This window comes from Marmota flaviventris, chromosome 4 (genome assembly GCF_047511675.1).
Source record: "Marmota flaviventris isolate mMarFla1 chromosome 4, mMarFla1.hap1, whole genome shotgun sequence".
Lineage (NCBI taxonomy): Eukaryota > Metazoa > Chordata > Mammalia > Rodentia > Sciuridae > Marmota > Marmota flaviventris.
Window position 1 is genome coordinate 158,892,069 of NC_092501.1, and position 72,089 is coordinate 158,964,157.

At 41.0% G+C, this 72,089-nt stretch overlaps 2 protein-coding genes across 8 annotated transcripts in view; both read left to right on the forward strand.

The window, feature by feature from the left end:
* Ercc5 (ERCC excision repair 5, endonuclease) overlaps positions 1–484 on the forward strand; it is a 24,994-nt gene extending 24,510 nt beyond the window's left edge. The window contains exon 15 of one of the 2 annotated variants that reach the window (XM_027938836.3): positions 1–484. This exon is cut by the window's left edge and continues 145 nt beyond it. In XM_027938836.3, coding sequence (XP_027794637.2) covers positions 1–410 — 410 coding nt within the window. In that variant the 3' untranslated portion in view covers positions 411–484. The other variant, XM_071611629.1, reaches the window with a different exon arrangement.
* Positions 485–3,034: 2,550 nt separating this feature from the next.
* LOC114095592 (putative methyltransferase-like protein 21E) lies at positions 3,035–19,374 on the forward strand. Of its 6 annotated transcripts, none has more exons than XM_027938907.2 (5): positions 3,035–3,180; positions 5,573–5,652; positions 15,575–15,741; positions 16,478–16,595; positions 18,734–19,374. In XM_027938907.2, the coding sequence occupies exons 2-5, from the start codon at positions 5,583–5,585 to the stop codon at positions 19,135–19,137; spliced, it is 759 nt and encodes a 252-aa protein (XP_027794708.2). In that variant the 5' UTR covers positions 3,035–3,180; positions 5,573–5,582; the 3' UTR covers positions 19,138–19,374. The 6 variants fall into 6 exon arrangements, with proteins under 6 accessions (XP_027794708.2, XP_071467740.1, XP_071467738.1 ...); XM_071611639.1 differs by lacking the exon at positions 3,035–3,180 and adding an exon at positions 3,190–3,424; XM_071611637.1 differs by lacking the exon at positions 3,035–3,180 and adding an exon at positions 3,190–3,414.
* Positions 19,375–72,089: the final 52,715 nt, after the last annotated feature.

A 72,089-nucleotide genomic window follows, 5' to 3' on the forward strand; every position in this document is an offset into this window, starting at 1 on the left:
AGAGCGAGACGCTGGGCCAGGCCCCGGGCAGCGCCCCGAAGAGGAGCCTCGCCGAGGAACCGCAGGAGGCCTCGAGCCTGAAGAGGAGGAGGCTGTCCGAGTCTGGAGGCCCCCCCGATGGATGCGGTGGGTTTTTGGGGCTGAGCTGCCTCTCGGAGTCCGGTGCCTCTTCGGGTGAGGAGGCCGGAGGTTCGCCGCCGAGGAACGTGCGCAGGAGAGGAGCTGGGGCCAGGCGGGGGGTCGGGCCCCGCGCTCCCGTGCAGGCGGCCGGGGTGAGCACCAGCAGCTCCAGCGAGGACGAGGAGGACCGCGGCGGGAGCGCCAGGGCCGCCCTGGTGACGGCCAGGCCCGTGTTTGGGAGGAGAAAAGGGAAGGCCAGCCGTGCCAGGGGAAGAGCGAGGCAAACCTGATTCAGAATCTGCCTTCTCCTCCGCGGCCGTGAGGACACAGTGAAATTAAATGCGTTGGCACAGTCTTCTTCGTATCCAGTGTGTGGTCTTTAAAAAGATTGGCGCGGACCCGACAGTGTCAGCGGGTCACGGTTGTCCCGTGTCCCCTGCCACTGTCGGGTGTTTTCTTGTTCTCAGAGACTTTCTCTCTTCCCGATTCCATATCTTACACTGCCTGGCGCTTTCTGACCCATAAGGAAAAAAACAAAGAACAAAGAATCTACATGACCAGCGCCGGCTCTCAGAATGCCTTCCCTCTGACTCATACCTAGGTGAGAAGAAAGATACCTGTGTAGTTTAGGAATAAATAGTGGCAGCTCCAGTAACAAATAAATTCCTGCACCCCACTGCTTGCTGTTTTCCCTCAAGCTCTTCTTAGAATGATAGCAGGAGGGACCCTCACTGCCGGAGCATATTTGAAGAACATGATTGCTGCGATTTTAGCAATTAATTAGGAAACCTGACTGAGGCGCTTCGTTCTTCCTGTGAGCATTAATGATGGGAACCTCTGCACCGTAATGTTTGCTTTCACACTACTTCAGGTGTCAGAAGCTGACTTCTCTGTAAATAAATTTGGTGGCTCAGGGGTTCATCAAGCCAGTGTAGGTGGGTTCACGTTAGGTGTTGACTACTGTTGGCACAGCTCTTTGTCCAGTGGTCAGCCTAGGTTACTTTAGGATGACTAGGCGGAGATCTCCAGTAGCCTGCTACTTTGAGTCTAGGGTACCTTCAGATGTGCCTTCCCAAGTTCATAATCCTTCTGGTATCTTTGGTATTTCCATCTTTCCTTGTTTCCACCATTTGGCCTTCAAATTGAAAATCTTCACCAAAGAAAATAAGATACAAACAGATACTTTTCAACAACTTTTCAATGAGTCCTCAGGATTTTAGGCTGTCATTTGTTTACTGTTCAACCAAACTTCTGGGATACTTGGACTTCAGCTGTTGCTTTTCTATGCTCATTGTTTCTTCTTAATTTCAAATATGGCTTCTGCTTCTCTCAGTCTTCTCTAGCAGCTTCCTTCTCACATTGACAATGACATCTGCACAATAAACTCAAGTCATTTCTTGATGCCTCTTTGCTCTAGAGGTATTTGAAGCAGAACACCTCAGTGAGGACAGGAACATGTTTTCATATCATTGGTATTTTTCAAAGGTACTGGTAATTGGGAGTTTTTGCATATACATGTGGGTAGAACAGTGCTAAATATTTTGATTTTGTTGGCTTTAATAGATAATTCAAATTTATTTTCCATTGTGTTAGCTGATATAAAGTCTGTCACTGTAACGGAGACCTTCCTATACATGGTCTAGGTGAGCTAGAGCCTTCCTTCTCTCTTACTCTACTGTCGACGCGTCAACAGGGGAAGTTGTTGTCTTTTGAGTTATTCAGAGCCCAGGCCAGCCATCCTCTGGGGTGTCTTGCTTGAACAGACTGTGACCACTGCATCAGTTTTTCACCCTCCTGGAAGGGGAAAGAACCAAATCCAGGACAAGCAGAATGTCTTACATTAAGGGTGAATGGAAAAATCACTTTTCTTCCATTTCATTGACCTGAACTGAGCATTTGGCCATACTTAGACATGCTCAGAAATGTGATTTCTACCTGGTCTGTGCCTAGGAAGAAGGAGAAAATGGTTATTCAGGACCATGAGAAACATGCTGAAAAGTATATTTATAGAACCCTTTGATAGTATATCCTCTTTTTCAGTTTAACTGTGTGACCAAAGGATATTCTTTTACAAAGGAATAGACAAGTTTAGAGACATTAACTGACTATAAAAGCTACCCATCTAGTCAGTAAGAATTTTTTACCTGGGGCTGGGGATGTGGCTCAAGCGGTAGCGCGCTCGCTTGGCATGAATGTGGCCCGGGTTCGATCCTCAACACCACATACAACCAAAGATGTTGTGTCTGCCGAAAACTGAAAAAGAAATATTAAAAAAATTCTCTCTCTCGCTTTAAAAAAAAAAGATTTTTTACCTGAACTCAAATCTAACTCAAAATTCCAGGGTTTTGTTTTACTTACAAAAATAAGTTGCCTGTTGAAAATAATCAGCAGCAAAGCCAATTTATCATTATTCAGAGCAAGTTGATTACCTATTACATCTAGGTGATAGCATCTTTTCTATAAAATGAAATTATCTTCCAGGTTATTAATATTTTCTTCAGCTTTATCTACATTTGCTGTCAAACCCATACATTGAATTTTTTTCATTTATTGTTATTTTTCCTTTCTTTCTAGTAGACTCTTTTTTTAAAAAAATATACTCTAATTCTTTGGTATAGTTTCCCTTATATGTTTTTTGATCATCATAAACAGTTGCTTTGAAGCCTATATCAAATAATTCCATTATCTGGGTCACCTGTGAGTTTATTTCTATTGTCTGTTGATGTGCTTGGTGAATTTTGACTGAAAAAAATTTCTGAATGAGAAACTGTGGCTGTGCTGACTCCCCTCCCCCGCAACCAGGGATCCCAGAGGTATTCTGCCAGGCAGCAGGGCTGATCACGTCATGTCATATCAGGACAAAGTGGACTCAAGTCTGGTTTTCAGTCTTTACAAAACTCCAGCTGCTGCTCAGTCCTTATTCCTAAAAGGTTCTCCAGGAGTACCAGCTGAAAGCCTGGTGTTTCTCTTCTGAACCTTGTTCTGCTTTTTGCCTTGTCATGCTTGGGAAATTGGCCTCGTGCCCTAAACAGCACAATTACTCATTGCTGTGAGTGCAAGGTCAGTGAGGAATGTCAGGCTACTTCCCTGTCCCTTCTTTGGGATCCAGGCCCTCAGTGCCTGGATGCCTTGCCAGCTGTTCTTTTGTCTGCCCACTTCTGTGAGGTTGCCTGAAGCTGAGCTGGGTCCATTGTTTCCTCTTGGGCTACTCAGCCTCTTTCTCTTCACCGGGGATCAGTGCCTGGAGTTCTTGTTACCTGGACAGCTTGATGCGATGCTGTTTAACAGGAGCACGTGAGCATATGTGTGTTTGTATTTGAAAACCTGCTTTTCTGGTTCCTAAGGAAGCAGAGGTCTGCTCTAGGTACATACAGCCAGAGGCAGAAATCTCTGTGTCTCTGCTTTTTAAACAGTTCTGTATAATTGAAATGATTATGTCTAACAGTTGGCTAAGATGATTGATTTAGGGATTCTGCTTCTGAAGAACTCCAGCACCAAGGATTGCATCATCTTTCAAACAGCTCTTTGAAAAAGTCATAATTTTATACATTAAATAATTCTTTATTCTTGCTTTAAAAATAGTCAAAAAAGAGTGTCATTTGCCCAAAATTAACTGCCTATGAATAATAGTTTGTATTGTTTAGGATTTTAGACTTTCTAGAATGTTTTTACCTATAATCGTAACCAACAAATATGTATATTATATGCTTTTTATATCCCTATTTAGTAGATGAGAAAGCCAGGGAACATGCTAACTGTATGGTCAAAATCACCAGCTAATTATTGATAGGAGTAACTAAATGGAGCCTCCTGAAGTGCAGGCCTGCCTAGTACAGCAGAGTGACCTTGGTTAGCTCTGTGTAAGTCATGGAATGTCAAGTGTTTCTTGCATTCCTAAGTTTAAATTTGCAATATTGCTTGGCTTTGTTGCTTCAAGTAACTTATATCAAGGGGATCTTTTCAGAGACAGGGGAATGTTTATGCATGCCTACAGGTACATAGTGCACCTGTGTAAGTACAGAGATGAACACACCCTTAGCTTGCCATTCCACCTGAATAGGAAGGAGTTGGGGTGCTTTGATTCCTGGGCACAGAGCAGTGCTGCGTAAATTCTGATGCAATTGGATTCTGAAAACAGACAGACTGGTGATATGAAAATTAGGTGGCCTCCATTTCACAGGACATGATAGCCGTGGAGTATTAGAATAAGCCTTGACATTGACGTGGGAGAACTGGATTGCTGCCTCTGTGCAGTCTTTGCTTACTCATGGGAGTGGTTTACATCTAGCTATTGGTTTTAGCTATTTCATGGACCGCAGTCATTCTGTTATTCAGCCCCTTTAGAAGGGTGTCCCAGCCTCACTGCTGTGTAACCAGAGGCGAGGAAGCTGCAGCTGTCAGGATCCTAATCCTTATGCACGGCCCCACTGCCAGTGTGTACAGTAGTAAACTCTGCTTTGGTGCAAGCCTTTCAGGCTCTACCAGAGGACTCGGCAGCAAAACAGAAGTTGTGGATGATACTTTTTAACCTTCTGTAAACTTGGCTAAGTCATTTAGGTGTGTCTAGGTTTAACATTTAATAAATACTGGCTTTCATGTGGACAGGTGTAATGAAGACTGCTTTCTTTAATGGAAAAGATTAAATTGGGAACAAAACATATGTCTTGCTATTATTTGAGCTGTGACCTTGTTTGTAAACTCTAGGGAAAATAATTTGGCTTCTAATTTACTGAGGCATGCTGTGAAGAAATGTGACTTATAAGTAGTTTGGGATCCTTGGAAGAAAGTGTTTTACTAATTTATGGTAGTACAGTGATAGCTTCTATGATACCAATCAAACTTTAGTGAGGTTTAAGTAATGGCTCATTTGAGCTAATTCTGATTATCTGCTCCACTTGAGAGGCATGAAATACTTTGATTTATTCAGTCTTATATGTCTGCTGGGATGGTGTGCATAGATGGTAGAAGCTACTAGGACGATCATCTGGCCCTGGTGCTGTTTGACACTGAGGAAGTGCTAATGACGCACAGATGGGAACAAATGAACTCTGCACTGGTTGCTAGGATGCTTTATTTTAGATTAATATTATGGTTTTCAATGCACCAAGCAGAACCCATTTCTTCCCAATGTTTTAGTCATCTCTTAAATTTTGGCATTGCTGTCTTACCAGGCAGTATGATGTGCCTCTCTGTGGCAGCTGTTTGTCTCTGGTGAGGAACACGTTCTTTCTCTAGTAGCTTATAGAAGTCCTGACTCTGAAGCCTTTGTTCCAGTTGTGATTTGTACTAGGTAGTGTTGAGTTGGTCTTGATTAAATCATGCTTTTTTATTATGTGGTGCTTTAATATTCCCCCAGCTATATTTGAAGTTAAACTTTAGTAGGTAAGCATGAGTATGCTCGGTACATATTTTTACTTCATTAATACCATTTGACATTTTATTACTTGCCTAGTTTTCAAGAAATGATCAAGAAAACATCAATATATAGCCATCCATTGATTGATCACTTGATGGAGACAGAAGTTCAAGAAGGTAAATAATTTTGTTTCTTTCACCATTTGACCAATTCTAAGGAGGCAAATAATTAGTAGAATATAAAATATTCCTTTTACAGTGTTCATCCATGTCTTGAAGGGAGCTAGGACATTGATTTACTGCATGTTATGTCTCAGCTTGTGTTTGCTAACCTGAGATATCTCCAGTAAATTTTTATGCCTACTGTTATCATACCTAGGATCCTGGGGATATGTTTGAGATAATTTTGGCAGACAATAAATAAAATATATAGAGTTACTAAGTAATTAGAACTTACTTACTATATATTTAGAGTTTTTCTTTATCTGTAAAGATGGAAAATTTTATTTTTACCCAATACCATACATGAAATGCATGTTTGTGATTTGTAAGTTATTTTAGGTAAGAAGCTTGCAAGAGAGATCTAAATAGTTTTATGGAAAAAACTGTGAAGATTTTACTAATGCTTGGATGAATGATGAATTTAGGCTATACAAACATCTGTAACACGTGTTTATGGATCATCCCTCTGACTATTAATTAGAGGCAAATACATCATGTAATTTGACCTCTAGATGTAAAAAGGATTTGAGTTCTACAACCAGTATAGTTATTTGAAATTAGCCCATCATTACTACATGGTCTTAAATATGAAGTATGTGTTAATGTAATTTGACCTCTGGATATAGAATTTAAGTTTGAGTTCTACCAGCAGTGTGATTATTTAAATTGTCTTACAAGTTTCACGTAGTCTTACATATGAAGTGTGAACCTGCATGGTTTTCACAATATAAGTACCCCATTATCTCTAGATTAAAAGTGTAGACTTGTAGATATTCTTGACAGAGACTAGAACAATTACCATGTTTTTGTTGAGCAATTCAAAACAAATAAAATCATCTTGCTTCTTTCTTTCTCTCCCTCCTGGTCTATCATGGTGTGGCGCTTTCTAAGAATTGTCATCCTGCTTTTCCCTTTTTTGGCCACACCAGGCGGCTTCTACCTAGATGAGCGTGTCTTCAGGCTGAGAGAGTTGGGGGCGTGCCCAGGGTTGGCAGCCTACCTGGCTTAAACACCAATGGTTTTCCTGTAGCGATTCTTGCAAACCTAAACATTTAATTTGTAATCACTTAGAGAATCCAGCCATTTAGATAATTTGAGTGAAGATACAATTTCTGTGTGGTTTATGAATAAAATTACATCATTATCATTACCATTAGTAACAATTCTTGGTTTCAACTGTGCTTATGATAATTTGGCAAATTACAAAGGGAGTGGAAGAAGTTCAAGGTAAGGTTGAGACAGAAGTAGTATTAAAATATTTTACAACATGAACAAACACACCCCATAATCATCTGTATAGCCAATTAAAGCTTTAAAAATATGTTCAAAAGCACAGAGCTGGGGGATTAAGAGTGTGCTGTTAGAGCAGAGCCAGGCGTTGTGTTGCTGACAAAGGCTCTTCCCAGAAGGGGAACACGGCGTTCTCAAGCACCGGAGGGTATTGATATGTCCTACCCCAGCTCTTTTATACTTAGTATCTCTTACTTGGAAAGGATGGAGCAGACTCCTAGCTTGTATTTCAACACCAGCATGAAGATTCAAGAACTATAAAATGTCACTCATTTATACACAGATGAAAACTATGACTAGGGCACGTGCTGGCAATTCCTTTCTACATGTTTCTGATGCTACATTATAATCTGTCTAAAACCTCATCCACATTAACAATGCCACGTGTCCCACGCTTGCCTGCAGCCTTCTCTAGCTTTAGCACATGTAGCATAGTTTTCTAAAACGGTCTCCTGAGAGTCTGCAGCCATGGAGGAGACTGTCCTTCCCCAGAGTCAGGGGTTCTGGTGCACAGCAACTCAGATCACTCCAGTTGCTTATTAGACTGCCTTGAGTCAGTTTGGGTCTTTTCAGAAGTAATGCCCAAGTGGGATTAAATGTGCAAGGACTTTATTTGGGGAAATGTTTGTGGGAGATAAAGAAGGAAGGAGCAGAAGTAGGCAGAATTCTCAGATCTCGGCTTAGGTCCTACACCTAAGAAGGAGAGAGATGGATAGACTGGGTAGGAAGAGCTTCCAACAGTTCTGAGACATCTCATGTAGGCAAGAGATGTCCCTGAGCTGAAGCTGACTACTGAAGGGGCATCCAACATGGGATGGGCTGGCTGTGGTAGGCAGCCGCAGGGGGAGGAAGCTCTCAAGGAGCCAAAGACACAGAGAGCGGCACTGTTGGCAACTGAGCTCCTTATAGCAGGTTCCCTTCATCTGAGTGGCTCCCCTCGATGGCCAGCACATCTTATCACAGATGACTATGCCTTAACTGTGGGTTTCCTATTCAGATTTTCCCCTCAGTATATTTCCTGTCTCAGTATATGGCAGAATCACTTTCCTGGCTACCCCAGAGCCTTCTCCCTCTCCTTCATGCCCCTCCCCATTACAGCCTGTTGGTTTCGCCTGCCCTCCTCCATGAGTGCTCCTACTCTTCCTCCTCCATTCCCAGCATCAATTGCTTTGATTCTGACCTGTATCATTTCTTCTCTCCAGTGTTGTTAACTGCCTTTAATTGGCTATCTCACTCTGGACTAACTTTCTTTACCCTCTCTAGTTCCTTTTTCACACTGTGGCTTGCAAGATCTTTTTAAAATTCAAACCTTGCCACATTAGGCTTCTGTTTAAAATTATTCAGTGTCTCATTGTTTCCTGTAGGATAGAATCAAAACTTCTAAGCATGGTGTAAGTGTCTTATCTTGTGCTACTGACCCCTCCACTTACCTCATATATTCTCAGAGTTCCTCGAATTGTAAAATTGGTCAAGAGATCTTTCGCCAGTGGGCTGACACATATTGTTCCCTATGTGAGACACATCTCCTCTTAAGACATATCTTACTTGCCTGGCAAACCCCTAATCATGAAGGTTCAGGTAATTCTTTGCTGAGCTCCTGAGAAGTGGAACTTTGAATTTTTGAATTATCTGGTTGAGCCTCTGTTAGAGCACTTACATGTTGGTCTGTCTTCATCGTCATAGTGCCCAGGTGCTCAATAAATGAGTGAATAAATGAATTAACTATAACCAAGGCTATTGGTTGGACTTAGGCTTGCTCGTTAGAGATGGTCTTATATTTCTGGTCACCAGCCAGTTGACTTCCTTCAGGCCTAGTATAACATCCTACTCAGGGTATCACATGAAACTCTCTCCCGAGGACTTTCATAAATCTTTACGGAGTTGGATTAATGAGTAATATGCTTTTATGAATAATATTAGCCTTACTGCACAAAGAAAAAAGTTTACCTGAGTAATTCTATCTCTGTTTATGAAACCTACCACACACTAGTGTGAGGTAAAATATGTGATATTATAGTTGGGGTACCATAGCATTACTAAGGTGGGCATCACTCATTAACACATTTTAAATATTTAAAAAGTAACCCGAATAAGTATCAGCTAAAAAACAACCAATTTTTCACATGTTTAACAAAAATAACTCAAGTTTACTGCCTCAATCTGCCTCAGATGTCTTCAAAACTCTGGTTTGAATGTCAGGTTTGGGTGCCAGTTGCTGTCCCCAAGAGGAGGCATGTGCTGCTCAAAGGACACCGGTGGGACTCGGCCCTCAACTCTGTCTGCTGCCTTCATCAGACTCCCGTCAACTGGGCCTTTGCAACGGGCTTGTCATTAGCTTCTGACCTCACCAGTCCCACAGCCACTGCTGCCAGAGATTGTTTCAGTCAGCCTTTTCACTGATGTGATGAAAATACCTGACAAGAATAACTTTAGAGGAGGAAAATTTTATTTGGGGCTCATCATTTCAGAGGTCTCAGTCCATAGATGGCCAACTCCATTTCTCTTGGCCTGAGGTGAGGCATGTCAGAGGAGCATGAAGGTGAAAAGCACCAGGAAGCAGAGAGAGATTAAACTCAGCTCACAAAATATCAACCCCAAAGGCAGCCCCCACCCCATGGCCCATGGCCACCTCCTCCAGCCACACCATGCCTGTCTACAGTTACCACCCAGTTAATCCCTATTAGGAGATTAATGCACTGAATAGGTTATAATTTCACCTCTAAATTTTCTTGCATTTTCTCACACATGAACTTTAGGGGTACACCTCACATCTAAGCCGTATCAGAGGTAGTTCTTGAGCAGCACATCTGATCACATCAGTTCCTGGCTCCTCCTTCCCTTATAGAACAAGGATCAACACTGCAACAAGTCTGGTCTCAGGCAGCTTCTTCAGGCTCATTTCTCACAATGATCCCAGGTGCACCTTGATCTTTTCATAGCTCCCTGAGCACAAATGTCTCCTCCTCAAGGTTGCTTCTCCTGATCCCACCAACTTGGGTACTTCTATAGCCTTTAGAGAAGGGCTTTCCAAGACTTCCCAAACTCCACTGACAGTGAAATTGAATCTTTCCCTTTCATGATTCAAGGAGTGAACTTTGAGTACAATGAACTGAGGTTCTTCTTTGTTTTCTACTTGCATCCGAGCAGTCTCAATAAAAGGGGAATTTTCTTCTTCTGTGAAGACATAAGATGTCTCCTCAACTAGAGTTCCAGACTCTTCATTCTTGAAACTCAGTGTACCAGCAGATAGAACATATCTGTGGACTTTTCTCAGGAACCCATTTCAATATAAGGGCTCAAGATATTGGCATTGCTGAGGCATTCACGATTGTATGTTTCAGATTAGCCTGTGCCCATTTATTTATCTGAAAATATCTTTAACATCTTAAAAAAATCCGTAGGCATTTCTAAAAAGCACATGACATTCCTCTTTGAGTAGAAGATTCGGTTGAATGACAGTTGCTTTCATTTAGGAGAGTGGCTTGACTTGATATTTTGCTGACACTTTCTCATGACAGCCTGCAAATGGAAGCTTGAATTCACTTGTCATTGCTATTAAAAAGTTGCTGTTTTTTTCCTTTTTTATTTAGTGTATTTCTGTGCTCTGACCCTTCATTTATTATTGTTCTTACTGACCTTAAAGATATAAAAGAGAGGACTGTAGACAGAGTTGCTATTTTGGAAGGCTTGCTGTAATCCAGCACCAAAATCAATTCACCACTGAATTTTTCTCAGGAGAATAGTCTTCATAGTGTGGCAGAATATTGCTAATTTTCACTTCATACTTGAAAACCCTTTAGTTCTCAGGAGAACAAGAGCCACCTGGTAAATTTTAAATCAGCAAAGATTTAATAGCAGGAAAATGGTATTAGAATTTTTTTTGTATGAAAAAGCATTAAAATAGATAAGCCCAAGATAGCAACATAATTATAATACTGTGTCTTGATTATGTTTTATTTAAGATCTTTTGATGGTTATGTTTCAATATTAAATTCATCAAGAAAATAATACTCTAAGATAGGTAGATAGCTTTCATCTAAAGGTGAAGACATCAGGAGTTTGGGGGCTTTCACCCAGGAAAGTCAAGATCTACTATTTTGTGTAAGGTTACCCAGTTTTAGTTTTTTGTCCCAGTGCTAGAAAATAAGGAGAGAATATATGTGGGAAAATTGTCCAAAAATGCTTCTAGAATTCCAATATATGACAATGTTATTAACTTTTTGAGGAAATTGCTCTTCTGATATTAATTAAGAACCAAACACTATCTGCTAATTCATAAATCTTTTAAACACCAAATCCCGTATTCAGTAAACAATGCAGCTTGAGGAATGGTGTGCTTTGTAAATTACCTTTGGGGTATAGATCCCTCCCTTCTATTGCAAGGAGGCTGCTCCAGGATGCCTGTGTAGTATACTGCTCTTCTCATTAGATTCTAGGTGAGAGATTCTTGTTATCAACCTGGAAGTAGGTGGTGTCATTACTAGAACTTAATATTACATAAAAAATTACTACTGTATTACAACTATTACCTCAAGATCTTTAGGTAGAAGTTCATGCTGGGTAAGAACAGCCAGTGTTTTAAGATGGAAATAATCATAGAGAGATATATATGTTTCCTTTTAAAATCTCACATATTACATCTAGACATTATTGTGATTTTTTTATTGTCATAAAGAAATTTTGTTTTAAGCTTCATCAGTCATTTCAAAAGAAACTTGATTATTTTATCAGTGTGATTCTTACAAAGATCTTGTTCCTCTTTGACAAATTGTTTTAAGCAGCCATATTCAGCATATTTTGGCTTTGTGATGTAAATTAAGCTAATTTTATGAGGGCTACTTCTTATGGAATGCCTATAGTAGTCATATAACATTTAAATGCAAAACAGGATATTAATATAAAACATTATCAATTAAATTTTATTCAAACTGATAATGATTTCTATATGATACAATATCATCATAGTTTTATTACTAGTTTTGAATTGCCATATGTGTTACATAAAGTTGTTCTTTTTTAGTGTATATGCAATTAATAGTGGCTGTAGTTGTTTCACGAAATATTTTTCAAGGTCCTTTGTCTTGGGAGTGTAATTGTCAATTATAACAATATACTCCTATATATTTTTAAAATTTCATTTCCACATGAGGACAAAGATGTAGTCATTATCAAAAAGAAAGGACTAGCTCAGCATATTCAGAAAGACAGTCAAAAGCCAGGAATTCATTTGTTATCACTGACTTGTTAGACAGCAGCACTAATCTGGCCAACTAACCTTTAAAAGAACGTGCAAAGTCAGAGGTGTCAAGTTGTACCAGTAAATATTCACTGACAAAGTTTCTGTATCAAAGGCTGGAACTTTAGGAGATGCTCCTGGGATTTGGTGTACTCTAACATCTATTAATCCCTGGTACCTTAGGTGACTTGTCAAAGGAGTGCTGCATTTACAAGGAGCAGGCAAGGAGGCCCAGGAGGACACGCTGAGCTAAAGGTCAAGGAAGCAATTAATGTTCTCTGCTTTTCCCTAAAGAGCCACCACAGCAAACCTCCTCCCCCACTCCTTCATTCTTAGCAAGCCAAGTGCATGTAGTGGAATGAAAGTTAAAGTTCAAATAAAACATATTACCAGTATTATTTGGTTCTTGGAGCTCTTCTGAATGCGAATGCATGCAGTTATTTAAGGAGAAGTACAGTGGAATATATTAGAAGAGGTGGCTCTTGCTGAAGAATACCAATTTTTCATCTTGCTATTTTTGTTGCATCTCTACTGAGGGTCAGTGTGATAGTGGGAGAATCGGGTGATGGACAGGCCCCTTCCTGTGGGCTGTACCTAAGCGGGAGTTCTTTTGGGGAACACATGGTTCTGACTAGATTCTATGCGGGGCACACATGCGCATGCGCACCCCCCCCCCCCAATTCTTCTATTTACTAGTTTTTTAAAGTTGTAGCAACTCTTGTGTTCCCTCAGGTCTTTACTATTTTTGAGGAGCAGGTCTATCTCTTCAAATTGTCCTCCTGTGGCTGAGTTTCAAGATGTCTCACCTCCCGGTTCCTCCAGTGTCTTGGCATTCCAGTATAGTGAGACTTCTGCAGTTGCATATGGGACTAACAGTATGATCTGACCAGCATGAAATAGAACAGAGCCTTTACTGACCTCATTTTAGAAATTATATTCTTAACATGACCTTAGTGTACAAATTTTTATTGATACTGGTTTTATACTTTTGACTCATATTGAGCTTAGGCCCAGTTAAACCTACATCTCTATTATATCTGCTTCCACCCCAAATAGTGCTGCTAAACTCTACCAGAATATGGGCTTTATGTTCACCTTTATTATAGTTCACATTATTAAATCCAATCTCTGATGCCCTGAGATATCACATGCATTGTTGAGGTGTAGAGGAATTAAGTCTGTCTTTCCAGTGTTTCTGAGGGGAGTGACCACATCTTCTGGCCAGCTACCATATTTCCACCACTCAGACTGGGGCAGGTGCATACCAGGCCTTCAGCACAGAGTTCTAGAGTGAGTGAATGGGCTAACCCAGGAACAAAGATTACTCTGGCTAAAGTGGTTACAATGAGACTTTGCTGCCTCATCTCTTCCTACTTAGGAATTTAAAACTGTTTTTCGGTTGGATTTGTCTTTTCATGCTGTTTCCTCCTTATATTCACAGTTGGTCTTTATTTTCCATCTTCTCTTCTGGAGAAAACTAAGCCTGACTTCACGAGTGCTGGGGAAGGGGAGGTGGATGGCAAGAGCTGAGAGAGCAGAAAATACTGGAAGGAGCAGTGGATTTTAAGGGCCGGTGTGAGAGAGAAACAACTTCTCTATCGATGGAAGTCATGTTAGAACAAAGGTTGACCAAAGACAGACTTCTTTCATGAAACCACTCCAAGCACCTCAGCCACAGCACTATGAACTGTTGAGTTTTCAAGTCTGCGCCATACCATCCAGGGTTTGATTAACTGGTGATCTTGTTCTGTCTGAATTTCGTGATCAAAATAGTAACAGTTACAAAAATAATGATCATTCTTTATGTCTCTTCTGTGAGAGGACCTGTTCTCTCCCTTGAGGGTGCTCCCTCTTCTTTCTCTTCTAATACACTTTGCTATACTTTCAAAATAATAATAATGATAGTAGTAGTAGTAGTAATTTTCAGACACCATGTAGCAGGCAATATGCAAAGCACTTTATACATATTGTTCGTTTCCCAACGTCATTTGATATAGATTTCTCTTTCACATTTTACTTAAGTTTGTAAACTCTTAGAGACAAATAGATTTAAAAAAAAAACACATTATATCACAGCTTTTTAAAACTGTAGAAAGGAGGCTCTGGAGCAACCACAAATGGAGCTCAAATTTTGGCTCTTTCATTTATACCCTGTGTGGGCTTGGTCAAGTTAACATGATTCTCTGAGTCTTAGCTTTGTTATCAGTGAAAGTGAAACTAATAGTGTGTACCATACAGTTATTGCAAAGATTAAGAGCAGCCAGGCGTGGTGGTGCACAGTTGTAATCCCAGAGGCTCAGGAGGCTGAGGCAGGAGGATCACAAGTTCAAAGCCAGCCTCAGCAACTTAGTGAGGCCCTAAGAATCTTAGTGAGACCCTGCCTCAAAATAAACAATAAAACAGGCTGGGGATGTGGCTCAGTGGTTAAGTGCTCCTGGGTTCAATCCCCAGAACAACAACAACAACAAAATTAAGTCAATATTATAGCAGGTTCTAGCATGTTAAGTATATGCTCAATAATCAGTAGTTAAATGTTACTTATTAACCATAAGTAAGACTGTAGATGCCAACATTCCATGAGTGCCCCAAAATAATAATATAAAAATAAAAAATAGGACTGGGGATGTGGTTCAAGCGGTAGCGCGCTCGCCTGGCATGCGTGGAGCGCTGGGTTCGATCCTCAGCACCACATAAAAATAAAAATAAAGATGTTGTGTTCACCGAAAACTAAAAAATAAATATAAAAAATAATAATATTAGGGCATATCGTGGGTGGTATTGCAACATATCTTTTATCTGGTTAAAAGCAAGTTAAATAGAACAGCCTATTATATGTCACTAAAACACCTGAAATCATACTGTGTAGACTCTACAAAAAGGTAGGATCTTATATCCCATCAAAGTCTTCTCTTGTTCAGGAAGAACTGATTGGTGGTCCTTGGAAACTTCCTTGCTTTCTTCCTTCCTCTTCCCTCCCTCTTTCCCTTTCTTCCTTCCTTCCATCCTTCCTTCTTTCCTTCCTCTTGCACATTCTAGGCAAGCACACTACCTCTAAGCTTTACTCCTTGCCCAACATATTGCCTAAGTAGTATGTCAGTCACTCTGTGTTGCATTTAGCATTGCAGAAATGGATAGTGTGACGTCTAGAAAACAGAAAAACATGGACACCCTGATGTGTGAATGTTAGCTTACATTATGAGGTACTTGAGAGTAGACCTTACTTTTTAGTTTCATCTAAGGTCAGTGAATATTTGAAAGTAACTGAGCCCAGGAAATGCTGCATTTCCATTAGCTGCTTCTCTTCTGTCTTGGGTTTCTAAGATACCTACTACCTCTTTGATTTCCTTGCAGAGGCCAGAGAAGACCATGACGACAAGCAGGTGGTCTCAGAGATCATGGCCAGATGTTTTATCCCAACTCTGGTAACAAGCATTTCCTGGGAAGCCTTTCATTTTGTTGGTCATGAGATTCGGATTACTGAAGCGATGGACTGTTACGGTGCTGTTGTTTGGCCCTCGGTATAATTTCATACAAAATTTGCTACGTTCAATTGTTTTCCAGTCAGTTTGGTTCACTGATGTGTTTTACATGGAAGAAGGAAACAGGTTGTATAATGCTACTATGTGACCTCACACAGCACTAAAACTTAGAAATCATGCAATTGGGAAGTCATTTCCACTAATTAATTCTATTTCTAACTTTATCAAAATGTGTGAGACACATAAAAACATTGTTTACTCCTTCAGTTTTTTATGACTGTAGAGTGTAGAAGAGTCAATGTTTTTATTTCCCATTTTACTGGCTCCATTTGGGTTAAACAATTAGAGTGACATCTGTATGAGTCTAACATGCAGAATATTCTCAAAGGGCACCCACTCCTTCAACGACTGAGCATGAAGGACACAGACCCTCCACTGCAGCCTGCCCTGGCCCACACACTAAAAATAACTGGTATTATTACTAGTTGCTTCCTTGAAACGTGACCCAACTTAAGCAACTAAACTCTGTACTTTTAGTTATTTCTCTTTCCTCCCAATAATCCCCAAAGACTATTTTTATACAAAATGTTAAACATATTGGGGATGTAATTCTGTGATGATTTCCTGGAATGAGGCCTATGAACAGCCACAGATGCTCTCCTACTCACATGGGGATACTCACCTGTAACATCAGTGACACATTAACCTACTGGAGTTTCATCTTGCTCTTTGTTACTACTTGCCAAGCACCAACTTTTTAATTTAATTTTTGTAGGCACTTGTTTTATGCTATTTCCTGGAAACAAATGCAAAGCAGTATAATATGGTTGATAAAAACGTGATTGAAATTGGAGCTGGAACAGGGTTGGTCTCCATTGTGGCAAGTTTACTGGGTAAGTAGGTATTTTTGATTGAATGGGGGAATGAGAATTTAATGATCCAAAATAAGTAGTCTTTACTCTCCAGTGTGCTATATGACCTGAGTCTCTTTGTAACCTTAATTGTTTAAATGGACTTCATCAATAAACTGTACCAATCCTTATGTCTCTTGACCATTTCATTCCTGAATTTGTGGTAATTCTCCCATGGGGCGCTAACCCACAAGCTTTAGCTGAAGCATACCTAAGTGGACGTTCAGTTCATCGTCCTGATTATTAGAGCAGACTGTGAAACAGGCTTACATGGTCTATTGATGCTGATTTTGATGTTCTTTAGATTTTAACATTATTTCAGTGTTCTTAGGTAGCTGTAGATTCCTTTTGGGTTTTGAAGTCCTATGCTTTTATGAAAAGTGCCTGTTAGAATAGAGAGGGATATTGGAAATCATGTAACAGTCACACATCTGCTTCTATTTTTAGGTGTTTGGATTTATTTTCTCAGGTCATTTCCATTCTTTTATGACCCTCCTTCTCTCAACAGCGGCTTTCCCACGGAATGTGTGATCATCTCCATGTTTGCCAGAACCTGTTTCAGTTCAGTCTTTCTTTGTTGTTACCTATTTCATCGCCTTAATTTAGCTGCCTTCTCTGAGGTGCACTACCCAAATCTGTCTTGATTTCCTTGATCTTCAGAAGTGCACACCTGCCACTCTACAATCTTGAGAGGAATTTGAGATTTAGTAATTTACAACTTTCTAAACACTGGAGAGGAGTAGGACCCTTGAAGTTCTCCCAGGTATTTTAAAGAAATAGCTCCGTCCACAGTGCTTCCAAAGTCACTGTTCCATTTGGTATGGGTAGAGTCAGAGACACTATTTGATTTATACTGAAAGCCTCCAGGTACAGAGACAGAATTTGTGTTTTGGGAACTCATTTGTTTTATTAAGAAGAATTGATCCCTTCAGTGAGTTTGTCTAACTTGGAACAAACATCAAAAGATGGAGGTCTTGTTTAGTCAGTATTCTCAGAGTGGTGGTGCTTATCTCTCTAGACACAAAGTTCTCAAAATTAACAGTTTATACTTAGTATTGGCAGGGCACGTTCCTGATCTTGGGATTTAAAAATATTTGTTGAAAATGACCGATTTCACACACGCTAGAATGTGGAGGTTCATATTTCTGTGATTTTGCCAATTATGTGCATATTTCCCTCCCATTTTTATACTTTTTACAAAACATTCCTGATCAGTGTTAAGAGAAACTTGACATTGTGGCTAAGGGATGGATTCTCATTTATTCCGAGCGACACTAGACTTCTCTTCCAGCTTTGCTTTCCCATTTCGTATTCCGGCCTGTGCTTGTCTGATGCTGTGGTTTTAGCCATCTCTAATTTTATTTAGATTATTTTCAGGTCTGATACTGTTCAAAGTTCTCTTTAAGAATGAAATTTCTATAAATTTGTTCCTACCAAATTCCTGCCTGAAAATGATCGCTGCTGTATACTTATAACTAGGGAATTCTTTCTATCCCTTTAATCTAAACATTTTTCCTGCATCTATGATCTTTGACTTTATGACCATTGCATTTATGTTATGGATGGGTTTTAGACAGGTCATGATGGGAAGATTTACACTTGTGATGGAGTCAAGTTGAAAACTTAGCATAAGCGGTCAATGTGATGCATTGAAAAGTTTTCTTCCCTCCATTGCTCTGACCTGAGCATTTCCTGTTTACCTGCAGGAAATGTGACATGCACCCACTTGGACTCACATGACTGAAGCCCAGAGATCTTTTAGGGAAGAACTTATTTCTCCTTCACCCATGACTTTAGATTATTCTAATCAGGGCACTAAAGATTTTGAATATCTCTTTCAGTTATTTTTCTCCTAACATGTACTACATAAATAGAAAACAACAACAACAACTGAGACAAAAAACTAGGAGAACAGAAAAGTTCCTTGGTGTGCAAGAATATCACGGACAGAGGCCACCTTAGCACCCATTCTGAAAGGGATCATCTTTCAATATGTGCTGGCCAGACTTTTATTTGGGACTAGCAATTAAGCAGAATAGCAGAGTGCATGTCAGCTTGTCAGCTGATAGTGGGACCCTATTCCATAGAATTACTTTTTCTACCAATCTTTTGTTTTACAGGTGCTCGTGTGACTGCGACAGACTTACCTGAGTTACTTGGAAACCTGCAGTATAATATTTCCTGCAACACCAAAATGAAATGCAAGCATTTGCCTCAGGTTAAGGAACTCTCCTGGGGAGTAGCTTTAGATAGAAACTTCCCCAGGGCCTCCAATAGTTTTGACTATGTCCTGGCAGCGGATGTTGTTTACGCCCACCCGTTCCTAGAAGACCTCCTCCTTACCTTTGACCATCTGTGCAAAGAAACGACCATCGTCCTCTGGGCCATGAAGTTCAGGTTGGAAAAAGAAAATAAATTTGTAGATAGATTTAAGGAGCTGTTTGATCTGGAGGAAGTTTCCAGCTTCCCTAGTCTGAATATTAAGTTGTATAAAGCTATGAAAAAAAATCGAAGGAATGCATAATATCCTCTAATGAGGACATGGAAGTGTTCAGGTGATTTCTAGCAGATTATTACTCTAAAGAAGACCTGAATGATCTCTTGCACCACTATTTTCCCAAAGGGAAATGTACAGTATACACACTCTCTCTCTCTCTCTCTCTCTCTCTCTCTCTCTCTCACACACACACACACACACACACACACGCTCCTATGAGAATAGAGGATAGCTTCCCAAATTTGCCTTACCCCAGGCAGGAATTTTGCATACAAGAGATGCAGCTGTAGGGTTGGGGTAACCTGCTCCTCATCTATCTCCACTAGCACTAAGGGCCACCTTCCAATCACATGGTAACAGGGACTTTTGGCAAACTCTCTGTGTGTTCATTGTCAGCTCTCCTCATTGCTCTAGCATTATTATTGTTATCATTTTCAATAAATGTTATAAACATTTTAATGTATAATTACAAAATGATAGTTTTAATGATATTGCTAAAATGGACATTGTTGTTCATCCTTCTAGCCACTGGCCTAAAGGATTCTCTCCATAGAAATAAAGAAAGTGACAAAGGTGGGGTCTGCAGCTAAATCCATAATGTAATGGAAAATGATGGGCTTTTGTGGTTCGCATTAGTTCAAGCTTAGAGGTATTCTCTCTCCTCTGCTTGCAGGGTGGGCTTCCAGCATAACTCTGAAATCAGCCTATGGATTTGAGGTTGTGGGCAAAGATGTTTCATGCTACTAAATAAAAAAATGAATGAAAGCACAAAGAATAGTTGAGGTTTTGGAGGAATTATTGTTTTATTTTTAAGCCAAGTAAAATTAATTTGTTTCATTAAAACAAGCAAATATAAAATCTTCGTGTTGAAAATACATGAAAAGGTTTAGGCCTCTAATCTTAACCAGACATATGGCTGGTTTTAAAGTTTGAAGCTCTTCTGATGAACAAACATATATAGACTTAGATATTTGAAATCTTGAGTGTTTTTTTTTTTTCTACATTGGGCCTTAAAGATTAAACTCAGAAGTAATTGAAGTCAGTGCAAAAGAGCAAAAAATTAGGGCTTTGTTCCACGTAATCACCTGGTCTTGGTTGGCAACTACTCTGCTGTGTCCCCAGTTAGCATAAGCATAGATGTCAAGATACTGTCCATGTGATGAATTGAAAAGTTTCTTCCCTCCATTGCTCTGACCTGAGCATTTAGGCTGTCACTGTGTCCTCGGGGTGACACTGCTCGTTGGGATCAGTCTTCTCTACTCTGATGAAAGTTAGCAGCTCAGGGTTGAGCAAAGCTGAGAAGATGATTTCCTGGGACCCTGATTTGCAAGCCAGGGTGCAGGTATGCTCCAGGGGAGTTTTTGGTGCGTGGGCTTTCTTAGGACCACCTCCATATCTCCTCATATTTACATGGATCTTTGTTATTTTCACAGTCTGTTACTCACCTGAGGTCACTTAAACTCAGAACCATTCTGAGGAGGACTGTAATATCATTACCCCTACTTCACAGATAAAGAAAGAAGGCCAAGAGGCCCAGGCTGGTGTCTGTGGAGTATGGTGCTGGGACATTCAAGTCAGGCTCTGTTTGAGCCTGAAGCCTGTGTTCCTAACCATTGCGTTGTCGTCATGTATTTAAAACAGCGATTGTCAAACTCTTTCTTATATAACCAAAGTCATTTATTAAAAAGGAAATGTGTACCCAGAAGGATAAGCCAATACTTGAGAAAAAGAACAGTTCCTACTTGAAACCCTTCTCCTGCTCCCTAGCCCGTAGGTCTGTGTAGGCTTACGTAGAAGGTGCCATCTGAGTAGCACTGGAAGGAAGGAGGACAGTGTGTTGGAGGCAGAGGGAGAGCTATGCCGGGGCCTGATGGCAGAAGGGTGCCAATCCTGGAGGACACCTCAGAGGCTGGACTTGATGAGCAAGCACAGGAGACTGATGCGCCCTGAAGTCAGAGGGGCACTGGGGGAGCCAGACCATGGGCTGCCTTTGCTGCAGGCTGTGATCTTCACACAGAGGCTCTGAGGGGGAGGGCAGGCTGCAGGTCACCTGTTAGGCTATGCCGTTGGGCTGAAGGCCTACGGGAAGGAGCAGAAGGAAGTAGGACACGAGTGCCGGACCTCAAGTGGCCTCTGGGACAGTCCCGAATGGGACAAGGTGCCCAGGCCTTGAGAGCGTCACATGGCTCAGTCATGGATATGGCTGTCCTTGGAAGACTTCATGACCTTGGGTGAGCCCCTCTTCAGCTGTGGCCATTCTTGAAGACGGTGACAGCTGTGGACTGTCTGCCAACAGCACTTCCAGCAGCTGGGTAATAAGTCATTCTGAAGAGGATCTGGGCAGCATGTCACAGTGTCCACCACAAGCTTTCAGGTTACTGGTCACTGAAAGAACTTGGCTTCTTTCCTCTCTGGCTACATGGAAAATCACTGGAGGGTTTTAAGTCGAATGGTAAATAATGTTATTTTGTGTAAAGACCACTGTCAGCTTCCCGGTTTTCTGTGACAAAATACCTGAGATCAATGGATTTAAAGGAGGAAAGATTAATTTTGGCTCATGGTTTCAGAGATTTTAGCCTACAGTCATTTGGCTCCATTACTTTGGGCCTGAGGCCAAACATCACAGTGGAGGATGCATGGTGGGACAGAGCTGTTCACTTCATGGTGGTTATGAAGTAGAAAGAGGGAGAGAGAGAGGGCGAGGTTCCAGTATCCTCGTCAGGGGTATGCCCTCAGTGACCTTCTTCCTCCAACTGGGTCCTATCTCCAAAAGTTTTCTTTATCTCCCAATATGCCATTAAGTTATGAATCCACCCAGGGACTAATCCACCAATGAGGTCAGAGCCCTCATGATCAATCAACTCTCAAAGACCCCACTTCTGAACACTGCTGCATTGGGGTCCAAGCCTTCGACACTGGAGCTTTGGGGGGACATGGAAGATCCAAACCATAGCAGCCACTCTGGCTGATGTTTTGAACCTGGAAGGTAGGGACAAAGGACCAGCTGGGAGGCTGCGGCAGTCATCCAGAGAGTGGCAGCTGGCAACAAGGAATCCGCATGGGCATGGAAAGTAGTCATTTCTAGATGCGTTTGGAAGCTGGAGCCAGCAGGGCTTCCTGCCAAGTAGAGTGTGGAGCATGAGGGAGACAGTCAGGCTGACCGCTGTGCTTGGTCTGAGCCACTGGACATAAGTGCAGCAGCATCAGCTGGGGCGGTTTGTAAAGCTCCTTCAGAGAGCCAGAGAGAATGAAATGAAGACTGAGTCCTGAGGTTTGACACAGGAAGAGATCAGACAGGGGTATTTGGGGTTTTTGTTCTGTTGTATTTTGAGATTCTGCCCCCTCCACAGTTGTGTTAGTATCCATGGGCTCTGGCAAACATGAATTTTATTTATTTATTTGTTTGTTTATTTATCCATACCAGGGATTGAATCCATGCTGGTTTTAGAACTGGCCAGGAGAGTTCCAGGGTTCCCCAGAGTTGCTCAGAGTCATTGGGGCCTGAGTACTGGGGATGCCTCAGTCAGAATCTCAGCCAGAACAAAATAAAAATTGTCAAATATGTGCATTTTTAAAACAAATTATAAAGCAATAATTGGAAACAAAATTGTGAATGTAGTAGGTAAATACAGGAGGAAAAACGGCTGTTAGAATATCACTAAGTAGTATTTTTTAGGTAGAATAGATAAAACGTCCTCTTAAAGACAGCATGAGGACTAAACCAGCCATATGGTCCTTTTGAGTTCCTCTTTCTCTGTGTGTCAGTCTGTCAAATGTGACATTCCCATCCATTGTTTCATTCTGTTTATAGGTCTCGCCTGCCAACTTGGACACCCACCCCCACACCATGCCTCCTTGCTTACTTCATTCTGAGAACTCGTCTACTTTTCTTTTTGCTGCAGTTTCTCCATACTTTTCAAGTTAATTTTATAGTAATTCAATTTCAGAAGATAAAATTTGAATAGACCTTTTCTATCTTACAATTTCTCCTTCTTTTTTTAACGAATAGCAATTGATTTGTTAACTTCAATCCAAAGGAGTTCTATTGTGAGCTTTTGCCCCTTTGTATCTGGCTTTTTGAGAAGTTAGATGATGTTATTAAAAACCTTGGTCTAATTCTTGCAGTAACTTTCTGGATTTTCAATAGAATATTCATACTGATAGTCAAAATTGTAATAGAGGTTAAATCAGAATACTTATTGCTCCACAGAAGACAGACCAACCTGCAGGTGATTCTCTGCAACTCAAGATGTCACACAGGTAACCAGGAGAGTTTTGTGCCCCAGATGTGTCAGCTGACTTTAGGATATTAAGTACTGCACTACAATCTCTGTCTTAGAATTTAATGATATATCTTCTTTCATTTGAACCAATTTTTATTGATCAGATTTTATTTTATTTTTTTGGTACCCAGGGGTACTTTACCACTGAACCACTTTCCCAGCCCCTTTTTATTTTTCATTTTGTGACAGGGTCTTATAAGTTGCCCAGGTTGGCCTTGAACTTGCAATTCTCCTGTCTCAGCCTCCTAAACTGCTGGGATTACAGGAGCCACTGTACCTGGCTCGATCAGAATTTTTAAGAAATGTCTTAAATGTCTCTTCTTTTTTTCTTTTTCTTTTTTGGATAATGAAAGGGTAGCTTTGGGTAACTAACTTTCTAACAGATTTATAGTCAATAGTATAAACACATTATTGTGAAAGAAAAAAAAAAGATGGGTAAACATAATAGAATGGAATATTCCTTTTTTTCTCTAAGGCCTCAAATTCCTGCAAGTTGGTGTTCTCTGAGAATGCCCTGTCTTTAGAGGCTATGTCTAACTGGTTTTAAGTGTTAATTTGCATATAAGCAGATAAATAATTTACAAATATCCATTAGAAGTGAAATATGTCCACTTGGCTGAATTTTGATACTAGATGAGATCTGTATGTACTATTAAAACAAACCAGGAATTGGTTCTAAACAAGAATTAAAGTCAGGTCATATTAAGCAAATGAGGCAAGTAAGCTTAGGTAAAACTATGAGAAAATTAATATAGTGTGCTTCTTCTTACTTCATTTTAATTTGGTTTTCATGGAAATCTGTGCATGGAGAAAATAAAAATTGTCAAATATGTGTATTTTTAAAACAAATTATAAAGCAATAATTGGAAGCAAAATTGTGAACAGAGTAGGTAAATGCATTTGCAAAAGTTGGGGGGATATAGGCAAAACAAATTTAAAGTACAGGGATTTTGTGAGTGCATCTTTGCAAAGATTGGTGTGGCTCCTAAATGAGTTCCACACATAGCTTTTGTCATCTGAGTCTGTGATGTGAAATTAAGCCTAGTGTATTACCTGCAAGCCCAATGTCAATATTTGCTCTGCTTCCAAGTTCCACATGAAATCAAAGACAGTGTTCTGAATAATTGTATAGTAGTATTTGTTAGACAGGGTGTCTTAGGTGGCCTTAGTTAGCATCAATTAGTTCTGAGGTTATATTAACTGCATTTGCTCAGGATTCCATTAGTGTTTGCACGGATGGCGTGTTACTCTGTAGTACTTAGGTTGCTGAGCCTATGCTAATGACTGCTTATTCTATTGAACTAACCCTTGGCCTCTATCACAAACAGTGTTTTTATTGGGCAAGCTCACAGGCAGGACTCTTGCTTCTCAATTCTCCAATTTCTTTGTTTCTAAGGCAATTGTCTTTTTCCAAAATCCAATCAAATTTTAGAGCTGACACTTGCCATCAAAGAATTCTAAGGGATCACTAAAATGAAAACAGATGTCCAGGTCAAGTTTGTGATCAATGACATTAGTAGGAAAACAGAAAAAAGAAAGAAAGGAAGAAAGAAAAATACTGAATATCTGCTGCCAATCAATACCAATTTTCCATATTGAAAAGTATTTTTGTTTTTTCAAACAAATGTACAAGCAAAATAAGATTAAGATATGCCATTGAAAATAATTTAATAGCCAGGGGTTATTTCATAGTGTCACAAATATAAGAAGGGCATTTGAAAATCACATTTTGGGCGAGTGTTACATTTTGAGGTTGAGGTTTTGAAATTTTCTTTGTCCAAAGTCTGTTAACATGTTTGGTTTTCTTTGTTTTAATTTTAAATTATGAGTCAGCCCCTTGCTTTCACTGGATTTTGTGTGTGTGTCATAATTTAATTTGGGGTTTCTTACCTGGTCCATGATTTAATTTGGGTTTCTTATCTCTTTTTGTTTCCTTTGTTGGCAGAGTATAAATCATAATGGCAAGGGTTGTTTTTTTTGTCATAAACCATCAAAAATAAGCCCAAAGGACAGGCCATAAAAATGTGAGAAATTCTTAGATTAAAAAACATGAGTAATGTTTCTATCCACCTGGTGTTCAGGGTAAATGTACAGTTTGCAACTAGTAAATTATTAACACTCTCCCACCAAAGCTTTGTTGATTGACTAATAGGCAACTTAATGGTTAGAAGGATGCCAAACATGGCAGACACATTTCATAATCATGGATAAAAGAAGAGTTGAGGAATAACTCTGCATAGCATTTGGGGTGAAGGGAACAAAGTGCTAGAGCTCCTGGGAACAGATATCAACTTACTTTTAAATAAATAAGGAGACTTGGCCGAGTGCAGTGGCGCACAGCTGTAATCCCAGTGGCTCTGGAGGCTGAGGCAGGAGGATTGTGAGTTCAAAGCCAGCCTCAGCAACTTAGATTCTAAGCAATTTAGTAAGACCCTATCTCAAAATAAAATATAAAATATGCTGGGGATGTCGCTCAGTGTTAAACATGCCTAGGTTCAATCCCCAGTACTAAAAAAGAAAAAAAAAAAAAAAAAAAGGAGACTTAAAGGCAATTAAAAGAATGCTAAATAATCAGCATAGCTACTTTTTTCTTTGGATTTTAGTTTTAATTGTTTAGAAAGCTGCCTAGTGGTTGTCATTCATTTATTCACTATATATTGAAAACCCATAAGGTGCCAGGAGCTATGGGTGGCAGGGAAAAGGGTAGTGCCAGTTCTCCTGGAGACACTGAGGTCGGTGCCAAGGGCAGAGGCAGTGAAGTTGCCAGCGTGGTAGGGGAAGTGTGGGGGTGTCCTGATGGTGGGGAGCCCAACCCAGAGCCAGGGGAACCATGCAGGCTGCCAGGAGAAGCCAGCTGGAGCTGGCAAAGGAGGAAGGGGGGTGGGTTCTGGGTGGAAGAAACAGCATGGACCAAGCTTTAGAGGCAGCTGACAGTGACCTGTTGGAACCACTGGCTGGGAAAATTGCAGCTTCCATTGGCTCTTGCTGGAATAATAACTACAATCAATGGGATACTCCCTGCTTTTAGCCTGTTTTGAGATTTCCCAACACCCCTAGAGCAATTTACCTATGTGGATATGGAGGTTTGTGGGAGTGTCCTCCTCAAGGTCACACACCTGTGACAGATAGGATGGGAACTTTGACCTCTACAGGGCCTGCTGAAGCTTGTTCTCTTTTGGGGGTATTGCACTTGAGCTCTGCAAGAGAATACTGAATTTGAATTGTATTCCAGTCAATTGAGAGCTAACAATTTAGTGACTGTGGTCATTGTTTGCCTCCTGAGAATGAATTAGTTCAAGTGGAATACTCTCAAGGGGGCCTGGAAGGATGAACCCCTTTCACAACACATCTTTAATAGTGTGCCTTTATAAAATGTGTGTATAGACCCAAAAGGGTTAACTACATAGTCTTTGCAAGGAATACTGGGCACAGATTAGACTAACACATTTAAGGATATTTGGTGATCTCAAAGCAGCCAGTGCGGTAAACAGAAAAGGGCCTCTTGTGTGGAGGTGTCCCGATGGAGCCAGCGCCATTCTGCTCTTGACAGAAGGCTCAGGAATATCGATGTGAACCAGGGGTAGGGTGCCCTTGGGTGACTTTTCATCGGAGAAGGCCAAGGGGGTGGGGTTGAACTTTAAGACATCACCTGATCTGTTTGAAACCAGGCTGTGTGAATGATGCTGATGTGTGTGGGTCTGACACCAGGCGGTGCCGCCCAGCAGACTTCAGTCCTGGGGTGAGGTGAGGACAGCAGTTCCTGGAAACCACCTTCCAGTTGTCCTTCAAGGCAAGGGCCGGTAACTCAGGCAGCAGAGCCTCCCCAAGCCAAGGCAGAAGTTGAGGGACTCAGAGTGAGACTGGAGGAACATGGTACCTGCCAAGCAATGTGCTGGTCTAAGCGAAATGGCTCTTGGTGTCCTCAGCCTGCACTACTCCAATGACAGGCACCTTGTTCTGGGAGGCTGATTTGCAGAGTAAGCCTCACACGCTGGCTGGAGCCTCTGACAGGTGATGGGTGTCTGCTGATGCAATTGTGGGTGGCTCAGTTGTTTCCATGAGGTCAGAGTGAGGGCCAGGGTCAGAGCACGGTGCCCACTGCCTCTGGGGAGCGATGGCAAGACCACTAGGAAGACATCTGGGGCGAAGACTACCTTGGGCAGTCCCCACTTCAAGGGAAGGATGAGAGGAGGGAACCCTAGCTCTCTGATAGTATTTTTACTGTATGTGTTCCTAGTTGGTTTTTACCTTGACCTGCAAAACCTGAAGCTGCTGTCATCTCTACTAAGCAAGTACTGCATACCAAATTTGATAGATGCAAGGCAACAAAGCCAACGTCTGGGGAAATTTCAGCTGATATAATCTATCTTGGTAAAATTCTTGCTTTGATTCTATTTTATGCTTCTCTCAGGTGAAAATCCAAGGATTTGGTTACCATTTCCCCCAAAGCTCCCAGAATAAAATCCCAGTTGGAAATTACATACAGTGGCCACTGGGAGGCCCCAGTGATCTGCCAAATGAACTTTCCCTTCTGAATAAACAAGTGAAAATAAAAGAAATGATTTCAACAAGCGAATTGAATTATGAAAGATTATATGCAAATGCATCAAAAGCGGTATGGGGTAAATACACAACAGTATAATGTGATAAATGCATGGTGCCATCTTCCTTAATTAGGGATTGTTCAAATTCTACCCCTCACCTCAGCTCTATGCACACGTTATGAAATAAATACTCCAAGGAGAGGAAAAAAATCATGGCTGGTTTCTGTTCTTTGAACACCATGCTGGTGTGTGGCTGTGAGTGAGTGAGTGTGAGTGGGTGTGTGAGTGGGTGGGAGAGGGCAGAGCAGTGGAGTGGGAGAAGATGGACAGAGGAAGCAAGTGGAGAGATTGCTGGGTGGGAAGGGAGGTTCTAAATCTTACAGCTCGGGAGAACATGTGCGTTCTCAGCCTTGAACGTGGATCAGAATCACCTGAAGTTTTGTTCAAACATGAGTTGGCACAGCCCAGAGTTTCTGATTCATTGGGTCTGGAGTGGGTACAGGATTTGCATTTCTACCGACTTTCCAGGGGATGCTGATCCTGGCTGGGAACCACACTTTGAGGCCTATTGTTCTCATAGGTTACGTATCCACCAAGTGCTTGTCATGTGAGACTGGGGCATTTTGTACATGAGGGTGTTACCTGCATCTGGCTGATGGACTCTATCTTCTAGTTGCCTAGTCTGCTGTATCTGATGACCCATGTGCTTAAAAGGCATTCTTCTTCCTGGAATGACCACTCTTACCCAGGAGGCCTTCATCCCTTCTAAGACAGCAGGGAAAATTCAACAAAGCAGATCATAGGCCAACCCTTCTACTTGCATTTTATATTCTTTTATTTTATGTGCCATTTATGTCCACTTGAATCTAACACTTAAAGTGGGGTCATTTATAGTCTAGAGTGAAGAGGAAGTGAGAAAAATCTTGCAGAGATTATTTTACAGCTTAAGACTAAAGGGGGTATTTCTTGGAATTTTAGCTTGGGGACTCTGAATATAAAATGCATGTAAGCTATTAAAGAACAGACAGTGGCAACGCTTGATTTTATTGCTACAGTATGTAATAGACTCCTACTCAGACAGGCTCTTAATTTAAAAAAATGTGTTAATGTTCCTAGTCCAAGAGATTCGACTTTCCACAGGTGTAATATTTTTAGAGGGGAGTTTCTGATCTACACAAGCAGTTGCAGCAGGATTTCTCCAAAATCTGAGACAGTACTGTGGAGGTGGTCTTTCTCAGAGAAAACCTCACCCAAGAAGAAGCCTTGATTCATCATGTAGATGTGGACCTAGGCAAGCATGGTTAACCACCTTCACCCTGCTGGACAAGCTAGAAGATAGTTAACATCATAAGACTTTTTTTTTTTTTTTTGTTACAAGTGTGATATTCTGGTAGTAGGCTACCATATTTTTTCACTCCAATTTTGGGATGAATTAGAGTCATATTTGTTTATGAAATAGCTTAATGATTCCTCCAACAGACATCTCTGTGTAGTAATTCCAAAATTGGAATTTATCATTATCATTGTAGAAAACAATTTTAACATCAGAAATCAGGAAGTTCTGGAAGGGGGGGGGGCGTGAAGGGAGTTGTGTATTTTCTTTCTTCTAACCTGAGCACAGGCATTGCTTGAAAAGATGACGGCCAAGGTGCTGGTTCACTGTGGCTGAATAGCGGAAGCTCTTTGAGGCTCTATAGCAATGCTGCTTCCCTGGTCCTGCCTCAGACCACTGAGCCAGAACAATTTGGGGTGAAGATGGGTGCATTTTGGTGCATAAATCTGTATTTTTAAAAGCTCCCTCATGATTCTGTTGATCGGCCATTTGGGGGGAAATATTGGTTGGGTGTATGTGACTAATCATGCCTAGACTTTCATTGGCTTTTACTGCACTCTTCATGGCTTGTGATTTACTGAACCTCTTATGAATTCCAAGTTTTCTCTTTGTATGTAATTGCTAAATAGAGAATTTTCCACATGAGAGACTCCAACTGTATTGAAAACAACCTTAGCCACATCCTAGGATACAATTCCCCTGGAGCTCAGTCAATACAGAGTGATTGTTTTTGGAGGAAAGAAAACATTTGCCTCCTCTCAGCACTGGAATATGAATTGATCTAATCAATAGAAATTGGAATATTACTATGTTAAACACAAATTGCATGCTTTGCCCAATGAGCCACAGCACCCAAGAGCTCAAGTCATCAGCCTCACAGAACAGGGGCTCTGCAGTGGCCAGGAGCTGGCAAGGAAGAATGCAAGCTAAAGAGAAAAACCCAGGGTGACCACAAGGTCCCAGGAGAGAATACTGGCCCTGGCTCTGGGTGCCTTCATAGCCAGGTCAATTTGATAACTTTTATTATTTTTAGGTCTTGCATCAGTAAATTGGATAGAGGACCAAAAAAAAAAAAAAAAAAAAAGACAACAAGGCCTAAACGATATGAAAATGTAGAATTACATAAAAAGATAAAGGGTACCAGGATTCTCTCTGTATCTTTTAATTACATGAGAATCTCCAAAAAAATAAAAAGTTGAAAGAAAGCAAGTTGAGTTGTGTTTGAGTGCATGCTGACATATTTACTTGTGGATGATGCACATGAACACGGTGTCCTCCTCCTCTCCTTCTCTATGTGTGTGTGACAGTGCATGGGAAAGGTACATGCTGGGCCCTCGTAGGGGATATTACAGGGCCTGATGAGCTGTCCTTGAAGAGCTGCTCTATATTTAGGGGTTTCTTTGAACCAAGAACTTCACCAGGCTTTTTAATTCATCAACTCATTTAATCCTTACAATAATCTTATGAGCAAAATATCATATGTGAGTTAAATTGTCCCATTTTACAGATGAGGCAATTAAAGCTTAGTGAGGTTAAAAGACTGGCTGAAGTCATGACAGGTTATACATGATAACGGAAGGATTTTTAACCTAAGCTAATACTAAAGTTCATGCTGTCCTGGTTCTATCTATAACCCAATCTGTAAGGAAATGGGAATTATTCCTACTGGCATCGAATCAAATAATTTTTGGCTTATTGTGTTGCTTTAGAAGAAACTCTCAGCTCCAGAAATAATTCAGAATTCTGATGCAAAAAAATTTTTTTAGTACATTGTGTTAACCAAATATATAGACTATTAGGAATCTGGGATTTAAAGCTACTTTAGAGGTAAGGAGCCCAACCTCTTATTTAGTGCAAAAGCATTGTTAACATGTGGTTAATGGGAATTGTTTTAGGGAAGGGACCCCTTTCTCTGAAAAAAAAAAAGTATAGTCTAATTATGAGAAAACACTTCCCTTACATGGAACCGAAATCTGTTTTCCTCTCAGAACTTGTAAAATAAATATTTTCTATACAAAAAATAAAAAGCATTTTCAATAAAAATGCAATGAGAAGAGTATAAGGCAGTCTTCCCCCCCCCCCCACTGTGAGATAAATGTCTCCAATTCTTTTAAAATCATTTGTCATTTGACATTACTTTCAGAATCTTGATGATTATTCTGAATGTACTCCATTTATTCAATATCACCTCTTAAATTGTGATCTCCAAAATCTGAGACAGTACTGTGGAGGTGGTCTCATCAGGACAGGGAGAATTACTTCTGACGTGTTTAACACCTTAGCAATGGAATACAGACATTTCACAGGTAGGTTAGAAACCAAGAAGTGTTCTTTCTAGGATTCGGATTTTACTTGTCCATTGGAAACGTAGTATTAGAATGCTTTGGTGTACTGTCTGGGTCCAATCAGGGAGAATATAATGTGGAATTTCCAGTGGAAATTCCTGCCCTCGGCAAACTCAGTTATTTGCTTCAGAAGCTCAGAGTCCAATGCTTCCCTTTTGATAACTTCTGAAATTACTCAAACCCATACAAGAGATAAGAAATAGAAGGGAGTTGTCATCCACAAGGATCTGGGAAATTTAGGTACCTACCTGAACTTGGCTCCATCTGAAAGGGTCCAAAAGGGAAATGAACTTTATATTTGGTACTAGATATTTTTTTTTCTGAGGTATGTAGATTTATTTAGTGAATTTGAAAGCCATATTCAATATTTTCTTAAAACCATTTATGTTCTCTCCAGAAAGCTCAAGTTAAGTCACAGTAATAAACTTGCTGTGGAACTTTCCTTTTTAAAAGAAATCTTAGCATTCAACATTGACTAATCATTTCAAAATAGCACAGAGCCAACAGCAGCTCTACTGACCTTTGGAGTCGGCATATTTATGTCCACTTTTTATTTAAGTTCAATTTCCTAGCTTTATTTATATTTCACTATTGAAACATATATGAACCAAAACATAGGTGCAAAAATATTGTACCTCTCACTTTTGTTTTTCATTTTTAAGATTAAGAACAAAATGGTGTGCTCCACTTTCCCTAGTTAGCAGAATATAGTTAGTCTTACTAGGGTTGACTCTGGACTGTTTAAGAGCTCCAGAAACTTGCTTGGTCTTAGGAAAAACGACAGAGGATTCTTTACCCCAGGGAATTTTCTGGTGTCACTGTAGGCAGGTGGTGTTCTTGCTGGTTATTTTTATGGTCAGGCTATCAGGATCTGTGGGAGTCCTAGCTACTGTTCTCAGGATCTGTGCTCAGTGTTACAAATGCCTATTACCGCCAGGTTTCCATTGACAAAGCAGCATCAAGGAGAGCACAGGTCTTTCTGGGAAAAGATTTTTATTTCTTTTTTAATTTAAAAAAGATTTTTGTTTTTAAAACTTTAATTCCTCTTAAATTATTCCTCTTGATAGATCATCTTACCATAGTAACCCGATTGAATCTCTTTCAAGTTCTTTATGAAAATTCAGGCACTTACAGATGTCAAACCTTAACATTACTTATTTCTCACAATGCTAAATATTGTCAAGAATGGTCACCTAGTGAAAAATCTTTGCTAGACGTAACTTGGCTCCTTTATATTGGCCAGTATCTGCACGTATGGCATTTCATTTTGTATTAGGAGAAAGAATGTTGTTCCATAGAATGAATGACTGCCACATTTTTTATTTTCCTTTCCTTTGCTAACAATTTAAAGATAAATTCTCAAGGTTTTTGTGCCTAATCATTTTGATGCTTTCCATCCTTGTTACTGACTTAAAAAGGTGCTGTTAGAGTTCTTGTTTTATTTACTGTAGAAATACATAATGACATTGGTAAGCTGATTTGGAATTCTAGAAGACTATCAGCAGTACAACCAGGTGGCTGTGATGAGCTATCAAGAAATCTGTTGCATTGGGAGTTAGATCCTTCAAGTGTTTTGTGCAGGGGACAAGAAGAGGCAATGGCTTGACATTAACAGATCCTGTGCTGGCAGAACTGAGTGGGAAGGTGGCGTCATCTTCTGTTCAGGAAGGCATTTTGCAGGATGCCCAGTTTAGCGCACCTCTCTGTTTTCCTCAAAGTCTCTATTTACAAGAGAGTTCTTTGGGAACAGTTCTTTTTTGGATGAAAAATACAAATTCCAAGGATAATTCATGTAGCATTAAAATTCTCTCATGCTTCTCATCACCTATGGTATATCTCAGATAGTAAGTTGAAGAGAAAAAAGAAAATAGCTTTTGTAGAGCCTTAGGAGATTATGAAGTCTATTTGATTGGCTGTCCTGATAGGCATTACTAAGAAGTATGAGAAGAAAAATTAAGCTCTTTTCTTTGTGTAAGTGACTTGTGAAACAACTGGGTAATTCAGTTTATTTGGGTTACAGATTCAAGTCAATAAAGGCAAAAATGAGTATTCTCTTTGTAAACAAGAATTTGCAGAGACATATCTATTCCTCAATAAACTATATGGATGGAGAGCAGCACAAGAATATATAGTTTTTGCCTGAGCACAGCATGGATGAATTAAAATGAGTATGAGAACCTTATTAAAATGTTGCCAGACTTCCTTGTGTTTACATTTGTAACATAAACATTGTTAATGTGCATTTTATCTTTAATTTCCTGGATTTGTGAGAGAAAAGAGAAAGTAAGGACATAGAGTAAAACCTTTGCTAGAACCAGTTGGGAAGTAATAAAAATTTTACTGTCTAGTTTTGATACAGATTAAAACCCAAAATGAAACAGCTTATTGTGCAAAACTGTATTTAAGCTGCTTATAACTTTTTAAGAATACTTTTTCCTCTTGGAATTGACTAAAATTCCTGCATAGCAGAGTACTTGCTAACTTCAGTGTAAAATTGAAAAGTCTACCTGCGTTTGAGTGTTTAAAATGCCCGAGGGGAAGCTTGGGAAAATGTGATTTTCAGGTACATTTTTGCAGTGGGGAAGTGGCTATTAGCATAGCTATGTCCACCCATCTGTCCATCTGTTTGAAAGTGTGCACTCTGGGTGCTAAAGGCAAAATGAATAATGTACAGGTCTGGATCCCTGAAGCCTGAGGCGGAGGAGGCAGAAGTCTGCAAGGCCATCATCAAGGGAGGGCCGGGGGGAGCAGCCTCACATTGGCAGAGAGCACTGTTCACCTGCCTGTCATTGTTCATTTCTCGGCCTGAGAAGCTGCACAGATTTCTGAGCTCAGACTTTCATAACAAAACCAAATGCATACTCTCCTTGGTGGGGTGAAATTGAGACTGCAAGTGAAAGAAGCAGGTAGCTTCTTTATTGTTGAAATGTACTTCCATCCTTAATTCCAACGTAGCATTTATTCCTCATACACTCAGGGCACAAAAAGCATGAAATTTACATTGGTGAAATTATAATATTGCAAGCACATACTTGGCGCCTGGATTCAAGTGTTTGCTTGTTATTTTCTTACACAGGAAACATATCTCCACTCACACTTTTAACCACATAATTGTTCAATGAAACAGTGAGATACTGGAGACTATTTGAGGGCCACGTGTCTCTTTTCTGGAGTTAAAAATATTGAATCTACTCTTTTAAAGGATTTCTTTTTCTTCTTGTACTAGGAACTCAGGGGCACTTTACCACATTTGCAGCCCATTTAATTAATTCATTTATTTTTTAATTTTGAGACAGGGTATTGCTAAATTGTTTAGGGCCTCATTAAGTTGCTGAGACTGGCCTTGAACTAGTCATCCTTCTGCCTCAGCCTCTCGAGTCACTGGGATTACAGGTGTGTGCCATTGTGCCCAGCAAATCTAGTATTTTAATGAACAGTGGTCTCCCTGACTTTATTTTTCTTTTGCTCCAACACGTTTCCCCTAATCTGCTCTATTTTCCAATTTGTAAAATATTTTTAAATTGGCAAATGAAAATAGTCTATATTTATTGTGTACAGGAGATTGATTTGAAATATGTACACATTGTGGGATGGCTACATGGAGCTCATTAAAATAGGATTACCCTCATGTAGGTGTCTTTTTTTTTTTATGTGAGAACACGGCAATTTTTTCTCTTAGAAATTTTTGAGAATATGTTGTTATTAACTATAGTTGTATACAATAAATCTTTTGAACTTATTCCTTTTTATCTAACTGATAGATAAACTGAAATTTCGTATCCCATGGCTAGCATTTCCCCATGGGTGAGACCATTTTTAAAATACAAACCCTATGGGCTAGGGCTGTAGCTCAGTGGTAGAGTGCCTGCCTTGCATGTGTGAGGCACTGGGTTCGATCCTCAGCACCACATAAAAATAAATAAATATATTATGGCCATCTACAACTAAAAAAAAAAAAAAAACCCAAATCCTACAGTATCTATCTAGAAACATTCATTCATTCAAAGCTTCCAGAAAGGCAGGCGCAAATAGGGATCAAAGGAGCCCTGCCTTGCCGACCAGAGGGTGGAGACCGTCCTCCCAGGTGAGCTCACGCCCTGCCTTCAACTCTGTGGCCTGTGGGTGAGTCCAGGCTTGGGTTCTAGGTGGACCACAGGCCCTGGCCAAACAGTCTTTTCCCAGCTTACTCAGCTCCTCATTTTTCTCTTCCTCTCCTTCCTCCCTTTCTCCTCTACCTGGTTCCGTTTCCCTTTAGAGGCTCTCACTGTCCTGCTTTCTCTGTGTCAAGCTCCGAGGGCTCTCACACGGGGCTCCCTGCTCTTCTGTCTGCTTTCTGAGCCTCCCGTCTAGGTTCCCTGGTCACTCTACAGAGACCAGCTCAAACGCACCCTCCCGCCGCACTCTCATGGGGTACCCCCAAAAGCCTTTTCACATTGCTCTGTCTGTATTTGGTCTCATCTCTGTCCTTTCAACGAAGCCAAACTTTGATGACAGTCAATGTTCGTGTTGTGTCCAAGGGCCTGATAGGTGGCCTGGCATGCTGCAGGTGTCAGTGTTTGTCAACTGACTCGATGAAAGTGTATCGTTTCAGCTAATGGTACACACTTTTCCTTTTGCTCTGGACTCCTTGGTTGACATTAGCAAAGAGCACCCCTTTGGCCGAGTGGAGTAGACTGGGTGAGTTCTATAAATTCTACTCCTTCCAGGCCTCTAAGTGACTCTTTGGTGATTTATCCATTCTTTTATGTGACAAACGGCGGTTGAGTATTTCTATTGCTAGGCGTTTTGCTGGTCTTTGAGAATAAAAAGGAAGCTTAAGCAGGTACTCAGCTACTTGTCTTGCACCCTTCAAAGAAGGAAAAGGAAGACTTGAGAAACAGATCCTTCCCTCACACTGTCTATGGCCGCTGCTGCTTCTGGCAGTTTTTGTTTCTGGGTTAATCTTTCAATTCCGACAGAAACTTGAGTGAGGTGAGGGCAGGACCAGTTGACATATTGATCTAGTTATAAATGGCACTAAAAGGTCCCTCTTGGCTTTGGCTAATGTCTGGGCCCCGGCATCTCTGTAAGGCTGAATTGTTTCTAGGTCAACCACTTCTAGGTTCTCTTCTCCCCCAGGAATACTTAAAAACTTGGATGAAAGGTATTTCTAAGTAATGCAAGGTGGAAAATGAATGGCTTTCACTGAGTTTCAAACTTTTTGCTCTCTGTAGGAAGGCACTGACTGATATCTGGAGACTACTTTTTATTTGCTGTGAGTCTGGTCAGCCAGTGCCCACTCCCTTTTTGAGTCCTTCCTGCTCAACCTTCAGACAAGCGCTGGCATCAGAATTCAGTGGAAGAAGAAGTGAGCTTTATAAGGTGGCAGAACGCCAACATTCCTTTGCCTTCTGTCATCTTGTGAGTGATACCAAGTCATCGAGTGGCTACTTGTAGGAGAGGAAGGGATTATTAATTGTTCCTTGATAACTCTCCCAAGGATTTTTCCACCCCCTGACTTAGGCAGCTACGGTAAAGATATCAGGATTACAAACATAAGGGCAATTAGCAGAATTGATGTTCTGCAAGGACTAACTTTTGCACAGGTCTTATTTTATGCATCTTTGTGATGCTCCCTCATCTCTTGTGAGGTAGGTAGGATGAATTCACAGAGATGCAAAGACAAATGACAGCATCTATTCGCAGCCACTGGGTGACCCGGGTCTCACAGTAATGAGAATAAACAGTGTGCACTCTCAGGGGAAGGGGAGAGAAAACGCTGACGGAGCACTTGCTTTGATTGGATTTATAATATTACAGGGAGAAACTGAAAGTGGGGAGAGAGATAGGAAGGGGTGAGGTAATGTGGGGGCGAAGATGGAGGCCTATTTATGACTGTCCCGTGGCCATAACTCAGCTCCTTTGTTTTGCCAGTGGACTGACCTTCCTCAGTTTTCTTGTTTGACAGCCTCAGAGAATGAATTCCTCCTTAATCCACCTCCTCAGCCCAGCCGAAGTAGCAGGATCAGAGCAACTCCACACACAACCGATAAGTTCACTTCCAGAGGCAAAAGGGTAATTCGTGCTGCCTGTTCACTCCATCACTGACCTCGCCGTTCGACGGGTGCCCAGGGTACCAATTAGTGCTAATTGCTGCTGATGGTGGAGAAAGATTCTGTAGCAAGGCTCTACTAAGGAGAGGGCCGAGACCCCTAACTCATTTCATGTAGAGGGTGCCCAGGAGACGAGGCACGCTGGGATAATTCGACAGCAGAGCAGGGCTGGGAGAGGGACCGTCATTACCAAGAGCAAAGGCCTGTCTCATTAAAGCCCGCCACAGCTACTGAAAATCACATCTTAATTAATTTTCCCAAAAAAAGGAATTTTGCCATTGATTCTCCAGATCTTACTTTGATGTGGAAGGATCCAGAAGTATCCCCAAAGTAAGAGTCACTCTAATTACATCTGGGGTGAAAATTCACAGCCTCAGCCTTGCCTAGGAAAGCCGCGGGAGATCTTTATGCCCAGTGAAATAAATTTTTAACAGACTTGCTATAATGTGTCAAAGTTTCCTGAATAAAGTGGGGTGGGTTAGCATTGCTTTTAAGGTCTTTTCAATTTGACGGACAAGAAAATACCAGAGAAGACTAGTTCTCCCTGTCTCATTGCAATTAGCCACCTATTTGTGAGTAGAAAAACCTCTCAAAAGGGCACGATGGCCTTGGTGTCACATGCTTAAATTGATATAAAAAGAGCTGTTTTGTTTTTAGCTGAGAAAAAGTTGGGGGTTGTCTGATCTGACCATAAGCATCCTAGAAAAGGCAATAGTTTCCGTACATACATCTCAAGTAGCCGGAGCGAGCTTCAGCAATTGCCAATTGCCTCTTATAAATGGCTTTCCCTTTTGAAACAAAGCTACTTCAAATTGCTACTTTCTTAAGGAAAAAGAAAACCCTGAACTTCTTTCCGCATTCACCAGCTGCTCCATATGTTGTGATTACACATTTAGGACCACAGTCTGAGCTTGACGTCAAACCTCTCGGCAAAGCAGCATTGTGGATTGTCTTATGCACCCCTTCGTCATGTTCTAGAAGTGTTGCAAATGGCTTTTAAGGGGAGATAACTCGATACTCCTTTTTTCATGAAACCTATTTGGACTAATAGTAATCACTCTTAAGATTATAACCTAGTCCATTAGCATCTCATGCAAATGTTGCTTTACTTATAATGCAAAAAAATATATATCTTATATTAATATGTAGAAAAACAAAGATGAAATAAGAAAATAGAATAAAAAGATAATTTTTAAAGGGACTGAATAAATTTGATGAGGGACTGTGTTGTCGGGGAATATTTTGGAAAGACCTGGGTAATTTCAGAGGCTATAGAATCAACAGTTCTTATTCTGACCACGAGATGGTGCCATGAGACCAGAGCTTGGTGAGTAGACGCAGGGTGGTGTGTGGCCATGATAGTGGTTTTAGGGGAGACAAGGCATCAGGCAGGAAGTATGGAACTGCCCACAATTTATTTTTACATGCATCTCCTCAACAATTTCTGTATTTACAACATGCATCTGCCAGTGTGATATACTTTTAAAATTTATTTTTATGGATACATAAAAACATAAAATTTGTATATGTTAATGGGGTACCATGTGATGCCTTGATACATGAATACGTTGTATAATTTCAAAATCAGATTAAGCATATTTGTCTAATCAGACATTCAGCATTTCTTTATGGTGAAAATTTTCAGAATCCTTTCTTATAGCTTTTTAAAAGCACACAGTTCATTATCGTTACCCATATACCCTACTTCTTGCTTGGCTCTAGCTGCCACTCAGACCCACTGATCAACCTCTCCCCATCTCCCCCTCCCAGCCTCTGGTAATGACCATTCTACTCTCAATTTCTACAAGACTAATTCTTTTAGAGTCTGCTGTAGTGGGGAAGTTTCTCATCCCAGCTGTCACGCATGTGTGACCTTGGGGAAGAGTGAGATCATTCGGGGCTTGTCTTTCTGTGCCTGGCTTATTCTGCTTCACATAATCATCTCCAGTTCCATCTGTGTTTTTGAAAATGATAGAATTATCATTCCACTGGGTGTAGGTGTGTGCACACACTGCTTTTCCCTATCCTTTATCCATTCATCAGTTGTTGGACACTTGAATTATTTCCATTTCTTGGCTATTGTGAATAGTGTAGTGCTGTTGTCTCTTTGACACACTGATTTTACTTCCTTTGGATATGTATCCACTAGTGGAATGACTGGGTTGATTTTTAACTTTTTGAGGAAACTCCAAGCTATTTTCTGTAGGGCTGTCCTAATTTACATTTCCACCAACAGTGTGCAGGGGTTCCCCAGCCAGCGTGATAGTGTAAAGATAGAATTCAGATGATGGCACTTTCTTACTTAAAACTCTCCCGGGACTTCTGAGCACGTGTGGAATAAGCTTCAGGATGCTCACCTGGTGCACAAAGCCCTGCATGGTCTGGTGCATGTCTACTTCTCTGCCCTTGCTTCCGACCTCCCTCCCAGGATCTAACTGCATTCCACTCATACTTGCTTCTGTGGGCTTTTTGGAAGAGCAATGCTTACTCACCAGGGCCTTTGCACGGATTGCTCCATGTACCTGGGATGTTCTTGTTCCTGCCTGTGAAGGGCTCAGATCTCATCTGTCAGATTTCAGCTCAGCATCAGGAGGGTAAGACCATTAAGTCTGAACTGTTTACCCCAACCATCACCAAGGCATCACCTTGGTTTAATTTTCTGACTAAGCCTTACCCACAGCTGTCGGTCCTTCCTTCCTTCCCTCTTTTCTTCTCTTCCTTTATCTCCCCCTCCCCCTCTCCTCATTCTACCTTTCCATCAGATGGTCTATATACTGTCTGTTCCTACCTACTGGAGTAGGAACTAACTCCAACTCCATGAGAGCTGCAACTTTTTATCATTCATTGCCATTAATCTCATCACCACTACAGTGGCTTTTCTTATATAGTAAATAAATGAATGGATGTTTGATGTCTTTGTAAGTTAGGCAGTAATAGCTCAAGGACTATTTGTTATGGCACAATTTACCATATTGAGGGAGAATGGGGAAGACCCTGCAAGATGAGGAGAGCCAGGCTCGGAATGGAGTGCGCCACCTCCACCTCTTCCTCTGCTGGTGCCCCCCGCCATGTTCCCATCGCCATCCCCCCATGACCCTATTTTATTTTTTCAGAGCTGGGATGGAACCCAGGGCTCTGCTCATGCGAGCCTACACTCTACCGCTGAGCTACACCCCTTGCCATCGCCCTATTTTTGTGTAACCCCAAATGAGAGCAGCCTACTAAATACTACGAGAAACACTAATAGAAATAGGATCTAGAACTTTCAAGTAAGTAGAGGAAAGGAATGGAGTAAGTGAAACATGATAAAACCAATAGGAGGCAGAAAGGAGGAAAAAGGCATAGAAATGGATGAAAAGAAAGCATGAAATGAGATAGCAGTCGGCACGACCAGTACAAGCACACTACATTTATCACTTGTTATCCAGAGATTATCAGAACAGATTAAAAATTCCTTACAGCCCACAGGAAAAATAAACACCAAGTCAGCTATCTCTAATTTACAAGGGGCAGATCTACAGGATGACTGGAAATGAAAGGGTAGAAGAAGATATATGAGCTAAATATTCACCCAAAGAGGGCTGGTTGGACTATGTTAACATCAGCACCGTGGGCCTGATGGCAAAAAAGCATTGTTAAGGTGGAAGAGGACTACCACATTTTCATCAAAGGAATAATACAGGAGGAAAATATGAGAATGAATTCTAAACTTGTAACCGCCTGGTAATGCAGCTTCTATTTAAACAACCAAAATTGACATAAATACAGGGCAGAACCAACAAATCCACCATTGCAGTGGGGGATTTTTAGCACATCTCTGTTAGTAATTGGTGGAATTTTGCAAAATAAAACTTGGTAGGGCTGCCATGGAGTTAGCAACACACTAAGAAGCTTGATCTAATTCACGGGTAGAGAAACCGGTCCCAATATCATGAATGCACATTTAGGTGGAATTCTGCCATCTCTTCTTCAAGAGCCAAAGAGAGATCGGGCAGAAACAGTATCAATGGGTGGAAAGGGAAGAGCCAGAACAGCGACAGATTTGTACTGACAGAATGTGTGCATTTGGGAGGGGGCCAGTGGGGGTGGGCATAATTAAAGCCAGCCGGGGACAGTGGTGCACTGGATGGTGAGCACAAACAGGATGGGGAGGCGTTTGGGCAGGTGGTGAGGATGGTGAGCTCAGGTGGGGACTTTGGAGTGTTGAGTGCGTTTCAAGGGGGAAACTGAACAGGCTCCCCAGCTCGTTTGAGTTATCTTCCAGCACACCTGGCCTTCCCTACCTACTTGCTCAATAATAACACTGCTGATTCATCCAGGTTCAACAGATTATCCTTTAGTGGAAACGCTACTTGATCAATCTGATAATACTCAGGGGGCTGATGATGAAGCAGCTTATTTTATTTTACACTATTTACTATGAAATGATTAGGGCACTGTGGTAGGTAAGAGCTTTCGCTTTGAAGTGGGTTGTAGAAGCAGCTATTGATTCCTTAAAGGTGGCCTCTATTCAAGAAGCAGATAACAACGATAGCTATCATTTGTGAGCACTCAACAGCCTATGACCGGGATTCTCACAGCAATGCCAGGAGGAGGGTAGGAGAGGACTTACATTAGACCCATTTTGTGGATGAGGGAGTTGAAGACATAGACCACACAACTGTATCCCCCCCAGTGAAGGCTCCTGCTAGTGTGGTGTTCAGGCTTCCCAGGGCCCTCATTGTCTGAAGGGTGGGGATGAAGGAGTAGCCAAGTGGTGCTTGTGCAGCGTTTGGTTCTTCATCTTCGCTCTGGTGCAAGGCTTTCTGTTCTAAGGCCTCTCAGTCTATGGAGAAGTTTGATCCTGGAGCTCATGGACATGTGGGCCATGTTATGAACCCCCTTCTATGCCTTTGAGACTCATTTCCTCTTCCAGTCTACATGAAATGGGTAGAAAGGTAAAAACCACAGTTTCTGGGTAGATTCTGAGCAAGAGTGCACATGTGCAATTTCCTGGAGAAGCTGTTTCAATCTCATCAGTTCTCAAGGGTCCAGAGCCTATGGAAATCCAGAACCACTGCGTCAAGGGAATGGCGTGGCACAGGCGGTTTGAACCATTATCAGATTTCCCTTTTGCACTTCCTCTCTTCCTCTGTATTCCTCCAGTTTTCTTTGAACAGGAGGTCAGTTAAAGAGTTAACTGTGACTTGATGCGAAAGTAGGGAGAAGTGTCCTTGGGTTACCAAAAGGAAACAAACCCAGTCCCCTATACTATTTTTGATATCTCTGGTTACAAAATACAGATCACACTAATTCAGTTTCTGAAGTGACTGTAATGGTTCTTACATTTGTTCATTTCTAACTTTTCAAAAGCTACTCAACTGCGTTGGAGTTAAACAGGCAGATGACTAGGAAGCCAAGGTGGCCCCTGCCCCTTCATGTCCTAATTCTTGCTCTTCTTTCAATTTGAAAGTTTCTCTTTTCTTATTCCACTCACCAAATGCATCTTGTCCTCTAGATTCAGATCACATGTTCCTCCTTTGTAAAGATAGACCTTACCCAGTCATCTGTAGTCATTTTCTATCTTCTTACCTCGAAAGTGTGGTTCTTGAGCACAGGGCCATGGCTTTTTATCTTTTAAAACCCCTCTGTACCACCTGGCATCGTGTCTAGAATAAAAGAAAATTAATACAGGGTTTTTTTTTTTTCAAATTTTATGAGTCAGTGTCAGCAATGAAATGTGTAGTATGTATGAGTCCTTTTGTTCAAAGACTTCTCAAAATGTAAGGGTAAATGAGTGAAAGGAAGAAGGAGAGAAATGTCTTGATACTAGAGACCTAGTCGTGTCAGTAGTGAGTGGGGAGTCCCATCCAGGTGGCTCAGTTCACAGTTTGAAGGAAAAGTTCCCCCAACCTACCTGGTGACTTCCTGTGGCTTTAAGTCTTTCTGGTCAAGACGGGAACTCTGGAAACTCTTGTTAGCAATAAGAATTCACTTATTGGGCTGGGGTTGTAGCTCAGTGGTAGAGGGCTCAACTGGCACGTGGGGCCCTGGGTTCGATCCTCGGCACCACATAAAAATAAATAAATATACTGTGTCCATCTACAACTAAAGAAAAAATATTAAAAAACAGAAACCATTTATCATTCACTCATATTAATTCAATGAATCGTTTTTTGCAGGCTGTTGAGTGTCAGGCATGGTTCTCAGGAACTAAAACTAAGGAACTAAAAAGGAGAAACCTCACTTTCCTCTTTGAGTTGACATTGCAAATGCTAGTGTAAGGAGACCAAAAATTAACAGTTAATTTAGTAAGTGTACTTGTTAAAAGTTACATGCTATTAAAAAATAGTTCAGACTCTAAGCTCTGGGGGCTGTGGGTGAGGGTGATGTGCTTTAAATCAGGGGTGTGTGGACAGGAGAGGCCCCACAGAGAAGACAAAGGAGGGAAGAGGGGATGAGTTAGCCTCTCTGGGTTAAGCAATCCTAAACAGTTAGATTCTCAGTAAATTCCAGAAGGGTATGGCAATGGATCTTTTCAGAAAAAAAACCAGGAAGCACTTTGAATGTGAGAACACATGAACCCAAAAGTTGGTAACTGGAAAACATTGTATATCTGAAAGTCTGAGATGAATTATTTTTGTGGACAATAACGTCATTTTCTGACAGTAGGGAAATAAAGATGTTTGGATGTCAGTCTTGGAGGTTTAACTAGCAAAGACCAAGACATTTCTGCTTGGATAACCACCCCTCCCCAGCAATCCTCCAACCTAAATCTACTTTTTCCTGCCTATGTGCACACTAACTTGGAGGATTGCTTCACCGTTCACCTATTATACAACCAAAAGTTACGAACTCATTGATTGTCTCTTCACCTAGAAGGAGCCCAGCTCTGCTGAGTTGACCTATTTCTCATCTTTTTCACTCTTTCTGTGTATTCCCACTCCCACTGTCCTAGTTGAGGGCTTGGTCCTTTTACTCTGGAATGTTCCCTATCCTGCCTAGTGTTCCCACTTCCATTCCAGCCCCAGCTCAGTTTATCCTCGGCCTGACACCAGAATGAGTGTTCCTAATTATAAATCCAATGGTGTCAATTCTCTCTTTAAACCCCTTCATGGTTTCCCATTGCCTTCCAGATACGAGCCAAGATCCTTAATGGGACACACAGTCCTTTGTGATTTGGCCTTTGCCATCTTATTTTCTGTTCTGTGTTAGTCAGCTTTCTGTTACTGTGATAAAATACTTGAAGAAATCAATTTAAGTGAGGCAAGACTTATTTTGGCTCATGGTTATAGAGGTTTCAGTCCATGATTGTCATTTGGCCCTATTTCTGTGGGCTTGTGGTGAGGCAGAACATCATGGCAGGTGGAGCAGAGCTGCCTCACTTCATGGTGCTGGGAAGCAGAGAGAAAGAGGAAGGGGTCAGGAGCAAAATATAACCCCCAAGGGCATACTCCCTTCATCTAGGTCTCAACTCCTATGGATTCCACCACTTCCCAACAGTCCATTCAGCCACGAATCCATCAGTAGTTTGGTCCATTGATGAGACTAGACTCCTTATGGCCAATGGCTTCCCACTTCTGAACACTCTGCACTGGGGGCCAAGCCTTCAACACAGGAGCCCATGGGGACATTCTGGATCCAAACCACAACACCTTCTTACCACTTGCTTCCTGGAACCTCATTCTCATGGGTGGAACGACCTATAGTCCTCTGTGTGTCCTAGGACCAGCCATGGTGCTGTGCCCCTATGCCTGAGACAGCTTCCCCTCAGTGCCCACTTACATGCCTGGTCAATTCCTCTTCCTCACCAACATGCCAACTGGAAGCCAGCTCCCTAGGAAGTTTCTTCCCTGACTCCATTTTCAGAACCTAGTACCATTCTTGTGTGATTCCATAGGGTTTTGTATTTATCACACTTATTGCAAGAAAAAACTGTTGCTTGCGTTGAAATTTTAAAACAAAATTGCAATCCCCTCAAACTTCAGTTAGTCTTTGGATTACAAAACATGCTTACTAAATGTGAAGTGACAGAACAAACTCAGAGCTCCTATAACACATCCTTGTGTATCACTATAAAACAAACCTCTATTTTTAGGACTTTGGGTTGGGTCTAATGTGGAAATCTTATTTTCATGTGGCAATATTTTTTGTGGGTGGCTGATTAGATCAAAGTCCCTCAGTACCCATGTCTATTACAAAGCATTAGCATTTTCATTCTTTGTGTTCTTTGCCTTCTCTCACCTTCATTTAAAATGCAAATATTTTACAAAATAGATTATGATATGAAAAATTCAAAATTTGTATTACAGGAAAGAAATGAGAATGAACTGGGTTTGGTCATGAAGAATTCTTGAGAGCCAGCATTCTGAGGTTATCTTCAATGACCCAATTTAAATCACTTTGAAAGAAGAGAGACAAAGAAGTCTCTTTTCCCATATTCTATCTTTTTGTTTGCTTATGTAAATTATTACTATGAATTTTTAGACTTAGGACTACATACCAGCGCCATAAAGGCATTTGAAGATTTCATTCTGATAAGATGGCGTAGAAATGGGCTATGCGTTGACTTGTCTCTGGAATGAACGGCCATGTAGCCCTTTCTCCACGACCTGGTACCAGAAATCAGGCCTCTGGTTTTATTTGCAGTCTTCTTCTTTCTTCTCCTGCTTGTAATGCATTTCAGACCCTGCATGGATCAAATCTCTCTGCAGCTTCCTCTGGCAGCCTCCCTAACAGGAAAGTGGCTCAAGGCCACTGTGGCTCCTGGAGACAAGCAGGTGAGAGGCAGGCTGAGCTCAGCACAGGTGGAGGCCCAGGAGGTCCAGGGTGAGCTGAGCTGTGCTTGGGCAGAGGCTAGCATGGAAGTTGGGAGAGAACTTCAGGAGGGCTGGGTCTAGCATGAAGAATGCTCTGGAAGATGATTTTCTTTGATAAGAAGCCTTGGTAGATTGGGGCTTTTAACCAGGGCAATAGAGATATTTGTAGTTGGCTCTGCTCCAGGCGGAGGCTTATTGGTTCTAAAGAGCTCTTATCAGTTAAACGAAAGGCGTTTCCCTAAAAAGAAAGGGGTTCCCTTATCTAGCTGCACTTCCTCAGAAAGTGAACTGGAGTGGGCGAACACCGCTGGCTTCCTGTTGGACTTGGTTCTCTGGGGGTCTCAGGATGTGATTGGCTCAGCTCTGGGGAGTGGCGGGGGTTCCGTGGGGGCAGTTTTCCATTTTCCCCTGCTGCTGTGACTCCCTTGGACACCAAGCATCCTATGGAGCCAAGGGGAGAGGGCTGGCCCAGGGGCGTTCTGACACTTCCCATTTTGCAGTTTCCATGGCTCACCCTGTTCATTCAAGTCTCTTTTGCACTTTCAGAGAAGCCTTCATGGACTGGGCATTCCATTATACAAAGAGCCTTTGATGGCTTCTTATTGTCTGCAGGAAAAATTGAAACTCCTTAGGTCCATACTCAAGAACATTTGCCATCTGGCCATAAGCTCCTTCCTCGATACCAGTGCAAATCTGTGATGTGGCAAAGCAGGTGCCCTCTCTGGTCTTTGAATGCACCACAGCAATTCCTGACTTTAGGGTGTAGTTCACCCTCAGAATGAGCCATCACTCCTCTCTACCTGTGCAAAATTTAACGATGGATGTGCAGATCCTACCTTGCCTGCCTTTCCCAAATCCCTGGCATAGTCTGGTGATTTCAGGTGAGGGGGAATGAGTGGGAAGAGAGAGAGATAAAGGACTAATGTGAATCAACCGTACTTTCCAGAAGTAAGCTAACTTCCTCCAAGAAATAAATACTTTAAGACATACACCTTTCGTTTCGCCCTCTAGATCATGTGTCTCCCTCTTCCCACATGGCGTTTGTTCAAGATCTACAGGATATTTTTGCACCATTGACTCTAAAAAGACTTCAGGGTCTCATGTGGTGGAACATTCTCAGGACACACCCAGGGTCTTAAATCCAAGACATTATTAGTGACTTGCAGCTATCAATTTTCTTTCCTAACCTTGTAGATGCTACTTATATAATTCTGGCTGCAGAGATGTTTCCAGGATACTTAACTACAGAAAAATGCAGGATAATTAACAATACAAGATCAGGATAATTTAGAAGTCTGAATGGTCCCCACTTTAAATTCTGAAACTGCTAGCTTGACAAAGACTCAAGACTAAAGTTCTTGGGGATGAGGGCCAAAAATATATGGATTGATATGATGGAACAAAGTCCTTATGAAGACACAGAGATATAATTTAGGTCTCTAAGCATGTTTGCAATGTGCACTTTTCACACATAGATCCTATATATGAAGGATGGGAATCGACTAGCATTCCAAAATGTTAAGACAGATGGACTTTGGTCTAGTGGGGTCAGAAGCACCCAAATCATCTGGAAAGTTCTGAGGGCATCGTATCAATGCTTGCTTTAACACAGCAAATGTTCTGTGGATAATATCTTCTTGCAGAGTTACCTCAAATGGAAATGGAGCTGTGCGTTTTCATCTCTGGCCGCAGCACTCTGTGTTAACTCGGAACTCTTTAAGCTGTAATGGAACGCCCTTAATGGACCATTTGGCATATGTGGTGAAGCTTACGTGAAACAAACTTCTAAAAAATTTAAACTAAACCTTTTAGAACTTCCCACCAGGGAGCACAGTTGTGTTGAAAGGTAATGTAATTTGTGACATCAGACGCCTTTTCTTAGTCTCTCTAGAAGCCTTTCTTCTTTTCATTCTCCTGACTTCATTTTCTACTTCCTTTTTTTTTTTTTAAAGAAAATTTATTATTTCATTAAAAAACATTTTAGGATGCTTTGTTTATTTTATTTTTTTTAAAGAAATTACATATAAATGCAATACACTCTCATGATTTCCATCTAGTACAAGTTACATTTCATCTGGGTTTTCTCGTTTGTTACCTTTATAGGTAAAGGTACGTTTGGGTAAGAATGGTGGTGTCCGGGGAACATATACTGAAGCATTAAAATTGATTTGCATTTTGAAGACAAGTATAGTGTCTAAATTGTGAATGTTCAACATTTTATCATGAAATAGTTAACGGCAGTAATTAATTTTTAATAAACTCTGATTCTGACATATTATGGATCAGGATGGCTGAATTTAAAAGTCAGCATTCTGTGCTGCACCATGTTTCCATCTTGTGTTTATTTCACTATGATGCAATTAGCAGAATGCTCTTTTTAGTTATTTTCAGTAGAAGACAACAGTTTGTAGTATAAATCCCACAGAATTTAGCCAGCGAATCATCCAGCATGAGCTTGTCTATTTGTGTGAATGGGGTTGGATGACCCTTGGGCCACACAAGTTTAAACTGGAGACAAAGTACAATCTAGTATGTTCCTATAAAGTTTTTAATGATCCATTTAGGTGATTGTAGCTGCAATTATAGGGAATATTGTAGTTCATTTTTCATTTGTTCATATATACACACTTTATTTTATATACAATCAGGATGCATAACTCAGTAGTTATGACAGAGTTACCCAAGACTATCAGGGCTTTGCGAATTAAAAAATGTTCTTAATAACCTTGTATTTCTTTTTGAAGAACCTATAAAAAGGAAAGATGGCTTGTCAGAGAGGCCAAGGATAACCAGAGCCCCAGAGGAGGAGCATCCCTGCTCCTGGCTGTGCCTCCGACTCATCAGCTGCTGCCTTTGTTCTCAACTGTCCACTAAAGCAAGGACTTTTTCTGTTTCTGCAGGGGACCAGGCGCCACCTTTAGGAGGAACCCTCTGACACTCGGCACAGTTAATACTGGAGTCAAGCCTGGAGTTCTTCCTTAGAGCAGGTTGTTAGCTTAAGAGTCTATAGTCACAGACTATCCTTTGTGTGTCTTTTTTGGCTAAAAACTCGGCTCCTTCAAGTCTGAATGCAGAGCAGGTGTTCTTGGTGAAGACCCAATACTTAATTGCCTCAGCCACTATTTTGTTTACCAAGTGCTTAAGTAATACTTACTCTTTGCCAGATGCGTGCAAAACACCTTACAAATAATTAACTCCTTTAATCCTCACGATGACTCTAAGATAGATACTGTGACTATTCCTATTTCACAGATGAGTGAGCCACATGCCTAAGGTCACAGAGTTAGAAAGGGGCAGAGCCAGGATGAGAACATGGGCAGTCTGCTCCAGAGTCCAGGCCCTTGCCCACCATCTCTTATACCCTGCATATGGGTCTCTCTTCTGGAACCTACACTCTCACATGCCCTGGCTGGTGGCTCTAGGCCAGTCTGGGAGGATGCTTCCTTGGAATAGCTAAACTCTACCTTATACCAACACCGTCCCCTATTCTCACCGTGCAGTTGAAGCACAGTGCACATCTGGCTGGGCTGTGTGGTATCTCTGAGCAGCAGCACTTCAGCTCACTCCCTCTTACGGGATGTCTGTTTTTCTTGTTAATGGGATGGTCTCCTGCCATATTTCAAGGTGGACCTCACTCGTCATCTCCTCTGCCTGCTGCCTACTTCTGGAGACTCAGACGCTTTGTACACATACACCCCAACACTTTTCACTGGACCATGGCTCTCCTGTGTCAACTTTAAGCCCCATTTGAATATTTTTGGAATAAATCTAAGATTTGAGGTTTGGCTCAATAGGCTCTAGAGCCTGATATTTCTGGATGGTGTGGGGCCCAGGTCCCATTCCCTCCTCTAATGAAACCCTGTGGAAGTTTTTAAAAAGCTGACCACCTTTTGAGCAATGTCTCCTGGCCATTATGCCTGCCCTGCTCCCTCTCAGATGGGTCAGTCAATCTGCTGAAGTCATGCTTATAACAATAATGAATTGTTCTGGAATGCAACCTTCAAAATGAAGTGTGTCCCTAGAAAGACCTCACTGCTTAATTTTGAAAGACATTGGTTTTTATGGAAGTCTGACAACATGCTAAAACAAAAGCAAAATCAAAAATTCAAAACACTACCTCAAAAGAATATTAATTTCATGCTAAATATGCCTACCCTATTCTCATGAACACACAACATTTGTATTTCCATATGAGCTGAAAGCACCAAACAGTTAAGAGTTTCCTTAGTAATTTGTTTTCTGTTATGGCCTCTCCCAGTAATCTGTAATAGTTTTGGAAAATTAAAATAACAATGTAGTCCTATAATCATAAAAATCTACAATAATCTTTAGTCAGCCTGGTTTGAGTATTTGAAAAATAGATATATTAATTTCACATGCAAACTGAGGGTCAGAAAATGTCAAAAAATCAGTCTATAAGTCAAGTGTATATTACAACAAAGTTTTTAATGTTTTAAAGAATTCTTGTGCTTAGTACACTTAAGTGCACCTGATGTGACTAATTCCTGTGTCTTTAGTATGCTACAGTCACCTCTCACTTCACTGGGAAGTAAAACTTAAGATGTGTAAGAAAAGAAAAGGAAAAAAAATATTTTTGGTTAAATAAGCGATTGGTCAGGCAAACCTTGTCTTGGAACCTGTGCTCAGAAGCCTTCATCTACATCCAGGGTTTTTGGGTCCAACAGAGACAAGTAGTGCTCAGAACTGGTGCTCAGAAACTTGGACTCAAGATAAAAAAGTCCTTCACAGGTGTATGCTTGTGTGCTGTACATTTGTGTTGGCTCTGAGGGTGATTTAAGAAGTGATTGAAATAATATGGAATTTTTCTTTTCCTTTGCACTCAGGTAGTATGAAGCTATAGTCTGTGAAAAACCAAAGAGAACAAATAAATGATCAACTGCTATGTTTTTAATGCATGTTTGAATATTGTCTGTCAAAAAATTTTCCTTGGCTAAAGAGGCTTGAGTTTTAGTCCTTTCCCACTTGCTAAGTGCTGTTAAGCACAGTTACTTTATATTTTTGTCTTTGTTGTTGTTGTTATTGTTAAGTGTTTGCTTGCAAATTCTGGTGAGTTTTGATGAAGTGACATTTTAAAAGTAATTTGAAAAAGGGGAATGAACCCACTGCTGCAAAATGAAGTCACCAAGGGTAGTTGGCTTACCTTTAAATCACTGCACTATTGAATCGAACATAAACTTCTTTTGTCAACAGACTAAATGGAGTGAAGAGGTGTCTATATCCCAGGTGTTTATTCCAGAAAGAAAGCAGCTCTTTCCTGGTGAATAGGGTGGTACACAGGAGTTCTTGCTTTATATTTCATTTACTCAAGTTCTTGAAATGAAGTTTGCTTGAGAGCCTTTGTAAATATTCTTTTTCTACATGATAAAGGTTTCCTGTGCAAATTTGTAAAGTGCCAGAGAAGGGAGGTTTAAATCTGTTTGGTGACACTTTTAAATTAGAAAATTTACACATATTATAATTTTACACACAACTTTACACGTATTATAATTTTGCACATATTGTAAGTGCAGCCATGCGAGAAACCACCACCAATCTCAACTTGAATTTATTCTATTCACTTACTACCTGGAAGGCTTTTTTCCCCCCAGTGCAATTAATTAAGCAAACAGGACCAACGTTGGTACTTATGACAGATTATAAGAACAAAGGCCCTTGCACTGGTGCTTTCATGGGTCTCATAAGTAGATATTCCTCATAAATCCTGCATAACAGATCCTTTGATTCACTCTCAAAAGCTTTATCCTATTCCAACTGGTACTCATCACCACGGGAGGCTTGTTACTTGCAAATTTCTCTATTGCTGTTTTCATTTCCGATTCAGTAATAGAGCCAATCAGTTTCTCATTATCCAGAAGATCTAGTTTTGGCATTTTAATTTTAGCCAGAATTTTCATAATCTCTGTTATCAGCTGCTAACTCTGATGCAAATATCAGTTTGGAGGAAAAAAAAAAGAAATAAAAAAGGGACTTTTTACATTATGGCTATCTAACACTCATATAGAGATCCTATTGAAAAAAAAACATAATTTTTTTTTCCCTTAATCAACAGGAATGTGTTGTCTCAATATTCTGGTAGGCTAGCACTCTGAGATCAAGATGTTGGCAGGGTCTTGCTCCCTTGGAAGGTGCTAGGGAAGGATTTTCCAAGCCTCTGGTAGTTTCTTGACTTGTGACAACATAACTCTAAATTTCACCTGGTATTCTCCCTGTCTGTGTGACTATGCCCATATTCCCCCTTTTTATAAGGATACCACTCATATTGTTAGAGTTTACAGTACTCCAGTATGACTTCATCCTAACTTGTCCTTTCTAACATCTGCAAAGATCCTCTTTGCAAGTTAGGTTATATTTAGAGATACAATGGTTAGGACTTCAATGTAGGAGTTGTGTGTGTATACTGGGGGCTGTGGGGAGACCCAATTCAACCCAAGAGATTTCTTGATTGTTCAGCTTTCTTTGAATGTCACTGCCTTCTTTCTGCATTTGAAGCAAGTTCTGGTTTGAACAGAAAACATATCCATGCCTGCTTACTCCATCACAGACTTGAGACTCCAGAAGTTCACATACCTTTGGGCCATTGAAATACTGTGCTTTTGTGTAACCATGACCACTATATGCAAATGAGACAGCAAAGAGCAGAGACAGAACATGCCCATGTGTGTGCCTCATTTTCCCTTGGATTCTGCTTATAAAACCGAACTTCAAAGACAAAAGTGTTAAGAATTTCAGAATAGCAATACCTGAGCTTTAAACCAAGCATGAGGCCCTTCTGTGTGCAACTGCATTGGGTGGGGGGAGGGTGTGCATCAAAATGTGGGCTTTCTGGTTTTGATGTTTATTAACATATTAGTTATTTGACATTGACAAATTCATTTGACCTTGATATAAAATTTAATGAACTTGTATTAAGCAAATCACAATATATAACACTAATCTTTAAAATTTGTTAAAATTCTACCTCAAGTATAGAGCCACATTTGGTATTGTCAGGATCATGGAAAACAGGTTTGGTTCCAGTCTTATGGGGGTGAAGCCCCAGTATGGTAGAGCCCAATTGCAAGCACTGGTGTAACAATTTGGTGCCAGTCTCCCTCTCTCTTCATCTTCATCATTGTCCTTATGTGTTTCGTAGAAACAAACACAAAACTAGGAGAAAAAATTCAGGAGCTTTATAATTTGTATGATTAGACAGATTTTGCAGAAGTAAAGAAATAACCTTATTGTGATAAAATATATTCTTTCAAAAAAGAACTTTGGAAAAATAATCTGTGAATGAATGTAGATAGGCTTTGATGTTCATTTGGCATTCTGTGATCAGGGGCACAATTTTAAACAGCAATATGTGTGAACATGTTAGGGTTCTGTATGATTTATTTGAGGAAGTTTATTTATTTTATTTCCTCTGGTAATCTGGTCTGTCATTTATTCATTTTTTTTTTTTGGATCTGTGTTCCTGATGGTATAGCCATCTATTCTGGGGAAGCAGTTCATAGACTCCAAGAGCTCTGAGAGGCTCATAGGCCAGTCAATCCAGTGGACACCAGCCTATGTGCTTGAGGACTGGGAAGGGACACTCTGATGTTCTCTATTGGAACCCATAAGCCTTTGCTTAGTCATCAAGAAAGAGATGGGACACTGTAGTCACTGGGAAAAGCAAATGGTTACCCTTGGCCCTTGATGGCTACAGCTGTTTCAATCTGAGTCAGCAGGAGATATCAATGACACAGGAAATGTATTTTACACAAAAGGAGAGGAACAATCACCAGTTGGTCTGCCTTCTGTGCTTCTGCCTCTGGCTAATGTGCAAAGTACCAATTCTTTCCTAACTCTGCTGTTTCTTGCTTTAGATTGTCTTGGCCACTCCTTAGTTAACCCCCCAGGGATATAGTCATCTGAGAAAGTAGGTTCTGATGGGGTCAGAGGTGGTGGTGCACAGGGGGCAGGGGGTCTCCAGGGGTTATCATGAGTCAGAACAGGAGTGTCCTGCATACTGTAATTGGGCCACCATGTGAAAGAGTGTCATAGACAAAGATGGTGTGGATGCCATATGTGGTCCTTACACATTACTCTTCTTGTGGCAATCAGCATCATCAAACATGAATGACACTAGCTAGGAATGGGCCATTTCTGCCTGAGAGAGTCAAAGGAAGTTTCTAGAATAGAAACTTCTGAGATGAGGTTTGTGGAGTGAGTGGCTCATCTTGTGAGGGAACAAAGAGACCAGAGAGGATAACCAGACCATTCCTGTTGGAGCTTCATGCAGAAGCATGAGTCTCGAGAACACAGGACATGATTGTGGACATGCAGAGGTGAACTGGCGGGACTGCAGCACGAGGTGCATCAGAAGAGGGGGGTAAGAAGCAGACGAAGTGTGAGCTGGGGTCAGGATAAGAGCCTTCTGTCAGTGTAAGCAAGCTTGCAATCTATCCGAGTGGGTGATTTTTAAGAACATTTACCCATTAAGCACCTTCACCTATTTAGTGATGCTAACTCTGGTGGCCTCAGAAGGACTGAAATGGAGAGGGGGCTGGGAGGGAGACCTTTACAGAGGCAATGGTGTGACTGATGCCAAGGACCTGAACCAAGACAGTGGTATTGAGGCCAGATACTAGATTTGAGACAAAATTCTGAGTTAGAAGCAACTGGGCTTAGAAAATGGGGAAAAAGAGATGGGCTGACTTTGAGGTCTTGATCTTAGAGATTGGAGAGACGGTTGTGTCTTGAACAAAAACATTCAGGCAGAAGACAGGTTGGATTAGTGTGGATATGCAATTTTTTTAATATTTATTTTTTAGGTGTAGATGGAATACAACAAAATGCCCTTATTTTTATGTGGTGCTGAGGATCAAACCCAGGTCTTGCCCATGCTAGGCGAGTGCTCTACCTCTGAGCCACAATCCCAGCCCTGGATATGCAATTCTAAATGGTAGATACCAACCCCCAGCTCCACACAGGGACAGAAGCTCTTCTGTCTCTAGGACTTGAGCCTGCCCTGCCCCCGTCCCTGTGACTCCCACCAGAAGATGGTGGTCTTTTCTGTGCAGTGGATAGGAGGGCGGTGTTTAGCAAGGTGTAATTTTTTCTTCCAATAGAAATGTACTTTTTAGCTTTATAGAAAGTCGTGGAGACAGCATAGAAATTTCCCATGTGTTGTGCACCCAATTTCTCCTATTATTAGAATCTTAAACTAGTGTGGTGCATTTGCTTGATAAATGAACCAATGCCATCTGTACATTATTTTAACTAAAGTCTATAGTTGGTTCAGATTTCCTCAGCTTTTACCCAATGTCCTTTTCCTGTGCCAGGATCTCATCCAGAATCCATGTGACATTCAGCTATCATGTCTCCGTAGGCTCCTCCTGGTTGTGACATTTTCTCAGACTTCCCTCGTTTTGGATAACCTTGACAGTTTTGAGGTCAAATACTCATCCCTCAGCCAGGATCTGTATGATATTTTTCTCAATATATTGGGATGACAGGTTTTGAAAGGGGGATCACAGAGCTGGAATATGATTCTCAACACATACATCAAGGGAAATTTTGTTAACATGACTTACATGGCTGTTGATATTCACCTTGATCGCCTGATTTAAGTCATGTTTGTCAGGTTTCTCTACTGAAGAGTTACTCTTTTTTTTTTTTTTTTTTTTTTTAAATATCTTCCATACTGTACTCTTTGGACAGAAGTTACTATGTGTGGCCTTATGTGAAAGGGTGGGCGGGGGGAGCATAAAATGCCTCACTCTCCAGAGGGTAAAATATCTACATATATTTGGAATTCAGCAAGGAAAGTTGTCCCTTTACTAGTTTATTCATTTAACCATTTATTTATGTGTGTATGGACTCATGGGCATCTATTTTATATTAAAGTTCTGCCTGGGGAATGTGTGGGGGGATGGGGTAACAGAAAGTGGGAGGTCCTGAGTTCTGTGTTTAGCAATTGGAAGATGCTCTGCATTCCTATGAGAGAGGCATAATGCATGATGTGTCCAAAGAAGATTGCTTTGGAACTCCATGATTTGCACAGTTTCAGTCATTCATTCATTTAACAAACTTTTATGAAACCCTATTCTATCTCCTGCTTCTGAGTAAGCATGATACATGATGGGAAAAGAAACTGAAATGTACTGAGCACCCGCCTGGCTCATGACACTTTACACAATTGATTTCACTCAATCCTCACACCAGCCCAATGAGAGAATATTGTGATCAACATTTTATACATAAGAAAACTGAGTTTGTTCTGGAAGCAGCCTGTTGTCATGTGAGAAGCCCAGCTACCCCCAAGAGTTGATGCTGGGAGGTAGTCCAAGCTCAATATGTGGCCATATCTGACCAGCTCCCAGTTATTCCAGTCATTTTAGCCCAAGAATAGAACCAGTAATCTGATGGTTACTGCCAGCGTCTGACTGCGGCTGCAGAAAATCCTGAGCAAGAGGTACCCAATGGGGCTCGCCAAACACTCAGAGCAATGACAGGTAAATACATCATTGTTTTAATCCGTGGAGTTTTGGAGTACTTTGCAGTAACACATAATGGAAACACCAGAATAAAAAGGAATTCCCTCTCTGCACTGTATCCCTCTAGTAGTGTGTACAAGGATCCTAGTGAGGTAAAAAGCATGAGTGGTCATTATGTTAAGGATGTTGTGGAGGCCTGGCCTCAGCTGGGTGCTTGTGGACATGGGGAAGAAGCAGCAGAACTGGATGCCATCTTAAGAGTACTTGCATTGAAGGAGAATAGAACTCGATTAGGGCGTTGCAGAGGGGAAAGATTGTTATCAGTATTGAATTGTCAATTGCCTTTTCACTTCCTGGTTGTCTAACCTTGAACAAATTCCTTAGCTCTGATTCTCAACATCCTTATCTTTAAAGTTGAGATGATTTGATGATAATCATAGATCAAAAAAAGATAACCAAGTACTCCATAATTATGTTCCCATAATTTTCTGAACATATCTTGGTTATAGCACCCGTTACATTGCATTTGAATTGCTTATTGGCTGCTCTGTCTCACAAGTAGACTCTGAGCTCTCCTGGCCTTATAGTTTTGTGTTCTTGCTGATTAGCACAGAACATAAAATAGATATTCCAATAGCTCTTGAATGAAAAGAAGGAAGAGGGTGAATCAATGAGTAAAGTTTAATTGTGATGGAATAATGAAGGCATGGTAAACCATGTCTCAAAAGTACCTAGCCTGTTTGGTTAGGTGTTTAGAAGTAATATTATTTAAAAGGGGGAAAACAGGGCAAAATTCTAAGAGCAAAAGGAAATGATTGGTAGTGACAAATAGGTTGACATAGAAACCTGGCCAAGAAAAAAATTTCAGTGCAGTGTTACTTAGCCCCAGAGGAGATTTTTGTTTTCAGTACTAGGGATTGAACCCAGGGCCTTCCATATGCTAGGCAAGCACTGTCCACTGTGCTACCTTCCCATCCCCCCAGATGAGATTTTTAAGGAAGATATGGGCATTGAAGAATACATGCAGTGTTGGAATTGGCAGGGGTGAAAGAAGACACACATATCTCCCCCCACACAGTACATGTTCTGTCCTCTGAGGAGTATATTTAGAGGGAGGTAGGGCTTACCAGATTGTATAACATGTAAAGAACACACTTGCTTGCTCACGCAGTCAGGCAATAGTTAGGAATCTTCATGTTAAGTTCTAGCAACTGTGCTTGGCATGGGAGCATCACAGTGATTGAAACATGTATAGTTTCTCCCTTGTCAAACTTACAGTCAACAGAACAAATGAGTATGTGCTTACTACTTGAAATGCCTCTTTTGATGAGGGAGCATGATGGCTGCTTCTTCTTCACCTGTGTCTATTCTGTCCATCTTAATGATGGACTACCTGAGTTTCAGCTGGGAGCCTGACAACCCACCCCAAAATTCTTGCAGTTTGTCCAAGTGACAAAGTTATGGCCAATGGTATATAAAGATAATTATTCATGCCACTTCTGGTATACATCCACAGGGGAGGCTTGTGCCTTCCCTTGGTCCTTTATGCCTTCCTGCAAGCTTGAAGATGCTGAGAACCATAAGAGCAGCCTTGTCCTCCAAGATGAAAGCCTTGCACTGAAGGCGGCAGACCTTCCCATACAGTCGTTGACTAATGGCTTATCATGTGGCAGAGGAAGGAGCTTCCATGTTATTGAAACCATTGTATCTTTGGATCTCTTTGTTCTTGCTACTTAGTTCGTATCTTAGCTAACACAGGAAACAAAGACTATGCATTAGCTTGCTGAGCTGTCATGACAAATGCCACGGAATGAGTGATTCAAAGAACAATTTTTTTCCCCTCACAATTCTGGGTGCTGTAATTCTGAGATCAAGACAATGCCAACATTGTTAGCAACGATGGTAATGGTGGTTGGTCAGGCTCTGGCATAGACTTATGCCAGAAGGAGAAAGAGACACATTCCTCTGGCCTCCCCTTAGAAGGATCCTATAGTAGCCTCATTCTAAAGGCTCCAGCTTCATTACTTTGTTTAACCTTAATGACCTTCCAAAGGCCCCTTTCCAAATACCATCATCACTTTGAGGTTTAAGACTTCAACATATGATTCAACATATGAGTCTGGGGTGGGGGGAACCACAATTCAGCCCATAGCAGGGGGCAAGAGGGGTCCCAGTTTAAGTGGAGTGGAGGGGCCGGGAAAGAAGTATCTGAAGCTTAATGGTTAAATATTTGGAGGGAGAATGCCCTCGCTTGAAGGTATAGCATGTACAAAACCCCTGAAATCAGAGATCTTTGTACTTTGGCAAGACAGGAACTATGAATAGTGGGTGGGACAAGATGGGAAAATGATTGGGGGGTAATCCCAATGGAATAAAAAAGTCAATAAAAGGTTTTAGGAAAGGGGTAATGTGGCCTAATTGGGATTCCAGAAGATTCCCCTATCTCTGTTGGAGGACTTGAGAAAGAAAGGATGGGGGATGCTGCCTGGGCTGCTTGTGGTGGTCGTTAGCCCAGAACTGGAGAGAAGCGAAAGGTTGAAGTTATATTCTGGAAGTAGAATTACCAGGTCTTTTTTTTATGCATAGAAGAGAGGAAAGGTGACCTTAAGAGGATCTCCAAGTTTTGAGCAGGAAGAGACTGGAGGAAGAAAAAAAAAAAGTCAACAGAGGAAGATTAAATGTTTCTTTGGGATGTATTATGTCCAGAAACCCAGCTGACAATTATCAGCTCTGTGACCTTGGGAACATTCCCATTCTGCAAAGAAAATAAGATTTAAAGGTTAAAAATCATGAACTTAAAATCCATGGAGGTGAAACTATGAAACTATGGTCATGAAGTCAGGTGCCACCTCCTTATTGGATGACCTTGAGAAAGTCACGTAAATTATTAGAACTTAAGTTTTCTTACACTTAAAAAAATTACAGGATGAATTTGAAATGATGATTTTTATACCTAGCCAGGTGTCTGGCACATTAAGTGATGAATAAATGTATGTCTTTTTCATATTGCTCCAAGTTATTTTCTAGTTGAAACTTACCCTAGATGTCCAATGGGTGCAGAGATCATACTTTAATCCTATGTTTATATTCCAAAACTCAGACAGAGGGGAGCCTGGGACAAATGCAGCCTGTCTTGCCTGGAGTCACGACTCTTGCTCCTCCTTGGTCTGAATGCACAGTCTGGGAGGTGAGTCCTGGAGCCACATTGGACTTGGACCCAGGAACTCATTGGTCAGCAGGTTCTGTTTCGCAGCTTTCCAGAAGGCAAAAGTGATCATCTGGAAATGCTACCTCAAGAGCTAAGAGTGATGAAAGTTCAACAGATGTCATCACTTTGGATTTTTTCATCTGTGGAAACTGCACCCAGCTTCCCGGCATCTGGGGACATTTGCTCAATGTACCGTGGAGAAGTGGTCTGAGCCTAGAGCAAGAGCACTACTTCCTTAGTAAAATGGCTAATAATGAACAAGGAGACTCCCCAGAGGTGAAACCTGGCTGAGGTATTAGGAATAGTACTCAGCAAAATGCCTCAGGTGAATCATGGATATTTGATGAAAGGACTTGGTCATCGTTGTGATTTTAAAATTCGTGCAGTGACCTGGAAATTCTGGAAGATGGTTTAAAAAGTCTTTTTCTTTTCTTCCTCATCTCAAAGTGTGTGGGTTGTGCAGAGTAGATTCCTTCCGAGGAACTGCTCACAGGCAATTGTTCTACATCTAGTGCGACAGAAAGGAAATGAGGTTGCTGGATGTTTATCTGGACCTTGGGGTCCCCTGTCCCCGTGGTACTCTGAAAGGATGTGGGGATGGTGTACAGTTTAGACTGAAGTCTTTGGAAATCCAACACTGGAGGAATGGTGGAAACTTGCCTACCTAGTGTTGAAATGTGACCCTACCGGGAAACAGAGATTTGCTTCTTACAGACGTTTGTCTCTATCAGATTATTATAAGGCGTTCCTTCAACTTCTCCTTAGGCGTTATCCTTGCACCTGTTGCTCTGTATGTCTGTGTGTGGGTGCATGTGTGTCTGTGCCTGTGTTGAGTTTTCAAGATGCCAGACACCACTTTTTGTTTCATTTCCCATGTTGGGTTTTTATCAATGCTCAAACAGAAAGCCTGACATTCAAGGGCTTTATCTGCTGAGTTAGATGAGGAGAGATATACAAGAAGGAGAAAACTATTATTTGTTATTTTTTTAAAAACAGAATAGCTGAACAAATTGTGAAAAATGAGAAAAAAGCTAAATTATGCTAAAGAGAAAGTGTGTTTTTTAATCTGTTGAACTTCTTTTCTCTTTTGCACAAGTAAATCATATATAGGTTAAAATAATTATGAAACTTGGAATTTACCCAGTTGTGTAGTAGGTAATTACAAAATTGCTTTGTTTAATTATGTGGTATTTTATAGAAGGACATTTTTAACCTTTGTCACTAGTGCCAAATGGAAGGAGGCACAGCCCTTCATAATAAGTATCATAATTCTAATTGCATCTAAAGTTTATTTAAAAGCAATTCATTGTTAAAGACATACTCTAATTTGTGTACTTTTTTTTAAGTAGGTAAAAATTGCTGAAGTAAATTGGTTTGTGGTAACAAAAATAAAATAAGAACAAGTGCTTGTTAAAATCTGTTTCACTATTCAAATTCCCCAAGTCCATCTCTGGTTAATGTACACACCACAAATTCCTTTCTAAAACATGAAGCAAGGCTTTCTATAATCTAGTAGCTCATTAGAGAAGATCAGAGGATTTCAAAGTGTACTTTAAAAATCAGAACTAAAGTACTGTATTTAAAAGGAAGATCAAAGTGGACACCATGTCCGGAAGATCCTTTGCATATATTATTCCTCTGCATTATTATCAGAAGTGACTTCCATTGACATTCACTGTAAGTCCATGTACCTGCTAATGAGAGATTAAACAGTAACACCACCACGTTCATTCATTTGACACGATTCTTGAGTGACTTACATGCAAAGCAATGAAACCCAATATTGTTTATTGTGTCCTTGTCAATTCTTTTGTCTTTGAACTACTACCACTGAAGAAGCACTTTCAAGAGAGAAGGTATGGACTGGGGGTGCAGCTCAGTGGTAGAACACTTGTTTAGCATGCACAAAGTCCTGGGTTCAATCCCTAGCATGGCTAATTAAAAGAAGAAGAAGAAGAAGAAGAAGAAATGAGAAAGTATGACACTTTGCATACTATGTCTTGAGGCCAGGATCATTTAAAATCATTAAAAGAAGTAGAAAATATGTTAAAATTTCTAAAGGTATTAAATGTGAATTAAAGTATGTGCAAATATTTATGGAGCATCTCATGTGGGATACAGTGCTACACAGAGCAGGTTGTGCCAAAGAGAATAAATATGGTCTTCCTCTTTGAGGAGGCTTTGGCCTAATGGGAGAGAATAGATGCATTTTCACAATATTAAAAAAGCAATAAGAAGGGGAAAGATGAAGTGCTATGTGAGCACAGTGGTAAGGAACAACTGTTGGGGACATGGGAAGGACTTCTGTGGAGACCCTTGGAGGCAGAGCTGGACAGGCAGGAGTCCAGGCATGCAGAGGGAAAAGCCTTCACAGCAGCAACACCCAGGGCCAGGCTGGAGGTGGGAAAGTGCACTGGGTGTTTAAGGAACCCTTGGGGTTTCAGGGTAGCTGGGCTAAATGATCACTTTGGGAATGCAGGAAAGGGAGAAGAAGGAAATGATCTGAAAGTGAAGATCTGAGTTTGTGGTCCTAATTATTAATCATACGCATTTGGAGGTCACTTTTTGGAACCTTAGCTTTTTCATGTCCAAAAGGATGGAGTTACTTTCTGTTCGTAGAATAAGCTAGTTTATGCTGCAATAACAAATAATCCCTGAAACTTAGTGGCATGAAACAATGCAAATGAAATATTTCCTAATATCACAGTCCTGTGTGGTTTGGAGGGCTGGGGAGACAGGATATGGAATCCTGCTACAGGTGCTTTAGGTACCCATCTTGGGATGTCATTGTCCTTATGTAGGTCTCCCATCATCACAGGAAGAGGAGGAGGGACAGAGTGTGGAGGGTCTTTTAGGGACCAGGCCTAGCAAGAAGTTAAATCTGCCCACACTCCATAGGCCATAACTAGTAACATGGCTCTGGTGAGATGTCAGAGGCTTAGAAAGAGTTGTTGGTGTGCCCAGGAGAAAATGAAATGTGTTGGGAACATACAGCAGTGCTCTGTGTCTCTAGCCTCCCTGTGGAGATGATTTATCTATGAAGAGGTGGGTAATGTGAATCACTCCTCTCATCCTAGCTTTTTAAGACTGGAAACATAGACGGAGCCGAGACATCCAGCTCCTTCAATAATTGTAAATTAGGGATTTATAGCTTACTCCATAGCCTATGGGGTACATTTTGGAGCTCCTGAAGAGGGGGGTAACTTGAACACAATTGTGCTTTGGAAAGATTGGAGAGCTGACCATAGCCCAGGGAGTCCTGGAAAAACCCATGTACAACATCTACTAGAGATTTTTCAATGTGGGGATTATCCATTTCTCTTCAATTCTAAGGAAATGATATTTACATTTTTTGTAACTTTTCCTGTTTTTAAAGATAAGCTAATTAATTTATTTTTCATTTTATAATTTATTTTTAACTGATACATTAAAAACAAAATTGTACATGTTAATGGTACCATGTAATGTTTCCATACAGGTATATATTTTATCATGTTTAAATCAGGTTAAACTGATCTATTTTCTCAAATATTTTCAATATTTTTATGGTAAAAACTTTCAAAATTCTTTCATCCTGCTTTTAAATGTATATATACTACATTATTATTATTATCTATTATAACCCTACTGTACAAGAGCACTTCAGTACTTTCTGCATCTATCTAAGTGTAACTTAGTACCCACTGATCCATCTTTCCCTAACCTTCCCTTCTTTTCTCCCTGGCCTCTGGTAACCACCATTCTATTTCAACTTCTATGAAATCTACTGTTTTAGATTCCACAGGTGAATGAGATCATGTGGCACTTGTCTGTCTGTGCCTGGCTTCCACATTCTCTGGTTCCACTCATGGTGTTCTGTTTTATGGTTGAATAGTGTTCCATTGTATATATGCACATTTCTTCATTCATCAGTTGATGGACACTTAAGTTGTTCCTGTTTCTTGGCTATTGTGTATAGTGCTGCAATGACCATGGGAGGGCAGATAAGTCTCTGATATACTGATTTTGTTTTCTCTGGATATACACCTAGTAGTGGTATAGCTACTTTAGATTTTTGAGGACCCTCCCTACAAATTTCCATAAGGGCTATACTAATTTACAGTCTTACCTACAGTGTGGAAGTGTTCCCTTTTCTCCACATCTTCTCCAGCACTTGTTACCTTTAGTCTTTTTGATAATAGGTCTTCTTATTAGGCTGAGGAGTCAACTTCTAATTGACAGAAAATAATTGTGTTTGTTTATGGGATACAATGTGGTGTTTTGATCTAGTTATATATTATAGACAAATTAAATCAAACTAATTAATATATCCATTACCTTACCAACCTATCATTTTTCTGTGGTGAGCACATTAAAAATCTATTCTTTTAACAACTTTTTTATAACTTTGTTTTATTTATTTATATTTGTATGTGGTCCTGAGGATTGAACCCAGTGCCTCACACATGCTAGACAAACGCTCTACCACTGAGCCACAACCTCAGCCCAGCAATTTTGAGATATACAATACATGGTTGCAAACAGTGGACACCATCCATTGAAACAAACAGATCACTAAAAAAAAAACAAAAACATTCCTTAGTCTCATATCTGTGATCAATATCTTTCCCTTCCTTGTCACCAGGCTCTGACAACCCCTTCTCTATTCTCTGTCTCTAGGAGATCAACTTATTTAGGTTCCCCTATGAAGGAGCTCATAAAGTATTTGTTTTCTTTTGTTCCTGGCTTATTTCATTTAGGACAATAGACTTCGGTTTTATCCATGTGACATAAGTGACAGGGTTTCCTTTTTTTGTAAAGGCTGTGTCGTAGTCCATTGTGAATAGCTACCACATTTTCTTTACCCAGTCCTCTGCTGATGCACACTTTGGTTGCTTCCATATCTTGGCTACTGTAAATCATGCTGCAATGAACATGGAAGTGCAGATGTCTCATTTACCCACTGACTTCAACTCCTTTGGGTATTTATGCAGTAGTGGGGTTGCTGGGTCACACGGCGAGTCCATTTTCAGCTTTTTGAGGACTCTCCATGCTGTTTTCCATCAACAGTGTACACATTCCTTTTTCCCCCTCATATCCTCACCACTCTTGTTATATTTTATCTTTTTTGGTAACAGACATTTTAACAGGTGTGAGATGTTATGGTAATTTTAATTTGTGTTTCTGTAATGGTGGGTGATGTTAAGCATTTTTTTTCCATATATCTATTGACCATTTGTATTTCTGTTCAGATCCTTTGCCCATTTTAAAATCAGGTTGTTGTCCTGTTGTTGAGTTGTTTGAGTTCCTTACATACTTTGGATAATAGCTATTTATCAGGAGTTGGCAAACACTTTCTCCCAGTCTGGGGGTTGCCTCCTCACTTTGTGGATTGTTTCCTTGGCTATGCAGATGCTTTTTGGTTTGAGGCAGTCCAAGATATCTATTTCTGCTTTTGGTGTCTGTTCTTTTGAAGTCTCATTCAAGAAATCTTTGCCCAGATCAATGCTGAAGAGCTTTCCCCTCTTTTTCTTCCTGTAGTTTTATAGTCTCAGGTCTTAGGCTTAGGACTTTCATTCATTTTGAAGTGATTTTTTTAATAAGGGAGCAATTTAAGTCTTTTGTGTGTGGATATCTAGTTGATCCAATACCATTGATTGAAGAGACTACTAGCATTTTTTTGTGTGTTTGCCAGTGATTAAACCTTGTTTCAACTATGAAGTGACCAACAACCAAAGGTCCATCAAGTTTGTCTTACTTGGCTTCCTAATTCTTTTTGTTTTATAGTTAAGAAACCTGCATAGATGTTTCAAAATGTCTACATATGATATATGTGCATGCACATAAGACATATAGTGCTATACACTATATGCACTTTCTCCATTGAAATAATATGTGTGCTATACTCTGTTTTCAATGACCTGCAGTATAACAAAACTCTAAGTGCACTCTGAGAAGTAAATAAAGCCTATATATACTTATATACACTTGTATTAGCCCCCAAGAATAAGTAAGACTGGAGGCTACAAAAGAGAGATTCTTAGGCAGGAATGCCTGATAACTATCAAGAGAAACTGCCAGAGTCAAAAGTTTCTAGTTAGTTTAAGGCCTACGCATCTTCCTAACTCTGGCAATGTTACATTCCCAAATATAGGCCTTGTCCTCTCCAGCCTTGTTATGGGAACAATTTCTCAGCCCCCACACCTCCTGGTGAGAGATTTTTGGCTTCTATCATCTTCACGATATTCATTGACATGTTCCAGATGCTGCAACATTTATTTTGTACTCATGTCTTTTTGTTTATCTCTCATAAAGACTCCCATCCCCAAATGACTTTACAACCTGTTCTTCCCCAACCCAACTTCAATCCAACCCAGCTTCTAAAAGGGAACTCCAAACTGCTTGCCCCACCTCATGTCACCCCTTCTCAGCTTGAAGTAGCCAGAGTGGTCCTAGCCCCTTCTCCTTATAGCAGTAAGGAGTTCCTAAAATTAGAGGGGGAATGAAACCAGAATTAGACAGGCAGTAAGTATAGATAGGTAAATCAAGTCAAGTTGGATCAAGGAGACCAATTTGAGTGAGTCCAGGAAGTTGGAGACTGCCCCTGAGGGACTGAAATGCCTTCAGAGCCCTTCCTCCACCCTATCAAGATAACCTGCCCCTGCTCCAACCTGTTGCTAAGGAAACCTGTCCCAGGAATTGCCCCTCCCTACAGGGAGTTATAAAGTTGTTAATTAATATGTCTGGGTTTATGTACAAGATAAACCTCAAAACTTCTGTGTTTTATACTCTGTGTTTGGGTATGCACACGCGCACACACACACACATATGTATATGTGTATACATATTCCAATATTAGGTAGGTTGGTCTTACAACAATTTAATTATAGAGATAAGGTGACTTAAACATTCCTCTGCAATTCACGTTATTTTGTAGGTTGTTGGAAAATAGAACAGATGGATATGGCCGTCTACAGTATTTTAGTTTATGTGAACTATGAAGGTCTAGGGCCACAGAATCCTAACCCCACAGACATATTTTCAAAGCAAATTCAGCTCAAGATTAATATTATTCAGTTATAATTTCATTTGCTTGCTTATAATGCTGTAGTGATTTTTAAATGGATTATACAAACATTACTCATATCAGGAGGAGCGGAACAATGATTCTGGGAAGTATTAGTCAGGGCTCTCCAAGCATGGGCCTTCTGATCAGATTAGCTTGGGCTGGGCCATATGCTAATTTTCCCAATTTTGTGATTCAAAATATTTATTGAAGTATTAAAGTATCCAGAAGGGATTCAGTTTTAAAAAAGTACTGAATCTTGCTTGCAGTTAAAAAAAAATAACTTAATAGTGCAAGAAAAGTCTAATTTTCTGGGTGCACTGATTAACACTACAAAGAAGAATACATTGTTTTTCTTAGACTGTAGTCTGGGAAGCACTGCACTAGCCATTTCAAGATTATGGATAATACTGCTCAAATGTTAACTCAAAATGGTCCCTGAGGATGACTTGAACACGCTGATTCAGCTTCATGACTGCAACCAAAGCAAACAACCCAAACAACCAACAAACCAAAATAAACACTGCTGATCTGACCACCTCTCTCCTGGAGTTTTCCTGAGTGTGTTATGGGGGGATACCCCCACCTTTCCCTGTGCTCTCTGTTTGTCTTCTAGCAAGCCCTGGTCACTGACTCAGAAGACTGCATGTCTTTAGCTGCAGTGTGTCAGGACCCTGGGAATAGTTCCCTGGCCCATGTCAATGTCAAGAACGCTGATGGTTCTGAGATTTTATCCTGCTTCTGCGCTAATTATATGGCTCCATGGATGCGGGTGGAAGACACGGCTCACCTGGGTAATACACAAAGAGCCTCGGCACTCCTCACATTGATAGCAGCATGTGTCTCTTGTTTGTGTCAGTTTGCTCTGTCCCCCAGGTCCCCAGGGGCAACGCAGAGGAGTCCAGGATGCTGTGAATATAGCTGAAGGACTCTGAGCTTAGGGAACCTCAATCTATTTTAGTGAAGGGGCTACAGGCAACCTGCCTATCTTGTGCCCAGGAAGGAGATGTTATGGCTATCCTGCTAGACAGCGGGCATTTCTGCCCTCTGCCCCAGAAGACACTGTATCATCCAAATGTTCAAACAGCCTAGAAAAAGTGAGGAAGGCTGTCCTTGCCTCCACTCAGAAGTGCAAAAGGAAGACAAATCCATGGACAGCTGCCTCCCAACACTGAAATCTTAGTCACCAGCATGACTAGTGTCCCTTGAATGTGCCCCCATCCATTTATGATGGCAGTCCTGGGAGGCAGGACCTAGGACCACCTGGAATAGTTGTGTGGAAAGGTTTTGAGATATGAGCTGGTGTCCTTCCTTTAATATCATCTGGATCAGTGTTCAAGTTCATTGCCCCAATTACCCTAGGGGAAGGGCCGGAGGGATGAACCGAGCAGGCTTTCCCCAACAATCTCAGGTGGCTTCGGTTACTTAGAGAAGAAGTGCCCAGGTGATCCAGAAGCAGCAGCACCGGGGCAGTCCTGGTGGAGGGAGCAGGCTTGAGTGACTTGCAGCTCTTAAGATGAGGGATGAGGTACAGGAGAGCCGGCAGCCAAGCAGAAAGAGTGCTGGGGAGGGTGGTTGCCAGCTTCGGTGTTGGGGACAGAGTCCTGGCACAATTCCAAACAGCACACAGGAAGACTGAGTGCCACGATTACCTGTGTGGGACTTGAACAGATGTTAGGAGTTTTCTGGTTGCAGAACTAGGAGGAGGAAAGGGAGGGACTGGACAGAGGAAGATGGCCTGTCGGGGAGACCCCGTGTAAATGGATACATAAATACATAAACTTGAAGTCTGACGGGGGAGCTGGGGTGGTGTGCGAACAGGGAGATAATCGAACTGGAGCAGACATGAATCTAGCCAGACCACAGGTGACAAAGGGCTCCTAACCAGGCTTCGCTAAGGGTGGCTGCTCCAGGAACTGTTTGTCTGGTCTGTGATGACAGGAGAACAGAAATCAGGACCCTGTGTCTGGAAACTCAGCCCGCAATTTGCCACACCATGCCTGTTCCATCTCCCAGTTGAAAATGTGGGGCTTCTCTATCGTCTGTGTTTGTTTTCTATTTAATTTTTCCCCAAATTACTTTTTATTGTGTCTTACAAAAGTATGTTCTGTTCCTGAGACTTGATCAGGAAACAAACTGGCCTCCAGTCCAGAGCGTCTGGAAGGCAGCTGTGAAGAGAGGAAGTGGCACACGGGCCTTTCCGTGGGTGGGGATTTCTCTGGCTCCAGCGGGTGGGGAACTGGAGGGAGTGAGCTGCTGTTAGATGGTGGTGCCCTTGTAGCTGGGAGGATAGTGAACGGAAGTGGCCGCCAGCAGAGAGGGGAGGAAAGGAAGGATTCAAGGGGGCAATAACAGCAACCAAACTCTGCCAGACACTTGCTGGGCACCAGGACAGTCTTAAGTGCCCTCTGTACAGTCCATTCACTCCTCCAGCACTAAGGGGGCGTTTTACTGTCGTCCCATTTGACAGATGAGGAATCTGAACCAGAAAGATTGAGGAACTTGTCCATGATCACGTGCCTAATAAGTGTTGGAGGCAAAACTCAAATTCCAGGCAACCCTTAAGCACTGTGCGATTCTACTGGACAAAAAACAGTAAGAGTTTGGATTAATTATGTAAGCAAAGTGGATGAGAACAGCATGGAGGGCTCTCCAGTTTGTGTCCTGACTCGCCTGGCTGTGAGTACCACCAGTGTCAGTGCCCAGAATGGAGGAGGACGTTCGGTTTGTGTGAGAGGCCTGAAACCTGGGGAGCTCGTCTCTGGATACTCAGTGTTTGTTGGATAAAATTGCAGAAATGCAATGAACTAAATTGGAATTAACTACATTGTTAAAAATCTTTCTAAAAATTAAAAAAGTACAAAAGGCCATGATATGATTGGCACTTTGAAAAGTGGTTCAGTGTAATTATTCACCACGGTGCATTAGGTGGGCAGATTGCAATGTAAATGGGCAAAAGAGAAGGAAAACTTAAAACAGCCAGTGTTTCCCCAGGCCTGGATGACAGGGAGTGGGTGAAGAAAGAAATTTTAAAAGGGAAGTAAGTTTTTCTTCAGAAACAATAGATAACATCAAAAAATTTGTTGAAGGCCTGCTATGTGCTAAGGGTTGACAGCACATTATCTTGTCTAATCCCCATAATAACTCTATTGATATTTATTATTGTTATTTTATTGCAAATAGAAGGAAGTCATCCTAAGATGGTAAGTAACTTGACCAAAATTTCACAATAAGTGGAATTCAAACTCAGAACTAAGTTTAGTTTTAACCATGTAATATTGCCTATAATAGGATGAATTTCATTCATGTAAAATTTGAGATTCATTATGAAGAGGTGTCTAGGAAGCATTTTCCAGTAGAATGGGAGTTGAAATAAAGATTTAGGAGGGTGGTGGATTGGGTGCAGTACTTGGTTGGGCTCCATGAACTTCCCTACACTCACTGTGGGCTTGGCTGTAAGACTTCCCAGTGGGATAGCTGCAGACGTGAGGCCAGCAGAGACATGAAGACACAGAACAGGTGCACTGTGGTTGCTGCTTTTCCCTCTGGGAACTTTGAGTGGCACTGGGGACATGCCTGGCCTCATCGGGTGGGCAATTACAAACATATGGCCTCTTTACCTTGATGATCCCAGATGACAGCCAGCTAACCCCTGGAAGGAGAGGTGCCCAGAGGAACTGGAAGCTGACTGCAAACCCATGAGTCATCGCGCTCAGACTACCAGAAGAATTCCCCAGCCAATCTCAAAGAAAATTGCTGAACTGTGGACTCCCGAGCTTTATAAATAGGTGGCTGTTTTAAGCCACCATGTTTGGGGGTGGTTTTCCTGCAGAGAGACATTGCACAAACAGGATGAGGGCAGACGCTGCAGATGAGAGGGAATGAAGTCCCAAGGGACAGAAGTATTGGGATGTGAAGGATTTCTTTTATGTGCCTTTCATATAATTTTATTCATTTTAAAAGAACCACAACTCGCAGAAAAGTTTCAAGATCAGTGCAAACAATAGTTTCTCCTCTATCCTTCACCCCCTCCTTTTTCCTGAATGGCTTGATGCTTAGCATTCCCAAATACAACCATTGAAGTCAGAAAATTAACACTTATACATTACCACCTTCAACTCTTGACACCTCCCTCAGGAAGGTCAAGGTTCCAACAACGCCTGTTAGAGAAAAATGACCCAGTTCAGAGTCACATCTTGTCTTCAGTTGTCTTGCCTCTGCCCATTCTTCATCCTGGTAACATTTTTCAGCCTTATTTTGACCTGCGTAACTTTGAGTCTTTTGAGGATTGCAGGCCAGATATTTTGTATTATGCCTCATTCAGTGTTGGAAACAATATCATGGAGGCATCGCTGTCTTCCCATGGCATCTCACCAGGTGGTTAATGATTCATGTTTCTTCCATTACTGATAATGTGTTCATTGACCCGCTGATGAATGTTGTTAGTCTTCTTTGTTGTAATTATTTTGAATTTTGTAAAAAAAAATAGTATTTTGGGTGAGGAACTTTGAAATAATTTAAGAAACCCATTTGGTATGAATCAGTTTTTCATTCATTACTTTCTATAACTATGAAAGCATGGGTGTTCCCTTTATTCAATGGACTATTATCTATTAATGTCATTATTTACTTTGGTGCTCAGATTGTCCCTGATTAGTTTGGCAAGGGCTCATTTAGCTAGCTTGTGTTCTTTTGACATGTACCATAACACCATCATTATTTGAGAATTTCATTGCCCTTGACATTTCCTGCTTTCCATTCTAGAATTAGCCTTTTCTTCAAGGAGATCTCATTTCTTTTAATAGAGCATGGTATTTAGAAGCCAGGATCTGGGTGCTGAGGGTGCTCAT

What these genes read in the sequence shown, in the direction of transcription:
- LOC114095592 (XM_071611637.1), top strand. Translation starts at nt 3,245, where the DNA reads ATGCCTTGCCAGCTGTTCTTTTGTCTGCCCACTTCTGTGAGGTTGCCT. An exon ending in ATGCTGTTTAACAGGAGCAC is followed by an intron (nt 3,415 to 5,572) that starts GTGAGCATATGT and finishes TTACTTGCCTAG; the next exon opens with TTTTCAAGAAATGATCAAGA. An exon ending in GTGCTGTTGTTTGGCCCTCG is followed by an intron (nt 15,742 to 16,477) that starts GTATAATTTCAT and finishes TAATTTTTGTAG; the next exon opens with GCACTTGTTTTATGCTATTT.